At 37.9% G+C, this 71,107-nt stretch overlaps 6 protein-coding genes and 2 pseudogenes across 16 annotated transcripts in view; 6 read left to right on the top strand and 2 right to left on the bottom strand.

Moving 5' to 3' along the window:
* Positions 1-2,134, top strand: part of LOC147494899 (3'(2'),5'-bisphosphate nucleotidase 1-like) — a 5,507-nt gene extending 3,373 nt beyond the window's left edge. For 4 of the 8 annotated variants that reach the window (XR_015200284.1, XR_015200286.1, XR_015200287.1 and 1 more), the window contains exon 5: positions 1,669-2,134. Coding sequence is in view for 3 of the 8 variants with exons in the window: in XM_086569387.1 (XP_086425513.1) it covers positions 1,190-1,505 (316 nt within the window). In the remaining 5 variants the exon portion in view is untranslated. Of the gene's footprint in view, positions 1-1,189; positions 1,583-1,668 lie in introns of those variants that run through there. The other 4 variants (XR_015200285.1, XM_086569389.1, XM_086569387.1 and 1 more) reach the window with 2 other exon arrangements.
* A 3,958-nt stretch (positions 2,135-6,092) lies between these two features.
* On the top strand, positions 6,093-8,427 carry LOC147494898 (3'(2'),5'-bisphosphate nucleotidase-like). 2 transcript variants are annotated; one of them, XR_015200283.1, is made up of 4 exons: positions 6,093-6,360; positions 6,429-6,504; positions 6,630-6,844; positions 8,407-8,427. XR_015200283.1 is itself a non-coding variant. In XM_086569385.1 (3 exons), exons 1-3 carry the CDS (start codon positions 6,199-6,201, stop codon positions 6,659-6,661), a joined length of 270 nt encoding a protein of 89 aa, XP_086425511.1. In that variant the 5' UTR covers positions 6,093-6,198; the 3' UTR covers positions 6,662-7,463. The 2 variants fall into 2 exon arrangements, 1 of the variants encoding a protein (XP_086425511.1); XM_086569385.1 differs by lacking the exon at positions 8,407-8,427 and having other exon boundaries at positions 6,630-7,463.
* A 6,979-nt stretch (positions 8,428-15,406) lies between these two features.
* On the top strand, positions 15,407-22,808 carry LOC147494897 (uncharacterized). The gene is made up of 6 exons (XM_086568276.1): positions 15,407-15,433; positions 15,511-15,600; positions 21,164-21,259; positions 21,944-22,036; positions 22,132-22,275; positions 22,425-22,808. The coding sequence occupies exons 1-6, from the start codon at positions 15,407-15,409 to the stop codon at positions 22,536-22,538; spliced, it is 564 nt and encodes a 187-aa protein (XP_086424402.1). The 3' UTR covers positions 22,539-22,808.
* A 19,398-nt stretch (positions 22,809-42,206) lies between these two features.
* Positions 42,207-50,675, top strand: LOC147494896 (zinc finger CCCH domain-containing protein 48-like). Of its 2 annotated transcripts, XM_086569375.1 has the most exons (10): positions 42,207-42,352; positions 42,664-43,139; positions 43,227-43,322; positions 43,431-43,520; positions 46,402-46,503; positions 46,607-46,753; positions 47,833-47,952; positions 48,040-48,099; positions 50,037-50,134; positions 50,216-50,675. In XM_086569375.1, the coding sequence occupies exons 2-10, from the start codon at positions 42,672-42,674 to the stop codon at positions 50,349-50,351; spliced, it is 1,317 nt and encodes a 438-aa protein (XP_086425501.1). In that variant the 5' UTR covers positions 42,207-42,352; positions 42,664-42,671; the 3' UTR covers positions 50,352-50,675. The 2 variants fall into 2 exon arrangements, with proteins under 2 accessions (XP_086425501.1, XP_086425502.1); XM_086569376.1 differs by having other exon boundaries at positions 42,235-43,139.
* A 5,174-nt stretch (positions 50,676-55,849) lies between these two features.
* On the bottom strand, positions 55,850-56,269 carry LOC147494895 (uncharacterized). The gene has a single exon (XM_086568275.1). It carries the CDS (start codon positions 56,267-56,269, stop codon positions 55,850-55,852), a length of 420 nt encoding a protein of 139 aa, XP_086424401.1.
* A 3,369-nt stretch (positions 56,270-59,638) lies between these two features.
* On the top strand, positions 59,639-63,695 carry LOC147494894 (sorbitol dehydrogenase-like). The gene is made up of 6 exons (XM_086569374.1): positions 59,639-59,844; positions 59,914-59,981; positions 60,140-60,376; positions 60,962-61,252; positions 62,618-62,805; positions 63,172-63,695. Exons 1-6 carry the CDS (start codon positions 59,730-59,732, stop codon positions 63,362-63,364), a joined length of 1,092 nt encoding a protein of 363 aa, XP_086425500.1. The 5' UTR covers positions 59,639-59,729; the 3' UTR covers positions 63,365-63,695.
* A 484-nt stretch (positions 63,696-64,179) lies between these two features.
* LOC147494893 (G-type lectin S-receptor-like serine/threonine-protein kinase SD2-5) lies at positions 64,180-66,623 on the top strand (annotated as a pseudogene).
* Positions 66,624-67,927: 1,304 nt separating this feature from the next.
* Positions 67,928-70,533, bottom strand: LOC147494892 (pentatricopeptide repeat-containing protein At5g15300 pseudogene; annotated as a pseudogene). The gene is made up of 2 exons (XR_015200274.1): positions 68,432-70,533; positions 67,928-68,320 (listed from the first exon to the last, which is right to left on the bottom strand). The product of XR_015200274.1 is annotated as a pentatricopeptide repeat-containing protein At5g15300 pseudogene (transcript).
* Positions 70,534-71,107: the final 574 nt, after the last annotated feature.

Here is a 71,107-nt window from a genome sequence, read left to right as displayed (position 1 = left end):
GTTGTGTTGACCTGTGATTCTGTGCCCCAATATGGTTCTCATGTATCCAGTGTAGGTGGCTGGGATATGATATAATTTTAAACTTGGATAGAAACAAATTAAACCCTAAAACTAATTTTCTATTGGAAAAGGGAACTAATTTTCAAATTTTAGGTAATCCTAAACTATACCTAGGGGCTAGGGGTAAATAGATCCCTAGATCCTCAAGCATAAGGTGAAGGAACTTCACAAGATAGTGGAAGGGGTCAAAGAAGTGTTGTTTGATTGGGCAAGTGTGTGTTGTCCAAGCTTTAGGGGAGTGGGTTACTATGATTTTATTTGTAATTGGGACTCTCTTGTATGTTGAGGTTTGTATTGTATGAATGTATGACGTTAGGACTTAAGGAGAATGGACATTTTGGAAAGTTAGAAATAGATCTTATGAGTTTGATGGTGACATATCCTTAATTTAATAAACCTGCCAGATGAATGTTATTTGTAAGTGTTAGAAATGTTATCTATGTGAAGGTGTCCATTGTACTTGTAGGTGGCCAGATTTCCTTATTCTTGTAGGTGGTTAAGGGGAGTCCTCTGAGGTTTTCCGAGACCAGCTTTGACATACCACAGTTTCAATGAAGAAGCTAGAATTTGAACTTGATAAGTTAACCTAAAAGATATTTTGAGATAAATGACCATTGACCAATCTCTTTTCTGTACTTATTCAGACAAATCTATTGATTATTACACTTCTGCCAACACAAATTCAAGCTTCATTATAACAATGCTTGAAGGTTTGATGGCCGAAGTTGATAAAAAAAACTGGGGCTGATAGTCTTGGGAGTCCGAGATGTAGAGTTTCTGTTCCATGCTGAGGTCACGACGCTTCATTTTTCACCCCAAAAATAAGAAAGAAGAAAGAAGTGACCCTGATCTTGTGCGGTTGTGCCAATCGCTAATCCAGATTATTTCAAATTTCCACCCGAGTCTTGGACTGTTCCTTCTGTATCTGAGAATTCAGTGAATACATCAATAAACATGACACCAATATTATCTTTTATCCTGGTTTTCCCGAGAACCTTAGATGAATACTTAAATCTTTTGCTTGGAACTGAAAAGATTGATCTGAATTTATGCTGAGAGTTAATATTGAATTTCCTGATTTTATTGATTATCCCATAACTCTTCACGGATTTCTTTGCTGTGCCTCTAGATTTGGACGGATTACCCACCTTTCCTTCAGTTTTCTAAAGCTGAAAGGTCGTGCTTCGGTTGAGAAGAGCAAAGCTCTAGCCGACAAGTCTCCTGGTTCTCATCGAACTGAGAAAGGCAAGAGAAAAAGGCAGGAAATGTATATAACAGACCAACCTTTGGATAAAGGAAATGACGAGCACCCAGAAGGGGTCGAAAAAGAAGTTGATACATTCTCAGTCACTTTTGCTGATGGGAATGGTGCGCAGATTAATGCAGAGCATTCAAACTTTGAGACACAGAATCAAGGGTTAGCTCTGGAAGCTCAACCCTGGTGACAAATGATTTTATTGATTCTTTGAAAGAGAAAAGCCCTGGAGAGCGAATACTGATGCTCATAGAATTTATTGACAAGGTATCTTACGTTTTATAATCTGAGATGATGAACTTCATGTGTATATTCTTGTAGGCTAAGTCAATGTACCTTGCTCTTCATGACAGCCACTGTGCTTTGCTTGAATCCGTAGAAGAGTATAAGAAGCAAGCTGAAACAGGCCAGCGAAGGCAGAGAAAATGCTGCAGAAGGCGCCAAGAATTGGTCAATGGCTGAATTTGCAAAGATGAAGCTTGAAACTTTGAAGAAAGAGAACAAAGAATTGATGAAGAGATATGCTGAACTTCAGGCTAAGAACACGAGAGATGATAGAAGCTAGCCGGACCAGTACCTGGTGAATGACGCAAAGAACAACATAGATTGATAAATTTATCGAACTCAGATTTAGGGATGAAGGTTGTGTGGCTGCAGAAACTGAAGTTGGTGATGCCTGTTAATGACAATGACAATGACAATGAAGGCACCCATTCTCAGGAATCCAGATCACAAAATGATTTTCATTTCAACAGATTTGTAGATTTTCATGCGACCTGATTTTGTGAAGAAATATGAACATTCCCCACTTGACGTTAACATGGTTTTTTCCCCTATATACTAGTATACTGCATAGCAGTAGGGGCGTGAGCGGAGAATTAAAGTGCGTGGAGAGTGGAGAGGGAGACAAAGAGAAGAGATAAGGACAGAAACCAACCAAAAATATTTTGGCCACATACCCCGAACGTTCACTCTAAATAAAAAAAAACCGGTTAAACATTGAATAAAACTAAGAATAGGGAATTAATCTCACTTAATGCCATCGCATTTCGTGCTGTGACTAAAAAGGAAGTGACAGGTGTGATAACGCAGGGGATATCCTCAATGAGTTGAGATATGCAACTCCACTTGACTGAGCTTCTCGAACGAAGTGATCATGGAATCTGAAGTATTGTCTAATGAGATACTTGATGATCATCAGAGTGAGGAAAGTGATAAGAAGGAAACTTCCTAGCGTGCTTTTCTGTTACATTTCACAAGGGTTCATCCACATTCAAGACCTTATCCTGTTTGGTGTTGTTTGTACTCAGTGGCACTCCGCTTATCTTGAAACTCTCAGGGAGTACGACCTACCTCCCCATGCAACTTCCTTTTCTCACGCTTCCCATAAAAGATGAGCCTGATAAACGAAGTTTCTATTCTATAGTCTGTCTGAGAAGAGAGTTTACAATTTCAAGTTACAAGTTCAAATACGTCATAACAATGATTTTTGTTGGAAATAAATTATCAGTACAAAAGCAACTGTTGTGTTTTCACTACTGAACACATCCATCCATTACTCTAGATGTCTTGGAGTGATAGCTAGACTTGTCGCTGACTCGTAGCCACTTCTGAATAAGTTGAAACACTGTTTTATCACGTAACAAGGCCCGATGGCCAGCACAAACTCCTACCCTCGCTGTCGCGGGTAAGCCATCAGCCTGAATATATAAAAAACATGGATTTGAAAGAAAGCATAGATAATCTACTTTGGAAGAAACATAATTCAAACTGTAAGCTAAAATAATATCAGTTTGACACTCAAAAGTGATTTGAATGACTGAAGCTTCCTTCAGTGATAAATATATTAACTCTGTGCCCCCACAAAGGAAAGTTGCAGTTAGAAGCTTTTGTTTCTGTCAATAATATTTCAAAGCCAAATTTGTTTAATATCCCAAAACCAATTTTCGTGATTTGAAATAGATCTGTGGTAACAGCTCCCACTAACTTTACCAACTGAGCCAGTTGGCATGCGTTTTAACTCAGTGTCACTATATTTTATCTTCTCACTTTCGGATTTGCCCAATCCCGAGATTTACAATAGGCCATCCCAAACAGTTTTTTTCCCCCAACTAATAAACAGCAATGAGAAGTGAAGTGAACTTTCCTGGGTTGCGCACACAATAATGTTCATTTCGACACATCATGCAAAACTGAATAAAGTAATAAGATCTCTAAATAACAAACAACAAATCTTCACGTAAAAGAAATGAGCTTAGAAAATATACCTTAGTGATTAGGGCAGAACATTACCATCTCCATCCACATAAGTATATTCATTGGAAATACCATAAAGAGTAGAAGACCACATTAGCAAATATAAACACCGACGGGCGACACATATATCTAAGTAATCCCGGATAAACAACCAACTCGGTGATTAAACCTTTAATTACATCTCTTTTCTTTGTTTGGTTTCTTTACATGCAAAAGTCATGAAATGTGGAGAGCTAAAAAATTTCCCCTCATCAAATTTCACAATCTTCTAGTCAACAACCGGTTTATTCCAAAAGCTCTTTGGACGGACATAACCTTAAATACTTGAAGGGTTGCAGGTCTTAGGCAGGCGGGCATAAGACCAACAATACCCCCTCCAAGATTGGCACCTTCAACACGATCCAACTTCGGTGCCGTCTTTGGACCTCTCACGACCACTTTACCTCAAAAGTTAAGCATCTAGAAAGTGAGGTAACAATGTATATCAAAGGGGTAATAGGTCCAACACCTACTTGATAGGCAAACACATGCCCAACACATCCCCAACTAAGGCGATTGATGCCCGAGTCCCGATTAGTGAAGCTTCTTAATAATAATAATCCGAGAGCGAGAAATATAAGAAAAACTCACTTGTCATCATGAGCAGGGAACTCCCCATTCTTCATCATGGTAAGCAACATAGAGAGGATCGCACATCAAATCCAACATACCGCAAGGCTAAGTGCAAGAGTGTGATAACATACTCCAATATTGAATTAAAGATTACATTTGAAAGCTCTATATATTACCAATGAAGAAAAGAAACAACAAACATGTTGATTCGCACCACCGATAATTATCAAATAATCCTTACAATGAAAGACGGTCTCAAAGCGTGAACATACATGCCTTTTGGAAAAAAAAAAGACGCGTACTTAACCGAAATGATAAATGATAAATGATATATACAAGATAAGCTTTTCGTCACGAGTCAATTTGACCGACGACGATTGCCGAGAGAAGACCGAGAATTGATGGGGAATGCACTATCGATATGAGATTTTAGCTTGATACCCGAGGGTTCCCCTATTTCAAATTCGGGAAGAAAGGTCAAAACAGCTCATAGACAAAAAGTTTCGCCAAAGCCAACCCAACTACCACCCATTCGACACGGAGTCGAACATTCGGGGCAAGGCCGGTGGCACAAAGAAAGAGACAAAGCCCTCACTCGGCAGCCCTTTTCCCAAAGATAGGCGGAGGGAATGGAATCGGAGAATAGCCGAAAGTGTAATGTGGAGTGCGAAGAAGCAAGCAAGCTTCAAGGCGAGAGAGGAGCGACTTTTGATCGGACGAGGCGGGGATCTCCACGCTCCAACATCGAGGAAGTCCTACGGTAAAGTCATCAATCGCACCGACCGAGTTTCCGGACACATCGCCTTTGGAGCTCGGGTTGAGGCTGCCACTTGGCCCTAAGACGGATCAAAGAATAGTGGGGAACCTCTCGCTGATTTTTGGAATTCGACATCAGGAAGTGCACCATCGACCGACATCGACTCATCCCAATCTTTAAGGAAGAGATCAACGATCCCAAGTTATCTCATAAGAGATCTCCTTTTCCCATAAAGAGTGAGCCAGTCGATCTAACATTATTCTAGCCAGAGAAGAAAGGAGGAGTTTCTGACTTTCCAAGTGATTGGTTTTCATTGTTTTGAACTGATCGACAGAAAGCAGGAAAGTAAACTGCTTAAAAGTTTATGACATCAAACCACCAGTTTCTCTTGTTCCTAATAAGTTATCATAAACAATATATCATTTAACAGTTGAGATCTCTAATTCACACCATTACATGTTTCTGATCCACTTGCATATATCTCACAGAGGCATTACATTGTAGTGCCATTCCAAACTTCTCCGATATTTATTCGACGGACAACCCAAATAACCCAAACTCAAACCAAATACGAAATCCTTTATTTAAAGCACTAAAAATCTACAATTGCCAACCTCTTTGTTGTTATCTTTTTGATCCAATTCCATGATGAAAATACTAAAACTCTATAAGCAAGTAAAACGCTAAGATTATTTTTGTGAAACATCTCAATTCTGAGAATAAAGTTTGAGAAGCCAACGCAAGCGGATCATACGATCTGGCGAATGATGATATTTGGTTTCAAGTAGGTATATAAACATGGAAGTCAAGAATCTACTAAATTCAAATGAGAGATACATTACCTAGAACTATCTCTCTTGTCTTGAGTATGGAGAGTCGCACAAATTGAAGAAGAATCGATTGGAACAACCTTCCCCTTGAGAAACGAGGCGAGAATAGAGAGACGGTCCTTTATCACTCTTAGATTGTGAGAATAGTTTGGAGGAGCGATTGGGAGAGGTTGGAGGCGAAGATAGGGGAAAATGAGAAAAGAGGGGGGGGGGGGGTACGGTCAGATACAAAGTAAGGGTTATTTGGGGGTACGGACAGACATAGGAGAGAGTGACACGTATGAAGTGGTTTTTTGTGAGAGTTTTGAATAGCGACCTCAAGAGTTCGCTCACGCTCACGGATAACAGGCCCAATGGAGATCCATGGGCCCCCAGATTCCAAGGCCCACCAACAAACCAAGCGGTCAAATAACAGAAAAAACTGAAGTATGAAACTGGGAAATAAAATGGCATCAACTGTTTTAAGCTTTTCATGCCAATTATTTTCTTCAAAAACAAGAAAGCCTCTTTCCTTCTTCTTCCCTCGAAAAACTCTCTACATTGCTTCAATGGGTTATGAGAAAGAGCTCATTGCTGCCCGTCTTTGCCAGGTTTTGAATATTTATTAGCTCGTCTTTTTTTTTTTTAAGATGTAAATTAATATATCATTTTCCTCCAGAAGGTGCAAAAGGCACTATTGCAATCAGATGTCCAGTCCAAATCCGATAAAAGTCCTGTCACAGTGGCAGATTATGGTATGTTTTTTTTTTTTTATTATTATTATTTCTTTACTCCTATCAGACGCATGATGCAAATTTCATTGATTTTACTCCCATCTACTTATTTTTCTACGCATGAATTCATTGTGTGGACATTGCAGGCTGGGCTATTAAATCGGTGAGTACTCCCTGAGTAATCGGTGAGTACTTGCTGATTAGCTGACTCGACTAACAATTTAATCCCCGGTCACAATCGGGCTCAAAAACTCCCCGAGTACTCGGCAGATTAGGTCCGATTAGCCGAGTAATTGTGTTCACTATTTCAATGTTAAACATTGAACTCGACATTTCGCCGATTCGACCAACCCTCGATTATGTAAAGTTCTATACTTTAATCATATTTATTTTAGTTGATTGAGTGTTTTAATTGTTTATTGATTGATTGAGTTCTTAATTGGCTTCATTATGTTGGTATTTCAAAGCTAAATATATTTAATAATCCGTGAGCGTAGCGAACTCTTGAGGTCGCTTTTCGAAACCCACACAAAAAACCACTTGTGACGTGTCGCCCTCTCCTTTGTCTGTCCGTACCCCCAAAAAGCACTGTTTTTGTGTCTGACCGTACCCTTTCTTTTTTCATTTTCCCTTATCTTCGCATCCAACCTCTCCCGATCGTCTCTCTATTCTCGCTCTCGGATTTCTCCCCATAGTCAAGACAAGAGATTTCTCTTTATTACTTTGACTGTTCACCTGTCACTTTACCTGTCACTTTAAACAGCCAATTCAGGTATGAAGAATTTCTCTTTATTACTTTGACTGTTCACCTGTCACTTTACCTTTCAACATTGGAGTTTGTCACGTATATCAAACCACATAAATCTTGTAATATGCAAATGGGTCCATAGGATCCTTTGGATTGGAATCTTGTTGAATTTGTATGATATGTGGATGGCGGAAGAGCCTTTTGACAGTTTATAGTCAAGGCTTCGATTGGTTGTTCAAGCCGAAAAGCTTTATCACTACAATGAAACCGATAAGGCTTGGCGCCTCTATGATCCTAATAATGAGAGTGTGTTTAAGGCTCTCGAAACTTCAGTGTTAATTGGCGTCGCGGTCAAACTTTGACACACGACTACAACCGATCTTCACGGGATTTAAATTGTGATCATTGGCTTGATGCGGTAGCGATGTCAACCTGAAGTTGAAGCGAGAGAAACCAACTTGTGAGTTACCGTGAGTAACTCCGGTGGATGATGTGCATGTAGGGATGATTGTAGAAATCGGGTTCACTATTCCACTCCTTTTGGAAGAGTCCAAGCAACATCGGGTTCACATACTAAAGAAGAAATATTGTGCTTTCGAGTGTATTCCATAGTTGTTGGCATTATGTGTAGGTTTGTCCTTATTAGTTATATTTATGTATTGTATTCGTGGGAGTGAATCGTTTGTTTAAGAGAGAGATTTGTATTATGGGATCAAAGGAGGTGTACCATGGAGGAGGTGATGAGACCCTTCCATTCTAGGAACCTCACGCTACTTTACACGATCACATTCTCCTTGTTTGTTAAGAAAAAAGAACTAATGTTTTGTGATTGTGGTCGATGAGTGGGTAGCTCAGAGTCTCATCCTATCATATAATCATATTTGACTATGAGACTTTCCATTTTAAGATCCTCAAACTACCATGTCCATGCTATTTTCTAGGTTTGTTTAAAGGGTACTAGTGTATAAGGAAGTTTGATATCTAATGCTCATGTGCATCCCAATCCTATGCAATTTATGTGAATGTTTCCTTCGGATGACTTGGTGTTCTTGCTTCTTTTGGGGTCTGCCGGGTTATTAAATAAAAGGGATTCATAAGATTCACACTATCTTTTGATTGGTTCGAGTTTGAAAATATATCGGGTTTGAAGGCCATTACGGATTTTAGCTTGTCAGGGTACTAAATCTACAGGCTCGAAGGTGACAATGGGCTGCCGGGCTCCGTTACATGATAGTTACATGCTAACAAGCTCGAAGGTTGAAAGATTGGGATAAATTGCCGGTAAGAATCTTATTTTTAAATTGATAAGTACCGAACTTCTTGTTTAGTGATATTCATGTGTGTGAGAAATTAAAGATTTGTGAATTGCACAAGTTCTCACCGCCAAAGACTATCTCATTTTTTTGTGTTTGAATTTTTAACGTTTCCATTTCTCTAATTGCATCCGGAGAATAAACCGGTGATGATATGGGTGATCGGATGTCACGTGATAGTTCGTCCCCGATGAGGATTGATCGTGCTTGACTCGTGGCAAGCTTGGGGAATTTTGGAGGAGTATCACTATAGTATCCGCAAGATGTAATTTTGGTTGATCTATCGGTCTTCTTGACGACTCAAGAATATCGGCATAAATCGAAGAGACGAACACAAAGAAGCAAATACCTCCTTTACAAATGAAGAAACGGTTGGTTGCATTTTTGTCTCTCCCAATCTAGTCAAGATTGTGGTAATGTTGGTTTAGTTCTGGGATGAGCTCGACACAAAACTTTTCTATTTTTTTTATTGTACTTATTTTTTGTTCCTTTGGGTAACCTCTGGCAATTTGAACCTAGATCATAATGTTCAAAATTTATTTTTGGAAGAGCCTGTAGACTGACAAACAAAAGTTGTTGGTTTTTGGGACAACAAATATTTTGAGCTTTGATGGTTAATATTACATTGTTGAGAACGATAGGGCATTTTTGTCTTGTAAATGATTAGTTATTTTGAGAATCTCTAGTGTGATTGAACCCATGAGACAGGCAGAATCACACAACTCAGGCAAGGGAACAAGTCAAAATGATAAGATGCTGTGGTTTCTCAGTCTAATTATGCTGTTTTGACTCTATCATTTAGAACTGTATGCACTACCACAGTGTGCTTGCTGAACAAATCATCAATTATTGCATTATTCTCCACTTTTGCTATTTGAAATCGATACGGAGGAATTAGGCAATGAGCGCAGTCTTTTACAGTCTACAGGGACTATATTATTTTGATTTACAATTATCATGACTAAAAAAAAAAAAAAAAAAACCGGAGTAACAACAATCAACGGTGTATTGTTATCTGTCAACATAAACTTTTCGCTCTTGTATTTCAAGTGAGAAGATGTTCCAAAACAGAAACCCTTTCTGTCATTAAATTTATTTATTAGTATTAGTGGGTGTTTGGTTCTCATTTTTTCAAAAAAGTATTTTTTCTTAAAAAACACTTTTATGAAAAAGTATTTATTCTAAAAACAGTTTTTCAATAAACATGTTTGGTTGTGACTTTTCTTAAAAGCTATTTTATCAAATCAGATTTCACACTATGTTTCTCGATATATTTTGGCATATCGTGGCATAAATCACTAAAGTCTAAAACATCCGGGGAGTTCATTTGCCTTTAGCTCCAAAATTGTTTCCTTCAAAGAAAAATAGTTTTTTTGTTATGAAATCCATGGGCTTATGTGGATGCCCACCATTGATATGTGTTATCCTAATTTTGGTATTTATCCTGATAACCTTCTATCTTGATGTTTATCCTGATCATCCTCTATCTTACTGTTTATCATGTTAATCCCTTATCTTAGTAAGGAGGTTACCTAGTTGTATATAAAGGTAACCACCTCCTCCCATTTAGTTTTACCTCAAGAAATAAGAATTCTCTCTCTCTCTCTCTTTTATTGATTCAATCTACATGTTAAGTTAGTGTGGTGTTCTCTCCAAATCGGTTTAATTTCTAACACGTTATCAGCACGATAGTCTTTAGCTTTGGATTAAAGGTATGTTATTAAGAGATATTAGTGTACTGTGTATCACTGTCTCAAGTTTCATGTGTATCGGTATATGTCGGTTCCATCTATTTCATGGGGTTCAATATTGTTGGTTAATTAAATGTTTTTGCTTTACCCTAAAATTTATCGATGACTTATGGAAGGTGGAATGGGTCTTATATATGCATCTAAAAGATCCCATTGATCATTTGTAAATCTGATTAATTGTATGATTTTAGTGAATTTGTCTCATACTTTTTGGATGGTTAATGAGATCGTGAATTACTAATTAAAGTAGGTGAGTTTTTAGGAAATTCTTGTTGTTGGTGCTTTATGATTTGCTTCCTCGACATTGAGTGTTCTCGGCCTATTCTCAGTCCATGTGGTGCTTTAGTACTTTTATATCGTTGCTAATACACTATGCATGATAAAAGTTACTTGTGTTAATGTTGAAGCTATTACATCCGAAATAAATCATCTGCGGTTGAATTTATTTAGTTTTTATCATTTTAAATATGATAATCTATGTAACTGGCATCTCCATAAGTAATCCGTTTCTTCCATATTGTTATGCATGATTGCCTTATGCTCTTTGATTGCTTGCCTCCCACTTATAAGTATCCCTTGTGTTATTAAGTGAGGCCTGATAGATATTGGTTAAAATAATTGGTGGTGGAAGTGGTGTTATAGAGGCAAAACTTATATTAATGATACCAAGTTCATACATCATTATGCCCACACCTTAATATTTAAGTTTCCATCATTCCTTTAAAAGGTTATGGTCTGTTTGTACTAGTGGAGAAGATGACGACGACATCATCTCTTTTGTTAGCCGGGCCTAATAACTTTTAAAGGCCAAAGCCCAAATGTTTTATTGATTCAGGGCCTTAAGTTAATAAGACCCAGCTCATGACATTAGCTTCGAAATTCGGAATGTTGAGACACTCTCAATGAAAACGGCTATAACTTTCTGCTCAAACGTCGGATTTGCGAACCGTTTTTTGCATTAGAAAGCTGACTCGGAGATGTTTCCAACGGTATGTGTCGTGAAGCCTAATTCGTCCTGAGATAATTCAGTTTTACAGTTCTTTATGGACTAATTTCTCGTTGGATAGAGAAACGTGGTAATCCGATTTTTCAATCGGATAGGTATCGTATTCCTTACCAAATCTATGCAATTATTTGTTTTATATTGTGAGATGGATTAAAACATAGAATTACATGCTAAGATTTTTAATTTAAGGAAATTTCTTTTCTTTTCATTTTGTTTTTTTTTTTTTATGTATACTATTGAACAATGATGCATTCTAAAGTTTTACGATATATTAGGAACCCGAAGTTCCAAGATCTATTTTTTTTTAAGAACCTGAAGTTCTAAGAATTAAATTGTTAGGAACCCGAAGTTTTAAAATCTATTTTTTTTAGGAACTTGAAGTTCTAAGATCTATTATTTTTAAGAACCTGAAGTTCCAAAGATTCAATTTTTAGAAACCTGAAGTTCTAAAATCGTCTGGTTGACTATATCGACTTGGTCAGGTCCAACCCATAAGGATTGGTCCAGTTTTGGCCCATTACAGTGGTCATTTATGTAGGCCCAATTCATTTTTATAGCTATTTTGTTTTCAAGAACTTGAAGTTCTAAAATCATATATGTTAAAGGCCACAATTCTCATATTCCTACATCATCATATTCATGACGACTTAAAGAATGAGTACCTAATAGAGGAAGACCCAGCAGGTCTTTGGAAATCCCTGAAGGATAGGTATGATCACCAGAAGATGGTCATACTACCAAATGCAATGGGAAAGTTTGATGAGCAAACTTTCATCTTTGGAATGATTTATTTAGTTAATTATATTTTTATTACCAATTCATGGAACGTTTACCGTTAATATTTTGTTTTATTCATGGACAGTCTAGGCTAGGATTGTCGTTAATATTTTGAATTTCCTTATTTTGAATTTATTCTATCACAATGCACTAGTATCAATCTTTACAAATTTATTTTGCTTTATGTTGAAATGTATGGATATATAAATGGAGAAAAGTATTATGGATATATGTCTGGTCGACTATACCCATAAATGAGAAAGACATTGTGTATCATATCTAACGTTGGAAGCCAGAAGCTCACTTAGACAGTCTGTATTACATAATTGTCAATTTAATGAGATAGTATTCCCGTCGTTAGGGGGAGAAGAGCAATGGTTGCTCTAAGGAACGGCGATTTGGATGTTCTCATTAAGAGATAAGGAGAATGATACACTTGCAAGCGGTTGCAAAGAAAATGCCTAAGCATTTAATGATATGGTAAAAGTAACCATGAATGTGCCGACCATAATTGATGTTCCATTTGGATGGGGGTCCAAACATGGCTGACAAATGAATCTCATCAGACGCTAAAAGCGTGGTAGACCTATAGGATCCAAAAGAGTGCTCCTGGAGAGGAGAGGGAGGAACCATCTTGTCCAAACAATAGCGAGGGTAATGGCCGGAGCTCCATAAACAAATAATGAAAATGTGCAAATATCCAAAAACGAAATGCCTATATTTTTGAAGAGGCACGCAGTGCACGAAAATAAAGAGATCGATCTCAATATTCCATGCATGTTGTGAATTGTGGGATAGGAAAGCACTTGTCATAGATGACATATTTAGCTATGGTATAGCTATTGGAACATCAAAGGACAATGATGAAAAATAAATGAGCCCCCGTGTTTTGTCGACAAAGGAAAGATTGGCCAATCTGGAATTTGCTATTCAAGCATAATTAAACTCTTTCAATAAACGTGGTGTATTTGGACCTATAGTACAAACCCCAAAAGGTGTTAACCACATGAGGTTACAAATGGGTGTTTGTTCGAAACGAAACGAGAAAAATGAAATTTTCGATATAAGACACGTCTTGTGGCACAAGGTTTTTCTTGAGAAAACGGGATTGATTATGAAGAATCATACTCATGAATGTAGTGATTGACTACTTGTATGGGGACATAGACAAATATATTTACATGAAAATCCCCGAAGGATTTGGTTTGCTGAAAGCAAAATCAAGGAATGCGTCTATCAATTAAACTAAGACATTTATTGTATGGTTTGAAACAATCAGGAAGATTGTGGTACAATCGTCTTAGTGAATATTTGTCTAAGGAAGGGTATGCAAACAATGAAATTTGCCCATGTGTCTTCATAAAGAAATCCTTAAATGGATTTGAAATATTAGCCACTTATGTGAATGACATAAATTTGATTGGAACTCGGGAAGAGCTCGAGATAAGCGCTTTCAATACCTAAAGAAGGAATTTGAGATGAAAGACCTTGGGAAACAAGACTTTGTCTAAAACTTGCATTGAGAGAAGTTCTAGTGGTGTATTAGTCCACTAGACTAATTATCGAGAATGTTTTGAAATATTTTCATATGGACAAGGCACATCCATTAAGTACCCCAATGGTCGTCCGGTCATTGAATATGAGAAAGACCCATATTGCCCCAAAGAAGAAAATGAAGAAGTTTTGGGGTGCTTGAAGTACCATACTTGAGTGCAATTGGTGCATTAATGTATCTAGCACAATGCACTAGACCGGACATTTTTTTCTCGTATATTTGTTAGCCAGTACATTTATTTAGCCTACTAAAAGATTTGGAATGATGTCAAACACATATTGAGATATTTTTATGGAATAACCGGTATGAAACTATTTTATTCTTATGGTTCCACTAATGACTATGATCTAAAGTCTTTGGTTATCTATCGACCCTCAAAAGGGTTTGTATTTCTTAGTGGTAATGTTGTTATTTGTTGGCATTCCACTAAACAAACTTTAGTGGCAAACCACTCTGAAATTTTAGCTCTTCATGAAGCTAGTCGGTGAATGTGTATGGCTAAGGTTATTAATTGGGCATATTCGTAGTTCTTGTTAATTACCTTCTATAACAGGTGTTCCCAACATTATTTATGAGGGATAATGCGGCTTGTATAGCCCAGATTCAAGAAGGATTTATAAAAGGAAACAGGACAAAACACATTTTGCCAAAAACTTTCAAAAACAAAGGAAGAAGAAGCGAGATTAAGGTCGAAACAAATTTGTTCGGTGACAACCTTGTCGTTCTCTTCACTAAATCACTACCAAAGCATACAATTTCAAAAGCTTGTATATGGGATCGGCATCAAAGCAGAGTTCACCACCAATATAAAGACTTGTTTTATCGGGGAGTAATATAATATAGAGGGGAGCATCACGAAGAATGTGTCCCGGGACATATATGCTGTACTCTTTTTCTTTATCTAGGTTTTATCCTTTGGGTTTTCCTAGTAAAGGTTTTAACGAAGGCGAGATAAGCAATAGTAATGTTGTACTCTTTTTCCTTAGCTTTGGTTTTTTCCCTTTGGGTTTTCCTTAGCAAGGTTTTAATGAGGCAAACCTGTCATTGGATAATTATAGAGCATCGGAAGAATGCTACAAAAGATGCATCCACCATAATTTCCCAGAAAGAATGGTGGACATCCGCGGGGAGTGTTATGAAATCCATGGGCTTATGTGGATGCCCACCATTGATATGTGTTATCCTAATTTTGGTATTTATCCCGATAACCTTCTATCTTGATGTTTATCCCGATCATCCTCTATCTTCTTGTTTATCATGTTAATCCCTTTTATCTTAGTAAAGGTTACCTAGTTGTATATAAAGGTAACCACCTCCTCCCATTTAGTTTTACCTCAAGAAATAAGAATTCTCTCTCTCTCTCTCTTTTATTGATTCAATCTACATGTTAAGTTAGTGTGGTGTTCTCTCCAAATCGGTTTAATTTCTAACATTTTTAACTTAAAAAACAAGTTTTACCTAATTATCATAAAACAAGTTTTTGGGACCAAAAAGTGTTTTTTGGATGAAAAACTATATTTTTTTTAAATAGAAACCAAACACATTTATTTTTTTTAAAAATATTTTTTCACTAATAAACACTTTTTAGCAATAAATAAATAGGATCCAAACACCCCCTATCTTCTTTCATTCTAGGCATATATCCAGCCTCCATGGCTTCCATTGTAAGCATGTCCAGTTCGGCATAAATATCTAGCAAATAAGTAACCCCAAGCAGTTTTTGCTCGACGTCGTCATTCTAGTAAGAAGAAGTTGGATAACAGCCCCGAGGTAATGGAGGAAGAGAAGGATGCTTTTTATGTTTATAAGACTTTGAATGTGTTTTTTTGTCTTTCTTTTCGTGTAGGTTTGTGATCCTTCAGTGAGTGTGTATAAAGGTTATTGGGCTTAAGAATGCTAGCTATGTAATTAATGCTGCTGATGCAAAAGATGATATTTTTGGGGCACTTGTTTCTTGTCCTTTTCAGGTGAGACGGTTCTAGCCTTTTTCTTGTTTTTTATGTTTATGTCTATATAGTATATCTATGTGCTCATAGAAAGAGCCAGTCATTTGGTCAAGTAAACATTTAGTTTCTGTAAATTACCCATATATCCTCTTTATGTAAGTCAAAAATGTTCCCAGTTATAAACTGTTGTAGCACTAACTTTTACTTTGCTGGGTGATACAATATTGTGTTTTATGATGGAATACTTTGATGTACATCCTTCTTTGTTTTAAAAGTAACATTTTGTGACCTAACAGTTTAACGTAATCAATCTGGCCATTAAAAATTGAAAACAGCGTAACCTAGTGTTTGGTTGATTCATAAAGTGTTTTGTTGAATCATGAAGTTAAACCTTAAAGGCGGTAACACACATACTATGCATTTATATGCTGAAATGCATGGTCAAAGACACATAACTATCTCTGTCTCAGAGTCATCTGTTGATTTGTCTTTTCCTAAATTCTTAAACTCAAGATCCAGAATCTAGATTTTTTTTTTTTTCTCTATGGAAAACAATGCTTGATAGGACCACAGTTTGTTTTCTTTCTCTGCCTCCTCCCCCTTTTTCCTTAATTGGTCTGTCTGTGGCGTAAATTGCATTCTGATTTGATACGGTCATAGGATTTTGAGGTAATGACAGTAATCATCTGTTATTAGATGGGTTTGCTGCAACCTCATTTGACAATGTGATGCATACTGTTTTTGAGCGCATATAACTAATCCAGCACTAAATAGAATCACAGTGGTCAGATGACTTATTATATGACTTGCGTATTTAGTGGATATACTTTGAACATATATAATATAACAACACACCATGTTTTTGAAAAATTCCTTGTCGGATACACATATGTATCTACCTCAGACAGACATATTGAAGGTTATATACATCAACTTTTGGTATTCCGGTGTGGGATAACAAGATGTCAATGTAAAGGTAATCTGTTTGTCTTTCCAAAATCTTATCCGAATGGATTTTTCACTTTCAGCAACCTGATTGTTGTAAAGTTAATATTTGGCAATCCATCAAAAAGATCGCAAGAAGTATTTGGATCCGCCAGCAATTCAGTAAGTTACTTTATATTCTGTGACAATTGAATGTGTTTGCTGGAGGGGAAGGGGTCATGAAATTATGTATCTTGTAATGTTGGAGGTTTATTTTTTGTTTGTTTTACCAACGTATCAGATATGAAGGTTTTATTACTCATTTCATATTATCAACATTCTGGAGTCGATAACCATTTGTAAAACTGAAGGCCCACAGTAATAGTAGCTTACAAATACTTGAGAAGCTCTGGACTAAGATTGCACAGGCTTTTAGTGAGATGGTAGATATATTATTCTGATGTATTATAGACCTCTTTACCTTCTATGTTTGGTGCCCTCCTTGGCACTTGCTTGTGGTAGCATTAAAGCTGGCTTTAAGCTTTAATGCTTCAAAGTTTTGGTATCAGGTAATATTTAGAATACATGGACATGGACATTGCACCCTGTTCTTGTAAATTACTTGGCTCTTAATTTGTTATGGTCTTTTTAGAGTAGCTTGAAAAGCATTTCTCTTTCTTCAGTTATAGATGGCACATTTCCTTGGAGCTGCATTTTTTCTCATCTTTATATCACTGACTGATTTCTGGTGGAGTGTATATTTCGGAGGTGCTAAAGAAATGATGTTGAGAAATGGCAGATGGTGCCCATTTTCTCCGTTGAAACAATTTGGTAAAAAAGGGCAATGTGTTGGAGGGAAGTGCACTGCTATCTAAAAGAGTAGAAGTAGCTTACATATAAATTGTCCCATCATAAGAGGTCCTCAAACCCGTAGTAATTGAAGTGCACAAAATTCTATCCAATGCAGATGGTTTAATTTAGGGCATATGATGGGAGAGGAATGAAATAGTTTTAAAATAAAACTTATTTTTAGTTCTCCACTACCGTAGGCAAAGCTTACTCTGAAATCCTATCTTAAAGTTTTAACTCACATTAGTAATTCACGTAATCTCTTTCCCTGTTTAGGTTAAAATGGATGAGCATGAGCGAATTGAATTGATATCAACAGAAAATCATTTTGTTGTGAGTGATGATATTGGAAATGCTGCGGCTGGGGAGTTAACAGCCACTCCCTTGAAAAGATATGTAACATTTCTTGGCAATAGAAAGGATGGAAGTGCTAGTAAGTGGATATGTAATTTTGGGTGTAAGAAAGAGCCATATAAAGGAACATATTCTCGTATTAGAGCACACTTGATTGGATTACTTTCTGGTCAAAAAGTGCAAGGTGTAGCATTATGCTCTAAGGTGAATAAGGAAGAAAGGGAAAAGATGAAAATCGAAGAAGCTGAAGCTAAGAGAGTGTTTAGAGGTGGCAGTAGACTTCCAATTACAGTTGTTCCAACTATTTTACCATTAGGCAAATTCAATACAACCATGAAGATGGAAAATCAAAGCGTTATGTGCATAATTGAGGCAAATTCTCAAAATGGTCTTGATGTTGATGCTGTAATTGCAACTTTCTTCTATGCTAATGGAATTCCTATTAATCTGGCACAATCTCCATTTTGGTATGATAAATGAAGCACATGAAGGATACAAGCCACCTTGTGCAAAGATGATGAAAACTACTCTACTTGATGGTGAAAAAGATAAGATTGATTACCTGTGAAGGAGCAATGGCCAATATATGGAGTCTCAATCCTTTCAGTGGGTTGGAGTTACGTTAAAAATCAAACTATAATCAATGTGTTGGCAGTTTCTGGAGGTAAGACGATGTTTATTAGTAGTGTTGATTGTTTGGGAAATGAGAAGAAAGGTGAATTTATATCTGAAAATTTGTTAAAGGCTATTGAGTATGTAGGTGCATATAATGTTGTCCAAGTCTTGACTGATGATACCCCCGCTTGTAAGAGTGCCGGAGAGATCATTGAAGCAAGAAACCCTAATATATTTTGGTCTGGTTGCACGGCTCACACTTTAAGTTTATTAGTGAAAGATATTGTTCACTCGAAGAGTTCAGGCTTGGATTTTGCTAGTGATGTGTACAAACGGGAAAAAGCAATTGTTAAGTACATAAAGAATCATAGTTTGTCTTCGTACATATTTCACAAGTTTTCATCATTAGAGGTGTTTCTAGTAAAGAAAACAAAATTTGGATCTCGTTGTGTGCTGTTGGAACGAGTTGTTCGGATGAAAAATACTTTGATTAACATGGTTTTAAGTGAAGATTGGGAAAATATTAAGGAAGTGCCTTTTGAGAATGTGGAGCATGAACAGGTGAAACGTATTATTTTGGATGATGATTTTTGGTACAAAGCAAAACTTGTTTTGTCATTTATTAAACCACTTTGAGAGATGATTTGTTTCTGTGATTCGGGTAAAGCTGTGATTGGTGAAGTTTATCAAAGGATGAATGGCATGCTGACAAATATGAAGGATGCATTGGTTGATAAAATGGATACACATGATGCTATTGTAAGCCTTATTTCAGAAAGATGGGACAAGATGATACGTCCTTTTCATTGTTTGGCTTATGTTCCCCTATTACTATTCACAAACTTGGTTGAGAGGTATGACAAATGTTTACTTACTCCTTTCAAGTTTCTTATTCTTACTCTAAATGGTCAAGTTCTGAATAATAGTTAAATATGTATATGAAAAGGGGAGGAGATTAAGTTTGTGTTTTCTTGTTCAGGAGGAGAAAGTTGGAGAAAACCCCATGCTGATCCATACATTGATAGTGTTTACTTAGATGTGGTGGAAAGACCTGTAATTGATCCAATGGAACATAGTGTGGTACGTCATCAGTTAAGCGAATTTATTAGTAGCAAGGGTACATTTGCCCGTCCTCAAGCAATTGAAGATAGAGAGACAATGTCTGCTATATCTTGGTGGGATATGTATGGGGTAACAACAAATGAGCTTTACAACCTGGCTATTAAAGTATTATCCCAAAGTGTCAATACATCTGTTGCAGAACGAGAGTGGAGTACGTATTCTTACATCCATGGTGTAAAGAAGAACAAGATGAATGTTGATCGTGCTGAATCTCTGGTATATGTTCACTATAATCATCGGCTGTTATCACGATGTAAAAGCAACCATAAGGAAACATATAAGAATTGGGATGTATATGCTAATGATGATAACTTGGATATTGACATTGAAGCCATTAATGATCGAGAATGTTGCGTGCTTCTTGATTCCCTAGATCAAATTGAAGAATCATCAACATATACACAAAACAAAGGAGTCGGGCAATCTCACTTGGGAAAAGGCCACGTATGGAGTGAACGCATGCTTGTTTGTCTAAACGTTATTTGATGTATCTTGAATTTTGTGTTTCCCGCACATTTTAGACATTGTAAGAGTGCTGTATTTTAATTATAGGATTTGTATTTATCATTCTGTTTAATCTTTCCAAAACAAATTTAAATTCAGAAATGAGGCATCATCCCGTGAACTTCTAGTTTACCTATAAAGCAGCTTAGCTGCAATATTCCTTTGTGTGTAATTGGTTAGCAAACCTTTAGAGCACATTATTTGTGGACTGTTTTTGAACTGGAGGTGTTTCTTTCTCCATGAATCATGATGCATTACGTACTTATGTGCAACTTCCATTCAACAGTCGTGTGTTCGCTACTGTCGCTATAATTATCCTTTTACTGTGGTTGTATTTTATGCAAGCGTTTGATGTAATGTATTGTTCATGGAAGCCCTCAACGCTACCCTAGTGGTTGATACAATGATACACTAAGAAGGCCTTTTCAGCTAGTTTGATATTTTTAACATTGTTGTTATTGTTATTATAATTATTATTGTTACACTAATTATTGTTATTATTATCGTTATTAATCATTATATTATTCTTAATCACTAACTACTAAAAATCATCATCATCGTCATTCTTTTTGAGTAAGTTAAGCTCTAAGCCATTCTCTCGATGTTTTGAAAGGTAAAAAAACAGTAAAACCTTTAAGGAGAAGGAAATTCTGGTTAAGCTCAGCTTTCGTATTGGTCGTCTAGGGAGATATTTATAAAAATATGTTTTTGTCCTTGATGAATTTGTTACTAGTTTTTCAACTTTTTGCAAGTTTCTTTCTCTTGTTTAAAAAGTCAACCAAACACATCCTGTCGCTGGGTTTTATTTTCCTTTTCTTCTCTCTCCCCATACCACGATGACAAGATTTTTTCACTTGTGTTGAAATATTTTTTTGTTAGAGAAAGTGTGAGACAATATGGACAACAATCAGTGTGACTGTTAATTTGAAAGCAGCTATAATGTGGAGTGTGGAATATGAGTTTGTTTGAATTGTGGAGCACAAACCAGGTGCAGTGGCTGGTTGTAAGCACGATGGGTATCATACTGTTATGTAGCTTGGTCATAACACACACCTTTGATTCTGCCTGAAACAGTTTTTTAAGGACATTAACTATGGCCGTGCCGTTGCAAATGTATTTTCTATTTGGTTACGGGCTGACTTATTTAGACTTACTTGCAATATCATATAAAGAAATTGTTGTCCCCTAATCCTGTACTGTTATTATTGTTCAGCAGGAAGCATTTGGGTGGACTACTTCTGCAGATACCCTAAAAAAGCAATCAAAGCACATGAAAGTAGAGAACTCTGTCAAGCCACAAGCTTGTAAATGTGTAAGTAGATGTCTTGGTCATAGTGTATGGATTCAATATGCAGCCTCACCATCATATTTTTACTATTTGCTCTTGAAATTGGTTATTGTACAATCGTGGGTCAGTAAAGCTAAAGACATAAACTTGATCATTCTTGAAAAAATTTCTGAACTTAGTATCTTAGGGTTCCTTGAGCCATCTAGAAGCTTAACTTTCTATTCAAACAGCGCACTGCTTTGGCTGGTTTTCAGCATGAACGCCTCGCCTTGTAAGAATAAACAATTTGCAAGAAGTATATTTTCTGAGATGTAGACACATAGTATATCTAATTTGCAAAACATAGGACTTTTTTTAGTGGTCAAACTGTATGTTGACTGGTCAAAGGCACCGCTGCCCAGGCGGACTGAAATGGGTCTACCGCCCCCGCCTTTGACAGCATAGCTCAAGTGTAACTTGGAAAAATATTGGGGATACCCCCACTTTTGCAAGATCCAACGGCTACGAGATGAAGTTTTTCTTTCACGTGAAGAAGCATAACCGTTGGATCTTGAAACTGGGGGTGATGAGTACCTCTATTTTCTTAAGAATGGAGGGTTATCCCTATTTGCAACGAATAGTGGGGAGACATGAAGTCTTCCCTAACTAATCCTTTATATGCCTTTTGGTAAGGTATAATGCAACCTTAACCTGAGCGTTATGTTACAGTTTTCTTGTTCAATTGAGTTCGATGGAGCTTCAAAAGGAAATCCTGGTCTATCAGGCGCAGGAGCTGTCATACGAGCCGATGATGGAAGTTTGGTACACTCCAACACGTTTTATGCTTTTCATTTGACTATGTTAATTGTTGTTAAATGCCTTGACAAACTTTACTTTCTAATCCTTCTATTGTAAAGGTTTGTCGAGTCCGTGAAGGTGTGGGCATTGCGACCAATAATGTTGCCGAATATCGAGCTATCATTTTAGGATTGAGGCACGCGCTGAAAAAAGGGTTTACTCAAATTCGAGTGCAAGGCGACTCTAAACTTGTCTGTATGCAGGTGTGTTTTTTAGTTATAGCACTGGTCTTTGTTGTGTTAGACAACCTTAGTTGTAAGTCCGCCATATTACTTGTTGTTTTATAATGGGCTGAATGATTGTATGTTTTTTCTCTGTTTTCATTTTTAACTACGGATGAATTATGGAGCAGGTACAGGGTTTATGGAAAACCAAGAATGACAACATGGCTATCTTATGCAAGCAGGTTAAGGAGCTTGTGGATAAGTTTGTTTCTTTCCAAATCAGTCACGTTTTGAGGGTATGATATACACTGGTTTTAATTCGTGCTACACTTTGCTAAGTCACTAGTTATTGTTTAGCATGGCTTGAAACATGTCTATTCAATACTTGCAATAGTAGCCTGTGATATTATGTCTTGATTTGATAAACTGAGCTCACCATCATGTATCAATATCTGTGTAAATTGCTGAGCTTTCAGTGGCATATGGATATTATATAGTTTACACACTAGTTCTTGCTTCTAGGATTAGTAGATTCTGGATCAGATAAGAAAATAAAATTTAAACCTTTTTCATTTGAGGATCAAATTTTCAATTCTAATATGCTTTGGACATACATATCGATGGTTAATTATGAAGGAATTTGACTGGGACACAGTGGTTTTCGTCTGTTTCTCGCATTAGTTGTTTCACGAAATATTGAGGAGCAAGTGGCAGGACCTGAAGCTTGCTCTCTATACTATTTTAGAGATGCTCTAGGATGATAGGCTTGGCAGTTCTTGTGTTAGACATTGCAATTTTGGGAACTGTTGTTCCCTCTATTCCGGAAACATATATTCTCTTTCTATGTATTGATTATTCCTATTATACGTGGTGCAAGTTTTTCAGATATCCATCAACTTTGCGTACAACTCTTTAGGCCCTGAGAAAGTGGTTGGTGATTAAAGTGTGTTGGCTTCGATGGTAAACTGGTTATCCGGAAACCTAGACTTTTATACTATTGTAAATGGAGAAGACACATTAAAACGAACTTTCCCTAGAGATCAAGAGATTTCTCGAATTCTCATTATCCAGTAATAACGTTATTTTCATTTTTTGGCCTATTTGGCATAAAAAAATACATGGTGAAATCCTTATGTATCTTTTCTTGATCTCCCTTTCCTATTTTTCTCTCCCTAGTTGTTCGCCTTTTTCTGATGGATTTTCCAGAAAACCAATTGAACATGCCTTAATTGAATCCCAAAGATTGTTGTCCCATTTATGTTCTGGTAATATACTCAGGTTTTAAGGTGTGTCATTGTCAAATTTGATTAATGTGTTGTGGCCAAAATCTCAAACGTGTTGATGTGCCCTTTGTCATTTGGTGCCAATATGTCGGTCTTCTATCCTTTCTGTAAGTAACACATGCAGCACACAAACTTCGTCACTGTTTTTTGAGCTTTGTCTGCAATTTAGTAGATTATTATTTATTCTTCCCATTTATTAGACGGGGAAATTAGTGGTGGCATCAGATAACTTAGTCATGCTACTCAAAATATTTTGGTTAACGTGGAATGGATACATTGGGAATTTTCTGATTCTCTCTATTGTGCTCTGATTTGGTGTGTGTTTACAATGATCTGGGCTTCTTTCCCTGTTGAGGAAAATTTCATGTTTTTCCATAGTTAACATCCCATTCATGCACCTTTTCAAGGACTTCAACTGGAAACTGAAAATTATTGAAATTTGGAACTCGTTTTTCGGGGTAAGCATTTCTTGTGAATAGCCCAAAGGAAATGTTTGATTCCGCTTTGATGACTGGATATATCTAATGCAGACCCAACAATACAATTGCGGATTTCCACAACGAGGAGAAACAAAATGATTATTCAGGGCACATGAGCACCAAGGCCCAAAATTTCAAACACATACCGGTTAAAATTATTTCCTTTCCATTCCATTAAAAGTGGACCACCCATTTTATTTCGGTTTTTCCTTTCCACCAAGTTAAACTATTTAACAAACACACCCCAAAATTCTGGTCTATTTACAAAAATCGGGCTTATTCCCTGTAAAATTATTTCATGTTCTAAATAGTAATATCCCATTCATACCTTTTCAAGGACTTCAACTTATATCGGCGACACTAAAGCAAATTTATCGGAAAATCGGAAATTTATTTTTTGGAAAAAAGCATTTCTTGTGAATAGCCCATTTTGGTATGTTTGATTCGGAAATGATCGATATATCTGTACGGATTGAATCGAAATATCCGGCGAGGAGAAATAAATGGAGTATTCTAGGCCATGATGAGCACAACAAGAAGAGCAACATAAAACACTGTTAATTTGTTGTATAGTATATTTTTAATGTCAACTCCAATACATGGGATGTACTTTGGAAACTTCTATAATATGACGCTTGAACTATTCTAAGGCCAAGTCCAATGGTGTGGCAAAACACTAAAATTTTGCGAAAAATGTGATCCAATGGTACGTTAAAATGTTAAACCGCAAACGCTATTGATATAAATTTCTTTATGTATCTAGCCGCTTTTAGCAATATAGTATATACTCTGCACATCAGAATGAGTAGCGGCTAGAGAAAAAATTCTAAATAAATCTACCCACCTCTGTCGATAGCGGCTAGAATTTCGATTTAATTTCGAAATAATTCTACACGCCAGTCATTGTGGCGGTTAGAATTTCAATTAATATTTCCATCGCCATTTACAATAGCGGTTAGAATTGAGTTCTCTATTTTAAGTATTTTTAATAAATTAGTTTGTGCAATTACCATTCTATCTTACCTTTTATATTTTTGTTCTTTAGTTGCATTTCTATAATATTTATTATAATTTCAATTTTAAGATTAAATTTATTTTGATTTGCAACAACTTAATTAATTATTGAAATAAAACATTTATTGGAAAAAAAAAAAAAAAAACAACAACAACAACAACACAAACAACAACAACAACAACAACAAATTAAAAGGAAATACATTAAAAATGCATCAAATACACGTACGAAGCATTTAAAATACTTAATCAAATTAATCAATCGCTTTCTTCCCCGTATTCGTCAAAGTGCAAATTTCTTGAAGCAGTTCGTGCATTGCGAAGAGTTTGATCTTTCAAGATTTGTTTCTTTGTGTTTTTGTACAATTCTTTTCCTTGAGGTGTCATAGTCGATGTATTTGTGTTCATGATCTCCTTTTCCCACACCAATATCTCACGTAATTCTTTTTTTTTTTTTTTTTTTTTTTTTTTTTGCAAGTTTAACCTTTGAAGGATTAGACGCTTCACTTTCATAGAATTTTTTCCCACAGTCAGTCGTTGCCTCAATGGCTTCCATCGCCCGTTGAGATTGTCGTGTTAATTCTTTGAGAGAAGATTCGTTTTTTCGTGTCAAGTCTTTTTTTTTTGTTTTGATTTGTCTCTTCCACAATCCGGCCTTTTTGATGAACCAGGTCCTTGCATTTCATAATCAGGTGTTCTTCTATGCCATCTTGTTCATTTAATGGAGCTAGAAACCCATTGTGAAAATTAGTTTGAGAGAAACCAGGTGTAGTTGGAACTGAATGGCGCACCCATTTTTCGTAGTCTTTCAAAATAAACCACACATGATCAAATTTGAAGGGTTTATTATCTGAAGACCTAGTGACATACAACTTCCTTGCTTGCTCCATCTGTAAAAGAAAAAAAAAAAATTAGTTTGAGTTTAATAAATTATATTATAGATAAATAATTGATATATATATATATATAAAATAGCTTACGATGTCCATTTCATTAGTTCCTGATCTGTTCATATTCTCGGCTTGATTCAAACATCCACAAAATAAAGTAATTGCTTTATTTATAAGTTGCCAACGACTTGTAAGTTGTAACACTTCTCATAGTTCGTACCACTGTAAAACCCCGTATCATCCTCTGATTCTCAAACTGTTATTTAATTTTATCCCACAACATGTTGCCTGATTGATTTGTTCCAATAATTGGATCAATCGAATTATCCAACCATGCTTGGCACAATAATGTGTCTTCATCAACGCTAAATGATGCTCCCCTACTTGACATTGTTACTGAAAAGAGAGAGAGATGAAGACAATATTATTGATAATACATAAATAAAGTATTACTGATGTTTGCGGGAATGTGCATTTGAGAGAGGAAAATATAGTCTTTTTATAGGGTCATTGGGTTGATAAAATTGAATTATTGGATTTCATTTTCTTGTGGTCTGTACGCTATTGATTAGGGTCATTGGGTTGTGGCAAGATTGGAATGAATAATGTCAAACAATATTTATTGGGTTGTGGGCAAGATTGAAATGACTCATGCATATAATATATTTATTGGGGTGTGCAAGATACAGAAGAATTGGGTAAGAAATTACGCCGTATACCAAGGGCATAATCTTTTTTAAGAAGTGTAAAATTATAATACATAAAAGTCATGGATTTCAACTATCTTTATATATAACATAAACCAATTTGCTCTCTCACACAACTCAAATTCTCTGAATATTTTCAAATTTTCTTCCATAATTTATTTACTAGCTAGCAAAATGAATTTTGATAGTGATAGTGATTATGATTATGATTATGATTCCCAGAGAAGACGGCGTATTGAAAGACACTTCATGCATGAACAAGAAGTGTTGACAGCAACTACACTCGCAATTCAATTTAATCTTGTTACAGTAGCTCATATCATTGAAAACTATAATCAACCAACTCTCTATATTGGGTCTGTCCCAGGACGCGCTTATAGGAACCGTAATAGGGCAACGGGAAATGCTCTCTTAAAAGCCAATTATTTCGGTGTCAATCCCACATATGATGAAGTTTTATTTTGGAGGCACAACAGAATGAGCAGTCACCTATTCTCGAGGATTAGGAGTGGTCTTAAAGAACATAGTGATTTTTGGATAAAGAAATATGATGCAGCCAATAAACCCGGTTTGTCATCACGCGGAAAAATAATGTGTGCGTTACAAATGCTAGCAAACGAAAGCCCGATTGATTCAATGGATCAATATTTTCGTATTGCGCAGTCAACAACACTCTCTTTTGTTAAAATGTTTTGCAAACATGTGGTGGAGAGATTTGTTGCACAATATCTAAGATCTCCAAATGAAGAAGACTTTGCCAGATTGCTCCGTGTGCTAAGTTAAGAGGTTTTCTTGGCATGCTTGGCAGTCTAGACTGTATGCATTGGACGTGGCAAGCATGTCCAATGGAATGGGCAGGACAATATATTGGATGACATGGATCAGCAACTCTCGTACTCGAGGCAGTTGCTTCTTTTGACATATGGATATGGCATGCTTACGCCGGGTTTACGTGTACTAATAATGATGTTAATGTTTTGTGTATTTCTAATTTTTTCACAAACTAACATTAGGTTTGACCCCTCCAGCAAACTATTCTCTCATTGGTAAGGACTATACTGTCGGTTACTACTTGGCTGACGGTATATATCCTCAGTTGTCTACACTAGTAAAGGCGAAAATGAATCCCAAACTAATTTGATACCATAATTAAATAAATTAAATGTTGATACAAAAAATAAAATAAAATAAATTATTGAATTTACTTACTGGTGTCAAGTTGGCATCAATAGGGAGATGTGGCACCAAATCTTTGTCAATTGGTGGAACACGGAAATTAAAGATTTCACCATTACAACAAGTAATAGGGATAATCTAATTGGGTGAAGGAGTAACAACTGCCTCAACTTGTGACGGTGGGGGATATGATGAGCGATTAAGGATTGCCCCCATCGGTTGTGAGATACCTACATCATCCTTAAGATCAGATGCACCAAAAAAGTCCACATTCACACCTCTATAAGTTGGGGGTAGAAGCATCCCCACTGAGACATGAGCCCAATAGTCAGTGTATTGCTGCTCACTAACCTGTCTAATCAAAGCATCAACAGAAAAGGTCACCACTGTTGTACCATCGGAGCAATATATCAATCTGGCATCCGTTAAGACTCATAGGCGAAGGGGGATCACAAGGAACTGAAGGAACGCCAGTGACTTGGCGACGACAACGCTCTCCTAAATACCAACATTTACTAACGGTCTAAACAAGATACATCTGACTAGTCAACTCTAATGCTTTCCGAACATATGGATGGTTTATGCGTATGCATGTGGAATCTGCCCATGGCAGCCATACAATAAAACTCCGAGTACGAGACTCTACCTACTGTCGCGCTAGACTTAGATTACAATGAGCTTCATCCTCAACCTTATGACGGTAAGTTGGACCCCAATTATTTATAGTAGGAAATTGGTCGGGCTCTTCAAGTATCCAAACGTGCATGCCATTTCAAAAATAGGAATAATACCAGTACTGGACAAAAACAAATATATTAGCACATAACTAACTAATCAAGTCCATTTAAAAAATATAATTAACTTTAATTATCTCAATGACTTGCCACATCCCCACCACAGCTTTACTACCATTACCAATGCCAAAACGACATTCCAAGTCCAAAGACCTGATCAGATGCGTATATGCAGCTCCTCCCCAGTCATAACTACCGATATCATCTATCTGAGTAAGACTAGCTAGATATTATAAACGAACCTTGCTGTGGGAGTTTGCTAACAATACATTTCCAATAACATACAACATGAAAGCACGAAACCTTATTTCTCTTTCATTAACACCATCTTGCACTGCATAAGTTGTATACATCTCTAAATGACTCAGTTTGATGCTGCCGCTATAAATCTCACCCTCCGTTAAAAAAGGTAAATATTTGACAGCCTCATCAAATAACTCATATTTTGAATCAAACGTTACAATCTTTCCTTCTCCAACACACAACCCCGTAAGCATTTAGAAATCAAGTGGTGTAAAGCCTATCTCGCCACATGGAAAATGAAATGTGTGGGTAGAGTCCCACCATCTCTCTATAATTGCTTTAACTAACTGTCTATCGGACTTTTCAATGTCAATTTGAGCAAAGACGTCAAAACCAACATTCTGAAGCATCAATTGAAATTCTCCAAAGTTCACTAGGCTCAACCATTCCATAATAAGGGCCAAAGTGTAGGAACCGTTATGGTTTCATCGAATGATCAAACCGCGAAAACCCACGCGCAGTGGAATAAGGGGTGTCCATGGTTTTGGATAGAAAAGCATACCTTTAGATCGACTGTGATAACTTTGAGAATCCAAGCTCTATGAAATCAGTAACTTCTTGATCTTCTGTTATATTTTCTATCCTTAGAATGGACGTTGTGTGGGTAATGATCTATCAACCCTTTCTTTCTCTTTTTCCTTGCCTCTCTTTTTCAATCAAGTGAATAGTGAATTCGGCCAAGAGAGAAGGGTTTCTATTTATAGGCTACAACAGAGACCATGAGGAGAAATTAGGGTTGGGCCTCCTGACGGGCTTGGGCTTCCCATGTTAAGCCCGAACACACGCCCAAGTCCGGTCAATAAATGGCTTATTCCACTAAAGGTCATTGTTGCACTACCGCCCTAATCCCAAATTACGTGTTACGTTTATGGGCTCCATATTATATGCTTGTTGATCTCACCGTGTTTAAGATATCGAATGCCCGTTGATTAAGTCAGTTTATCGACAACTACATTAATTAACTTCTTATGTCCTCGAAGTAGTACCACTCAACCTCATTGTCATGTCGGATTAAATCCACTTGCAGGGTTTACATGACAATCCTTATGAGCTCCTCAAGGGGACATCATCAGCCCGACTTCCTGCGGGTCACAGATTCCTTCTATAATCAACAACACGCCTTCCATACAATGTCATTACCCAATCCATCGAGTTTGTTGATTCACAAATGAATCTCACTCATTGATAATTTAAAGCAATGTACAATACACGTAAGTGTCCGTTATTATATCCGGATTAAGAGGACAAACATCCATAATAACAGAGGTGTTTGTTATCTTATATAGTCAGTATAAAGAGAAACAACCTCACTTGGTCATGTTCAATACACACAAACTGTACTAGTGTAATCTTGTAGTCAAGATAGACTAATACCAGATTATACTACAACCGTACCAATGGTTTGTCCAAATCCATCTAGGTTGTGAACGTTTACTTATACTTTATAAGGTAATCGATGATATGATCTTACGGTGTCACCACACACCATATCATCTACAACATAAAGTATTAGACGCATGCATATAACTAATAACATATATAATATGCATAACATTTGCTCATATGATTCTCATTCAAAATATAAAGAATTAGAGTTAATACAAAAGTAACGATTTTAGTATATAACCCTATCACAAAGTCCCTTTCTTACCGACTTTTTCTTTCGTTCCACCACCTTCACGAAAAGTAAAAGATATGTGTGTACTTTCCTCTACAACAACACGGTGATAAGAACTAGGATCAAACTCATTATAAGAAGTCCCTACACGTACATCTTCTGGATTTGGGGCATTTGGTGCCCCTAACTTTTTCGACTTTGTACCCTTACCTATGAATTTGTGTAAAATGCCGGACATTGTAACTGGTGAGAAATAAATTAACACCAAAATCAAACATAACTTATAATACGAAACTAAATAAGTGGGTCTTGCATTACGACAAATAAAATTAAGTGCGAGTTAAGATATGGCATTACGACAAATAAAATTAAGTGTCGCATTAAATTACCTAGACTTTATCTTCATTTTCTTTACCTCCACTTATTACATTACTGTTTCATATCGGCTTATCCACAATGCACAACATCAACCAGTGTGTTCATGGGAACCATCACAATCTATGAGTTTTCCTTCCCAAATTTATGTTGATATACCAAATTAAGCAATCCTACATCGTGCTGTCTCATTTACACTCAAAGACTGTCACACCCCGAATTTCGACAGAATTCGGAAAAAATATTATTTGTTCCCGACTCTTCGATTTCCGAGGTGTGACGCACTCTCCACTTCCAAAAACCCATAAACAGTTTAAAATATCCGGATAATTAAAAACCAATAAAAATTTCAATTATACATAAGTCCTCTTTATTACAAAAATTCCCAATTAAGATTAGGTTACAAATCTCTTTTCAATAACTCTTTAATTAAAATATACAAATGAGAATACAAAAACATTGTCTAGACTTAAAATCTATATCACCTTAAGGGAAAACAAAATACATCCTGAAATGCAATGCTAACGCAAACCACACGCAGCAGCCAATCTTCTTCAACACTAAACCTCAGCCAAAACTTATCAACTATGTTCATTGGATGAACACAACTGATAAAGCAAACATGCAAATCGGGTCAAGATTATAAACAATCTTTGGTATGAGTAGTCCTAAAATACAACATATAATATACATATATATACAATAATCCCTACGGCAGTTAGTTCCTCCACCGAGGCCATAACTTTCAACAACTAATACAACATCCTTAAGATAATAATCTAGGTAGTTCCTCCAATCGAGGGCTTTAACTTCCCACTAACCACACAACAAACTATACGATCATAAATAAGGCATGTAGTTCCTCCATCGAGGTTTTTAGGTTTTAACTAAACAAATAACCAACTAAACATATTACCATAATTAGATTATTTCGGGCTTTCTTTGCGGTCCCTAAAATTCACGTCGATCTATGTCTTACCTAGTTTCCCCTGGCTACCACAATCGCTACCCAACTTTAACATGTACATCCACATGCCTCCCCTTACATAATGAACCACTCCGCTGCAGAACCACCTCCGGCGGGATGCCGCGACACCGTAAATCCTCACACGGAAGCAATTATGTAAGTAATGCCACTATTCTAAGATAAAATATCATGCGATCATCGCTCTATTTTGCGAACGGAATAATCAAAGCCACTATTCAAATTACGCTTAGAGGGCCATTCAACTTTTATTGAACGCCGTATGGGAAGGGGCGCCATTCCGATTAACCGGAACGCCAGGGAGGCCAATCACATGAGTTAGCATGGTAGTCGGGTTCTAGGATTTTCGTTATGTAATTTATTCGGTGTCATACATTAATGACTCATAAACATTTCTACTATATCACGCAAGGTCAATTACCTTATTGCGACTAAGCCCATAATATCTAAACATCTCAATTATATCTCATAGTCTACTTTCATTCTTTCACGTCTAATATATTATTCAGACTACACCACACCCCGCAAATATTCACCAATACTATATTAAGATCTCACATATAAAATAATGGGTGATATACATTTTCCAAGATATTGATTAATATAAATATCCCAAAGATATTATCTCATGTCCCAATGCTTCAACGTATCACATATATTTTTATTATAAGCATTATTAGGAATATAATGTCTCCTAACATCTCAATATCACACGTGTCAAAAAATACACAACATCAAAGTTTCAAATCTTTCTGGGATAATGACCACCAAATTATCAAGCTTCCACAAAGATTTTATTACTATATATTATCCATATAATATACACATAAAACGAAGACAAATAAAAATCAGCGATCCCACAATCAAAGCCCTCCAATATATATACGCTTATTTACACACTACTCACGCGTCAAATCTAAATTAGATAATGACCAACCAAGTTATATAATATCGACAATATTTTATATAATCAAATATGTGAAAAACTAGAAAAGTCAACATTCCACAGTCAAAGTCAACGGTCAAAGGTCAACGGTCAAAGTCAACAGTCAAAGGTCAATAGTCAACACATCACGGTCAAGGTCAAACTCAACATGTCGTGGTCAAAGTCAAAGTCAACATGCCATGGTCCAAGGTCAAAGTCAACCGTCAAAGTTAACGGTCGATAGTCAAAATCAAACCACAAGTTTCCGGTGTTCGACAGTCAGTAGGTCATAAGCCATGGTTAACGTAAAATTTAGGTCAAAGAAATCATAGCTCGTAGACTTTCGTAGAACGGTAATGGGTTAACCGGACCGAGTTCCCAAACCTTAACCCAAAAAGTCTAAAACCAATTTATTAATTTTACCCGACCCAATCGGGATCAATGTTAAGTCCTATGGACTGCCCCAAGCAATATTATAAATTGGCCCAAAACAGTTAAGTGATCGGGCCCAAAGGAAACTAATTAAACTGATCCAACACACAAATGGTTCGGCCCATCAATTTAACTGAACTGGTCCACAAATTTAAAACAAAACTGGGCCCAAATAGCTAATAGAATTTGGCCCATACAACTAAAACAAACCGGGCCCAAAAACTTAAACATTTCGGCCCAAGTAACAAATGAAATTAGACCGGCCCAAAAACTTAAACCGACCCAGGCCCAAGCCCAAGCCGTCAACAGTGCTTCTTCCTCACCCATTCTCTCCTCCACCACCACCAAAACCGCCGGCCACCCACTCCCATTTCAACAAGTCAGTTTTGATCCCCATAAGAAAACAAACAACATTAACAAAGACCATAACTCTAATTCATTCCATCCCGATTTCTCCTCAATCTAGATCTAAAATCCGACCTCCATTAAAGCTTGTTTTCAAGCTTCAATCGACAGCCCCACACAACCCTCAACCACCACTAACCAACCAATAACCAATTCCTCCATCTTCAATCAACAACAAAACAACAAAAACAATAAAAAATCAAATTACTGAAGGACGTCTGGGCGTGCCGCCATTGACGCACCTTCAAGCTTCGAACTCCCACTCTCCAACACCCAATCGACAGTCCACTACCACCATCATCAAACCATAATCACACAACTAACCAAAATCATACAACAGTTCAATCTACATACTGGCCGATATTGTTCTTTGGGCTTTAGCCGCCGCCAGGCCCAAACAAGGTTCGACAGTTCAAACCTCCATTAAGAGTTCAAACAACACAGGCAGTACGACTTCTTTATTTTAGTTTTGTTAACCGACATTAACGCTCTGTCGAGCTTTCGACAGTTTAAGGCTATGTTTGATAGGAGCTGTGGCAAATGCAAATTTTGTCACCATTTGCCACTGACAAATTTACTATGTGACAATTGCAAATATCTTGTGGCAAATTTAAATTGCCACTGTTTGATGATATTGTAGTAAATATCATTTGCCCTGATTTGCAACAATTTGTTGCTGTTTGATTGTCCAAATTTGCCGCGGTAAATATTTCATTTTTTCATTTTTTGTGTTTTTAAAATATTTAAGATGTGTTTGTTTACTGGCAAACCTCTAGTGAGAAAATTTGAGATTTGTCAGTGTTTTCTCACTAATTAATGTATTTTAAGGAGCTTAACAAAAGGTTTTGTTTGTTGGAATCCAGAAACAAGTGACTTCCCAAAATTGGGGCAGGGGTTCCTCCGTTGTTTCCAGAAATACATTTTACTTAAGAGCACCAGCAGTTGTAAAAAGAGTTGGTCATTTAACTAGGCACTGAAAGTATTGTCCACATTCACTAGAGAACACAAACATCCTCCTTTTTCTCGACCTCACTCAATGCTGGATTGCTTCTAAAAAAAATAAATTGTGAAGAAATTAATTTTCAAATAAGTAAGGAGATGGACTCAGACAATGCAGGTTTTCCAATTCAAATTTCAACATAATAGCCTCATCTGTACAATAACTTACGACTTCATTGTGAATAGTAGTGAACTTAAAACATTAATTAGATAAACATGATTCACATGTCAATGTCTGATACATGGCTTATTCTCCATCTTGGCACAGAACAATAAACCATCACTGGTCAAATTATTTGCCAATCTACAAGTTGGATTTTTCTTGGCTCAGGGCGATTCTTTAAATTAAGCAGGAATAGTTTCCCCTTAATTTGCATTCAAAGCCTACTCATTTCTTTGGGCTCTACAAAGTGTGACATTTCCATAAGCCAAAAGGATAGACAAAACAACCATTACGGCCAAGATTACCCTTTCAACGTAATCAAGAACCCGTGAATCCTTCATGGCATCAAGCTTGATCTTGAGGCCCGCGAACCCAAAGATATTAGAATAGGAAACAGGGAAATGAAGTAGTCAAGCAAATTAATATAAGGTTCAAAATATGACTAACGGACTAACCAACTTAAACTTCCGGGGCTATCTTGCACTTTTCGGTTTATGCCGGAGCGGAGGAAGAAGCCGATATACCCCTCCCCGGTACTTGCAAGAAACTGGATCACCAGTAGCGGCCAGCAGCCAGGCACTGAACCATCATCACCAAAGAAAGAAGCAGAAAAGAATAACAACAATCCACCGCGACTACCGGTCACACCATACACACCACCACCCATCCAACGCCTACTTACCACACCATCGCACACCACCCCACACACTAGTCATTACACCACCTGCCACCACCAAAGACGACTCACCACATTACCACCACACACACTCACACACACAACACCATAAATTTACACTCACCACACTACCACCACCCAAACACACACTCACCACACCACCAAAGACACAAATAAGATGCCTCCACACATCACCTTTTGCCTCTTTTCTTAGTGACAATGAAAAACTTACTTTACCCTCCCTAATTGTATTCTCGAGATCATACTAAACCATTGCCTAGCATTCTCTCGATATACCTTGTACTCTAAAGATCGAAGTTTTAGTGTTTGGGTCCAAAAGTTGGTCGCGGTAAAGGGACATTTGTCCTTTAATGTAAAGAACTTAAAACTTCTTAAACTAATCCTTTTTAGCGTGAAACTTCATAATTGATGATTCATTAAGCTCTAATAATGTTTTTATCAATGTTGTTGAAGATGAAATAAAGTGACAACAACCGGTCAAATCTCACATGAGTTGAAGGCCTATGGCCATTCAATGGCGAGTTGAGCACCTTATGTTTGTCAGTGATGCCAAAGTTCGAACTAGATTGGTTTCAACTTTCAAGCGAAAAGAATTCACCTTATATAGTTTTCTCATCTCTAGATTTCAAAGACATTATACAAGCATGCTGGTTGTAAAATATCTCCGGCTTTTTTCCATGTATTGAAGATTTGTAGTACAATCCACTCAATCCGGATGAATGGTCCGACATTGATTGACTAGCAACTCACAAAACATTGCATATTAATAAGGATAAGAAAACAACCACCTAGACATGAAGTATCAATCAATTGTACAATGACTAGAATCAATAAAATTATTTCTTTTATTTCTTTCTCAATTCGGAGAGTTGATGAACAAGAATAACCAATTCTTAAAACAATTTACACAATTAAGGGATTAACGATTAACAAGAGTTCTACAAACAAAACGCCTAAAACAGAGATAAAGAACCACATACTAGTAGCAATACTCCATTCACACTCACGAAGGTTGCTTGCATTTGCCAACTTCTAAGTAGCCTAGCACTCAAGAACAAAGAACTTTCGGCAACGGCTAATCCGTTTTCATTGCAATCCAAGCATCTCGCCAACTGCGCGTCTTCCTCGAGAAACACCTTTTCGACTTCCACTACAACTTCGAACATGGAACAAACCTTGCATCACCACATTTTCCACAAACAAAACCGGGCTCCGGTTTTTTTTTTTTTTTTGGGTCGGGCTCTTTTTTTTTGTGGCAAATCCACTTATTTCGTGGCAAATTTGTGTAGAATTTGTCGTGGTAAAAATTTACTCGGCCCCCAAAGTAAATTTTGCCACCAAAATCATGGCAAATGACAACTTGTGGCAAATCCAAAAAATTTGCCATAACTCAAAAACACATCAAACAAATTGGCAAACAAGTGAATAGTGCCATTTATTTGCATTTGCCATGACAAATGGGGCTATCAAACACGACCTAAGTTCAGAGTAATCACGGTTCAACAGCTTTAACAAGATATGAGTTCGGCAGGTTTAACCAAAATATAAAAAACGTAAACTCATGCACCGATATCACGAAAACTATAACTCTTGGTGAAATAGCAAAATAGCTACTCACTGTATGAGCAACTCCTATTTAATTTCTCCGAGTCCGGAAGCCGTCCGCTCCCACCCTCCGTAAATCCAAATTTTCATCTCTGGGCTTCCATTTTCATTATTTTATTTTTTCCAACCCTATTTTCTAGAAAAATGTGTTTATATACTTGGGTCCAAACCTAAAGCCCAACACCGACTTTCGGGCCCACGATCCCCTAGTCCGATCCGAATTTAATTTTGAAAATAAAATAATTTAATTAATTAATAAATAGAAAAATACGTATTTTAAAATACGGGCGTTACAAAGACAATATCAACAATCTACCCAATTCATATAGTTAAGCGATAAAAAACTACATTTCAAAACTATCAAATTTCTAGACTTACCACTTTCTAGGCTTATCAAAATCTATGATAAATCCTTAACAGCCAATTTAATCAGCCTTAATTTCATCAAAACAAACTAACAAGTCATATATATAAGCTTTTCAAACTACATTTCTAGCATAGACAATACATAGAGACGTACACACATGATTTAATGTAGATATAAACAGTAAGAAAAATGGCTGGCACATACCCAATAGAGAAGCTTCAAGAAGGTGAGTTCTCTAAAGAACATGATCCATAGGAGTAAGTGTACCAAACTTAACCCTTTCATTTCAGCTCAAAACTCACAAAAAAAAAATAGAAAATTCATCAAAATCATACCTATTTGTGGGAAGTGGCGATGAGAGATCCAAAATTCGGCACCAATTCTAGACTTCTATTTTTCTCGCGCCAAAGTGGTGTTGAAGAGTGAGAGTAATTTATTTAATTTTTTTTCGGTGTTTTTTCTCTTTGAGAGAGATCGAGGTGGGAGAAAGGGTAAAATGGGGAGATAATTATCTACACGCCTGTGTGAGTGGCGTATACAAAAACTTGTTTTTTTTTCTTGCCCGCCACTGCTGATGGCAGATAACAAAGGTCGATATTTAACGATATTACGGCAGATAACAAATAACGATATTTAACAAAGTTGATATTTTGGCTGCACGCCAGTATCACTAGCGGTTGAAAAAACAAACCATTGGGTCTTATTTTGCTATCCCACTAACGGTATACATTGTGCTGTTGTGGTTTGGCGTTTTGTTGCACCAAACCATTGGACCTAGCCTTAGTAGTGTTAATAGATATCGACCGGGTGTGTAAATAGATGTTTAGAGTTATAATTGTTATTTAATAAATAAACGGACTATAGTTTCAAAATTGGGTGCTAGTTTAGAAATGTGGTGTATCGTCAATAAAATACTAAAGCAAAATGCATGCTATGTAATTGTCACTAAGTCACTATATATATATGCACATTAAGTAGGCTCCCGATACAACTCCGAAGGCAAAACTCCGTATACAAGACAAAGACAAAGCAGAGAAGTATACATATCCATATCTTAATATCAAATTAAAGCATCCACAAATGGTATTTTTCAAGCTCTATTAAAATTCTACATCATCATCTCCTATTAAAACGGGAATTATTCATCTATTAGAAAAATAAATATAATTCTAATACTTCCAATTAAAACGGAAATCCTTCTCCTATTAAAACGAGAATTCATCTCTATTGGAAAGGAAAAATTTAACATATCTAATTAAAACGAGAATCATTCTCATATTAAAACGGGAATCAACACTTCTAAATTAAGTCAACTATTAAAACGGGATCCCTCTCCCAATTAAAAAACGGGTTTTTAATATCTTAATATTAAAACTCCTACAAAGGGTATTTTTCAAGCTCGATCTATTAAAATTCTACATCATCATGGGAATCATTCCCCTATTAGAAAAAAAAAATTATAATACTTCCAATTAAAATGGGAATCATTCTCCTATTAAAACGGGGCCTCTCAATTGGAAATGAAAAATCTAGCATATCTAATTAAAACGAGAATCATTCTCATATTAAAACGGAAATCAACACTTCTAAATTAAGTTAACTATTAAACGGGATCTCTCTCCCTCTCCTAATTAAATAACAGGTTTTTAAAACTTAATTAAAACAGTTGGTTAGAAAATTAAAACGGGTTAGCAACTAAAACGATAATCATTTCCCCCAATTAAAACAATTTATTATAATTTTTTTATATGTATAGTTATGATCATTGAGCTTACCCCTGTGACGTATTCAAATTTTCCCGTTCATCAGACTCCATATTTTTCTATATAGTAAAGATTAATTGGGAAATTGGCCAACAACTAACCCACCACATTTGAAATCTAATTAGTCAAGTATCAAAATGCTTAGGCGCGGCCTCGGCGGCCTTAGGCTGTTGATCAATTTACTGCTAATGTCGTGGCCAATAGCTAAAGCATGAAAAGCATAAAGCCTTTTTTACCATAATGCTTCTTCATCAATGTCTAGTACAACACCACAATACAACATACTGACTATATAATTAACATTAATATTTTGTAATGGTAATTGATTAACATCATTCGTAAAAATGGAAGAAAGCTAGATAGTTGAACTAATCAGGCCCTGTTTGGCAGCATGAATTGCCCAACCTGTAGAAGAAATAAGGCCCTGTATACCAAGTCCTAGTGTTTGGTCCGGTCTATTTTATGAATTGGGGTCACAACTAATGAGTAGGGTATAAACCAGGTAAATTGTGAAACCATAAAAAACGTGGATAGTGGATCTTTGGGTTTAGGTGAGATAACGTAATACACGAGAGAAATACAGGAGAGAGAAAACATCATTTTATTCATTCAAATTATACACTCACAAAATCGAGTCTTCTTCTTCACCCACTCATTTTCTTTTCTCACAAATTTCTCCCTTCACATTTCTAAATTAAAATTAGAGATAAGAATGAAACAGGAGGAGCAAACAAAAAAATAAAATAAATAACGGTCTATGGTTTATTCTTCTTCACCGTCTCCATTCCGATCGACCGACCACCACTTTGATTCTTCCATGAAATTATGTTGAATTGAAATTTGGTTTTTCTTTTTGAAGTTATTGATATGGGTTTTCTTTGGTCAATTTTTGTGTGTGTGTGTGTGTGTGTTTTTTTTTTTGGGATTTTTATTCATTGGAGAGTTGAAAAAAAAACAATAAAAAATGGCACAAGACAATCCCTCTAAAGAAAAAAGGACCAAACAATTTCTAGAGTAATTACTTTTGGAGTATCCACCACTTGTTTTCCATACCCTGAACATAATCGAATACTACCGAATTTCACATGGCCAAACAGAGCCTCAATGAAATGTAGTTTGAATGGAGTACTAGGTTTAACAAAAGAAATACTTCAACTGAAAGAAAATCATCACAGTATGCTCTACATACAAGCAAAGCCCAAACAATGGATAACACAAAAAGTAATAGATTAAGGTAGACTAGAAAAAATAAGGAATAGTTAGTTAGTCACCATTTTGAGAAAGTTATTTATGTTTATGTTTATGTTTATCCATTTGATCATGAAATTACTGACATGGTTCCAGCACTCACCTTCTCCTTCATTATCTCTCTTAAAGCTTGTTCTCAAAGAAAGAAGGAGTGTTAGAAAGAGGAAAGAAAGAGTGTGAAAGAATAAGAAGAGAGAGTGAGAGTGAGAGTGAGAGTGATAGAGTGACAGGTAGATCTAGCTAATGAAGTCGCAATACATGTTGAATATTCTGACACAGATACGTAAGATTTTATAGGCTCGTTATTGGACATGTTTTTTTTCCCTCACTAGTTGTAGTTGACCCATCGTGTAAATATCTTTTAAAAAATATATGACTCCTATGCGAAGCTTATGTGGTTCTATAAATTTACACGTACAAAGATATTGCTAATATGTACTTTTCATAAAATATAGAGATGTAAAACGAACGTAAAGAAAATAATAATAAAAAAATAATAATAAAAAAATAAATTCTAATGAGTTTGTTTTTAAAAGAATAGGATTTGCTATTCATAAAGGACTTGCGGCACAACTTGTACACTTGTCATAATTATTTGTAAAATTCGTTATTAGTATTAATAAAATTTTCACTTTTAAAAAAAATGTCATGGGGTGTAAAAGGCAGAAAAATATAGCTATTGCTTTCCTCTTTTTTTTGGTTTGCCGGAATACATGTCACGGGGTTTCTTCTCCGCAAACTTCTTATTCTTATTGATCTTTTCTTCTTCTCATATTCCTTTATTTTCCTTTTTAGCTTTCAGTTTTTCACAGATGTTTCCAATCTCAGTCAACTCATCAATGTGATCAAACTCAAAGGAACACTTGGTGCATTCAAACTTTGGGTCGTCTTTCGTATTCTCGTCACCTAACAATATAAGAAAATGAAATAAGGAAAAAATAGTTGATAATTAACTGAAATTAGATAAAGATTAAATGCTACTATTTTACCTTTTTTGGTGAAGATATAGTGATATACAGTGAAATCAAGTTAAGGAAAAATAAAAATAAAAATACTATATCTATAACTCACATAATGATAGATAACATCACATATATTATGCACTCCTTGACCTATAATATATGAGTAACAAAAATAATTATTAAAATATAATACAACAATCACTCATGATGAACACATGCATATTCTGATACATGCAACAATTTGTCCATGAATTACAGAGGTTTACAGACTTTTCGGGCAACGCATTACTAATTTATTTTACAATAGTTGTAATAAGAAAAATTATGTAAATTAGAGACTATATATCCACGGGGTGTGTAAATAGATGTTTAGAGTTATAATTGTTATTTAATAAATAAACGGATTGTAGTTTCGAAATTGGGTGCTAGTTTAGAAATGTGGTGTGTCGTCAATAAAATACTAAAGCAAAATGCATGTTTTCAATAAAATACTAAAGCAAAAGAGCAAGTTTTCAATAGAGCCAGGCCTGCATTCTAGTTTATCAATATTAAAACTAGTAACTCTTGGTTTTTCTAGTGTTTCACTTCATTTTCCATCCAATTTAAAAAGATTAAAAACACCACATTTCTTAAAATGAATTTTCAGCGGGCTTAAACCAAGTCCAACAACAAAACGCAGTATTTGCACTTTGCAGTGTTACTTTTTTTTAGATACTCCCTATTTAACACAGCAACACACTTTGCACGTGCTCTTTTTGGTTTTTCCCCAAAATAAAAACGAAAAAACAAATTAGGGTTTCAAAAAATTCTACTCGATCATCTTTCAAAATTCGAATTTATTTCTCAACCAAACACCAAATTAACAAACACCCATTTTTTCAATCAAGAAGATTAGTGCTAATTTGAAGAATAATTGTCTATTCCAGGTTTGAATTGTTACACTTACAATTTTGAATTTTTAAGGATAAGAGATTATATTGATGAAGTTGGAATCAACTTATTGTTTAATTTAGTATATTACTCAATGGTGAAGTCTAGCTTGTTGAGAAACAACAGTTTGTTTAGTTTGAATTCATTGTATATGTCAATTTAGTGTTTATTTCATCATTTCGATGGATGGGAGTTTGATGTAAGTTGAATTGGAATAAGAAAGATTAGATCTTTATATTAGAGTTTATTGGGGGAAAAAAAAATAGAAGGAGAAGTGAATTTTGTGTTTATTTTGTTTTTTTGGTAGAGAATATAATGGATGTTGATAATGGAGGAGGGAGGAGAGTTTATAATCGGTTTGGAGGATCACAGAATTCAGGACCATCGAAAATATGTCATTATTTTCAACAAGGGAGGTGTACTAGAAACCCGTGTCGGTTTCTTCATGTATTGTCAGAAGATAGCAGCAACGATGGAATCGGGTCGAAAAGGAGTAATGGATTCGCCAATGACAGGGATTACTCTGGTCCTCAGGGATTTGCACGCAGAAAATCCAACCCCAATTTTAGTTCCAACCACACTGTACCGTCAAAATGGGGCAGAGGTCACGGAGGTACAGGAGGTGGGGCTGCTGGGTATAGACCTCCTCCGAAGGTCCAGGATAAGCTTTGTCAGTTTTGGATAGATGGGAAGTGCAGTTATGGAGATAGTTGCAGATATCGGCATCAGTGGTTCAGTAGTGATAGCTTTACAATGTTGACACAACTTCCAGGCCATGAGCAGGTACTAGTTTTGGAAATTTGTTTTTATTTTTGGGTGTTGTATATAGGTGTTGAATTTTATACTAAACTGAAGGAACTTTTTGAGTAGGTCATTAATGGGATCGCTTTTCCCATGGGGTCTGATAAACTATATTCCGGGAGCAAAGATGAATCTGTGCGGGTGTGGGACTGTCAGACTGGCCAGGTTCTATGCACTTTTATTTTATATAATTTTCTTTGTGGCCCTTGTATGCGTTGGTTCCAGGTTTGCGATAATTTTTTTGACTCAGTATGTTACTCGTCTTCTTTTCAGTGTGCTGGTGTGGTTAATCTGGGTGGTGAAGTTGGCACTATGATGAGTGAAGGTCCATGGATTTTTGTTGGAATTCCCAATTTTGTCAAGGTAAGTTCAGTTATAGATTATCTCTGTTTGTTTGTTTAATACTTTAATGTTAGAATTTGTAAGTTGTCTGTGTTGAATTCCAATGGCGCGTATTTAGAGTTCCAACCACACATAAAGTGTTTGATTTGGCAAACCAACTAAGCAGGACCCGCACAAATTTTACATCTTTCAGTTTAAATAAACACTAGAGTTCAAAATATGGATATTTATGTACAGAAAGCTCGAGACAAAGATATAGTTTATTTGAGGCAGCCACACCCAAAAAACTAAAGAAAGCCAAACAATATGTACTCATCCCAAATCACACCCAAAATGTTGCAAATTTAAACGTCATTAGAGGATGTGAGGGAAACTTATTGGCTGAGGACGTAAAACTGAAAAACCTGTAAATCGGAAACTAGGTCCTTGAATTTAGTTCGAATTTTCTTTTTATTATTATTGGCATGGAAGCATTGACAAGGATGGTGGGAAAAGTTCGGTTATTAGAACTTTTTAGAGGCTTTAGGGCTTCTAACAATGGGCCCAAGGTGACAATTTTATAATTTGCAGATGAGACATAATTCTTGGTGGATGCATCTTCATCTCAGCTGCTCATGGTGAAGACCATCCCGTTTACGCTTGAAGTCAGTCTTTGTCACAAACCTAACTTAGTCAGGATATTTATAATGGCGGTAGGAGAAGTGGAGATATTAGTAGTCTTGCAGCTGTTATTGAGTGTTCCATTGGAGTGCTACCATGCAAGTATTTCGGACTGCCTATAGGTGCCAAATACAGTTGCACAGATGTCCGAGACTCCTAATTGAGCTGTTTCAAAGAAGGTTGAGTGGCTTGAAGAGTATACTTCTTACAAAAGGAGGTGGAGTGACGCACATCAAAATTGTTTTGACTAATTTACCGATTTGCTTATATGTCCCTCCTCAAAAATTCCGTGAGCATGGCTCTCCATTTGGAAAAGAAAATGAACGCTGTTTGGAAAAGATAATGAGAGACTTGTTGTGGGGACTGTGAAGGAAAACGTAAGGTTCACTTGGTGGTATGTGATAAATTTTGCTCTTCAGTAAAAAAAAGGTGGGGTGGCAATGAGCTTAATTCTTTGTGGAAAGAAGCTAATGGTGTCTGGTGTCTTAAGGAAGTGAGACACCCTCATATTTGTAGCTTATGAAAAGGAGTCTTGACAACCTTCTAGTTGTTCAAAAAAGGCATATTTTGTGAGGTCGAAATGACGAAAAGACATCATTATGGCATGATATATGGTGTGTAGGAAGTTCCCTCTATAGCTGTTTTCGATCTGTTTGTGGAGAGAAGTTGTCGTTGCTAAGTATGGTGTAGAAAATGCTGGCTGGTTTCCATGGAGAAGTGTGATGCCCTTATGGTTGTAGCTTGTGAAAAAGATTCAAGGTATAAGTTGTGAGGTCCGAAAGGGAGCAAAGAAAGCATTCTGCATGGTTTGTGGTGTTTAGGAACTCCCCCGTATAGCTGTTTCTATCTATTTACGAATGAAATGTCTGCATGTAAATAACTAAATATGTCAAAGTAGTGAAATTTTTTAATAGCACCAGCATTATGGTTGCCTGGAATCTTCACAGAAGAGTACTTAGTAACAATTGGGAGGTTGATACTGTGGTGCAGCCTCTGGAGCTCCTTCAAAACCATCAAAGAAACGATGGTGAGGACTAGTGGACTTGGTCATTGGAAAGAATTGATCTTCTTAGTTAGTTCTTTCTATCAAATGATTAGGAAGGGGTGTGATGTTACAGCTACTATACCTCCACCTAGTATACCTTTTAAGCTTGTGTGGAAAGAATTGATTCCTTCAACAGTTGGCTTCTCTTGTGGGGGTGCACTCTTATATTGAATACTTACCATTGACAAGTTGCAAGACTCCGGGATGACCATCCGAAAATATTTGTATTGTGGTAGCGAGTAGTCCATCTTGTACATGTTCTTCCAATGGAATCTGGCTACCTAGATGTGGCAAGCTCTTTCAGACGGTATAGTATCCTCCCTACTTCTACAATTTTTAAATTGTGAATAAAGGACCTCCTGTGCCTGTGTCTGAAGCCAGCCTTGTGTCATTTTTGCAATTTGGTTTAGGGAGTTGACCACGCATGCAAGTATGTGGTGCCTATGGAGACCTAGGAATGCCAGGATTTGTCGGGATGAAACAATCTCAATGGAGAAGAAGTTAATTTCTACCAAAGCTTGAATTTGGTATTGGATGTCAAATTCTACAGAAAGGAGAGGCAGGTGATTTGAGGAGCTCAATTTCTGCTGAAAGTGCACAATGTATAGCTCATCCAAGAAAAATGTGGACTTAAAAGTTGAACTAAGGGCTGATTTGTGTGGATATGATCTCCCCACCATGGAGAACATGCCCACAGGAATTCAGCTCATTCAAAGAAGTCTAACCCTGTCAAAAGGTTGTTATGAAAGTGGAAAATTTTGGACCGTTAGTTAGAATTTCAAAATTGAACAATAATTTTTAGTGGCCCTAGTCGTATCCAAATTGGACAATTTTTAGTGAGAATGATCTCCATTGTGGGCAAATCATATCCACAAAAAATCTGGCCTTAATTCATTTTTGATGTTGAAAATAAGGGCACAACGTGGGCATAATTAGTGTGGCTCTATCCTTCCCCTTCAAATTACCAATTCTTATCATAATAAATATCTTGTGGTAAGAGATTAAGAGTATTGTGATGAAGGCAAAAAACTGAAAAAGGAAATGAAGTGACAAGTTAGAGTTCGCCCATCATTTGATGGAGTTGGGTTCTGTGTTGGCTTCAAAAAATGCATGGGTCATAGGAATTTTTTGATGTTTCACAATTTATTATTATCTTACATATGATTAGTATGACTGATTAACTTGGATGATATATAGGCGTGGAATACCCAAACAAACACTGACCTCAGTCTTAGTGGGCCTGTTGGACAAGTCTATGCTTTGGCTGTAGGCAATGGGATGCTTTTTGCTGGAACACAGGTATTATATGTGATTTGCTACTTGTTTTTTGGATATTGTTACTTTAAACACTTATTAGGGTGTCTTGGCCTGTCTGATCTAACATAATTCACACGTGCTGCAGGATGGTAATATATTGGCATGGAGATTTAGTGCAACCAACAACTGCTTTGAACCAATTGCTTCTCTTAAGGGGCATACTGGTGCTGTTGTTTCGTTAATTGTTGGAGCCAATAGGCTCTATTCTGGATCCACAGACTCCACAATTAGAGTAAGTTGGTGTTTGGTGAAGGTTTCTTCCTGCTATTTTCTTTCTTGTAATTATATCCTGGTTTTTGTTGTCCTCGCCCATTACAGTTAGGGTTACTAGGTTTTATATAACTATATGTGGACTACATAGCTAGAATAGTTGGTTTATTGAGTCTCTTCCTGATTTCTAGTATCTGTTAGCTCAGTCATAGATTCTATTTATTTATTTATTTCTTTTTTGATAGAACTTGTTGTTCTTTGATTATGAACTTTAGATGACTTCGTCTTTTGGAATCTTTGCATTAAATGAATAAAGTTTATGATAAGATGAGACCAAAAATAGTGTCAACTGTATAGGAATAGAGGCCACCTTGCCTTTTAATTCCTTTTGATGTGGGCATTGGCTCTTTTATAAGATTTGTTTTTCCGATTCTGCTGGGGAAGGGAATCTGTTGTGTATATATGTGGATGCCATGGGATGAAACATTTGATTTATATATTTTCTCCCCATACTATAAAAAATTTGAGGGCTGTCTAGTTTTCAATGATGTTCCACTTCTGTGTGGTATTTGCTTAGAAAGTGAGAAATGAAGTCACTTTAGAAACTAAGACTACAGTGATTCTTTAACCAAATACAGTATGAAACGAGAGTTTAGGTGGAAAAGCCGAAAGGGTATTATTTTACAGACTAATAAAAAGAAACTAAAATGCTTGAGGTGGGTGAAAGATGGTCTCTCTTTTACTGGTGGAATCTCTCTTCTACAACTAAAGATGCTGGAAGAGATCTTAGTTCTGGGTGAAAATTATGTTAATCGCTCATCGAAGAACATTCTAGGGACGCTTGGTTGGAATGATTATTGATATCTCGATTTTGATTGTAGTGTGACTTCGGCTGTTTGTCTTTGTTGGAAGCATGTGTTCTTTTCTTTTTTCTTGTTACTTTAGATTATCTCAAAGCACTTCTTTTTCGCTTTTGATTGCAGTCTTTTCCTTTTACTGTTAGAAAAACTATTCCTATTTCCTTATGTGTATGGTGTTTAGTTTCCTTTTAATTTATTCTTCTGTTATTAATCACCTTAAACATTAAATTTTACTTCTCAGGTGTGGGACCTTGATACACTACAGTGTATTCAGACTTTGAAAGATCACACATCTGTTGTTATGTCTGTTCTCTGTTGGGAACAATTCTTATTATCGTGTTCATTGGACCAAACAATAAAGGTTTGTTTCGCTGATGGATTTATTTTCTTGTAGCTATATGTGTATGCCAGAATATTTAAGCTCATAATTCCTGTTGTGGTTCTGCAGGTTTGGGCTGCTACAGAGACTGGGAGCTTGGAAGTGACTTACACCCACAAAGAAGAGCATGTAAGCCATAATCTTTTAGCTTCTCTTTTGTTTGTGTTGTTTATTTTGATTTTGATTTTTTTTTAAAGTTTATATGGAATCTCTTGTGATGACATCTGTATCTTTTTACAATTTCTGTATTATGCCATATCTTCATGTTTGCCTGTGTATTTTGAAACTTCCCCATTTTCTTTTCTGTTTCATGATAAAGGTAACTTATTTAAAGGAGAGGCATGTGTTAATGTGGTCTTTCTTTTTTGTCCAAAATGTACCTAAGCCGCCTTCTTGTACCGCAGAAGTCAAACACCAACCATCTGGGTTTCACCGTTTCAGTGGTGGAGTAACTTGGTATAAAGTTGGTTATTGGAAGCAAAGATACCTATTGAAGGGAGGCCTAGGGTTTGTCAAAAGCTCCTGTTCTTACCCTCCTGATTAGTTATTTAGTTACTTCTCCATCTTCTTGACCTCCTTGACTTTAGTCTCTTAAACTGATAAAGAAAATATTGATTGGGAGTTTGAGATATTTTTCGGACATAAGCAATGTTTGTGAATGTCAAAAACACCTGGAGATGCATTATTTGATTTAAGTTTATTAAAAACATCCCCAAACAAAAATAATTAAATAACATTAAAAAAAAATGATTTTTATCACAATGCACAGTTTCTTTTGCTGAAGTCAGTATCCATATTGATTTTTTGAATGAAGATCTGCTTACAGCTATAGGTTAATATTTCCAGCTTCTTGCTAAGTGATTGTAGAGGAATCAGAGAATGTTTGATGACAAGTTTTCTTTCAGTGACTAAGTAATTTGTGATGTAAAAGCATATATATGGGTATGAGCCTTTCTCCTGACCTCCGTTGGGGGCTTAAGATTTGATAACATGTTTGTGTGGAAATCTAATTTTAGCCCTAGAGCAACTACTTTAATATCGTGAGTTTGTAGTTCTGTTTTTGTTGCATAAATTATTTTTGGTGCTAAGAAACTGGATATTGTTACCTAAACCGAAGAGCTCCAAATAGCATAGCTTTATGTATCTGTTATCTTTTATCTTTTATCGGTGAAATTCTCCTTGACAATTAAGACACGACGGTATGTCTGGTAGCATTGCCAGGCTCTTGCCTCCATAAGATACCCATTTTTACCTGCTATTGTATCCCCTTTCTCTCCAAAAGAACCGCTTTTCTTGGACATCTTCCTCATCATCTTTTTTCATTCCTGTTGGTCTCTAAAATTTGTGGTGTAATATTTGTAACAATCTCCAGTCTCTTTACATTCATTAAATTACGGAGTTTGTATTGGTAAATTCATGTTTATGAGTTTGGTGTTGGGCAAATTGCCAAATTCGTAGAAGTGCTAAATCTGGAGTTTGTTACTTAAAAGGCTAAAGGACAGGCCAAGTTTCTTTCCCTAGATACTACCTTTTTGAGTATAATATACTGTCCTAAGTTTATTCGTTTTAACAGCTGGAAAGGACAGGTTTCTTGGGAAACAAAAGATGACCTAGTTTTAGCCTAATAATTTGAATAACATTCGTTTAAACAACCACAATACACTTGAAAAGCAAAAAGTGGAGTTATTGAGTAGTAATGAACAAAACAACTGATAAAAAAATATTGTCAAAAACCAAAAGAGGAGGACAATCCAAGTTGGTTTGAATTCTACTCGAATTTTGTTGCTATCCTTGTTTTTTCTCCATCAACAATGTGAAAACTTGTTCTAAATCTTGTAGATTGTTTTTATTGTACAACTGTGTTTTTGAAGCCACTTTCATAAGGGTGTTTTTTTATTCTTTATTTATCATTTTTTTTGAGTTGCTTGCTACTTGTAGTAAATTTATGCACTAGGATGTAGTAAATAAATGGTGTTACTTGTAGGACAGTCTATTTTTTCTGAGTTACTTTTATACTGTAAAATTTTAATTGTTTTAAGCTCTCTGACCATCTCTGATATTTACAGGGTGTGCTCGCCCTCTGTGGGATGCATGATGCGGAAGCCAAGCCGGTATTACTATGCTCGTGTAACAACAACGTTGTACATCTTTATGACCTGCCATCGTAAGTTCACACAAGATAACTTGATTAAATTTGCTTTGATCAAGTATACGGATGAAGTAATTGTTTTCCTGTGTGCTGTAGATTTAATGAACGTGGAAAGATCTTCTCTAAAGAGGAAATCCGAGCTATTCAAATTGGTCCCGGGGGATTATTTTTCACTGGTGATGGAACTGGTGAGCTCAAAGTGTGGAAGTGGTCCGAAACAGCATCTCTGTGATGATGTATTCACTCTGTATGCATGAGGATTTAGTTAACCATCTTTGTTGCTGCACCAAATTAGTTGGGAAGGGTGGATTTCTATTTGGAATTATAGAATGTTGTCAGCTTGGCCAGAATTGGTTCTCCCAAAGGTTTGCCCTGGAGTAACTGTTTTTCGTGAAAGCACAAACAAGGAAATCAGAGGCTTTTTATGATTGATCTTATCTGCATCGAGGCTCTTTTTTTGTAAAGATAAAAGTTTTAATTATGTTTTATTTTTAGTACAAAATGTACGAGAGTGATACCGTGATATATAAATCAGAAATGGCAGTTTCTTGGTTCATTTTATTGGCTTTTACTTAACAGGTCATTCTTGTCCTTTAAGTTGTAATCTTTGTTCCTTCTCAATGGGATTCTTTGTACTTATTTTCTGTTATGATTGAAATTAAGCCCTTCAATTCCCCTTTAATCGTAGAAGGTTGGGACTTGGGAGTGTGGTGGGGGCATCCGTCTTTAGAGCATGTCAATTGCACTCTAATACATACGGGTAGGCCTAATATTTAAAAAAACTGAAAGAAAAGAAAGATACTCGCCCTGCTTCTACCTTCACCAATAACAGATTCCAAGAGATCCAGACTACGGGCAACTGATCCACATCCATTGCCCACGACTTCCAATAAAATGTCTCTTGTTAACCTCTTCCGTATTTACGTTGCATTTAGTTGGTTTGCAACAGAAAGACGGCTTTTGTAAAAGTTTATATTTAAACTGCACGGTGATGGTGTGCACAGTGCACTGCAAAGCAATAGTAGCCAGGCCACACAACATCCAATATCCATCAGAGAAGAGCGTTGGTCCTCGGATATGTACAGAATTGACTTGGGTAAATGGTATCTAAAGAAATTCCAAATGCACCTCCGACCGTAATACTAATAGCTCCTGTTGAACGGATTGTCTTTCATACAGCACATAATAAACTTTGAACAAATGTGATAAAGATAACACATTATTATTCATGCTAACAATTCTGTCTATTATTAGTTACTCAGTCTCCAAATCATATCATAAAAAGATAAATTAACAGTTATTCTTTGCATACAATTTTGCCTAATAATAGCTACGTACACACTCTTCACTTCCTATTATATATTACCATGTCGAGTTTTTCTTGTACAAATATTGCACTCGAAGAATTTATAGAGAAAAAAAAAATTGTTTTGGTTGATTATGTATAGACTGTGATCACTCTTCTAATCTTACTCGTCTCTAGTTCTTTTCTCTTTCCCCCTCTTCTTTTTCTCACTCCCTCTCTTATATATCTCCTCTCCTTCCACGTACTCGGCGGTTATCTTGCGGTTCTGGTTCCGCTCTCCCACTCTCCACGTTTCGCAGCAGTTCTAGAGCGGTTGGGATACCGCGGATCTGATCCTGTGCAACCTGTCTTCCCACGCTATACCGCATCCGGTCCCTTTGTTACCACTAACCTCCTAGGTCATGTGTACGTCCTATACAAATGCCCTCTCTCGGCCCTATTGTTGGTCCAAGGACGGGCAATGGTGCCGGTGAACTACTCTTTCTCTTTTCCGTTACACCCCTGCTGAATACTTTTGTCCGACCCTCCCATTCGTCCCTTTATCTCTTTCTCCAAAGACGTGTTCCACGTGCTTCCCCTCATCTTGCCACTGAAAATTTGGCGAATACGGCGACGCCTCAGATGTCGCTGCCCTTCAAAATTGAGATTACACGCGCGTCCCTATTCCTTTGGTTCTCATTTGGATCGGGTTACCGCTTTGTCCCCCCTCAAATCCCGCTTTTAAATCTCTCCTCTCTCACAACCCCAAAACCCTCAAACGGTAAACCCTCACCATTTTTTTTTTCAACTTCACCTTCTTCAACCTCTTCCCCTTTTCCGTCGTGCCACTTTCTTGGCAAGAACCTCCCGACGCGTTTTGGTTACGCCCTCCATTGTTTTGGCCCTGGTTTGTCTTTATTTGTGCATTCATTGTTTATTTTGTTTATTTTGGGTTCCTCATTATCTTCTTCTTTTCCTAGATTGCGATCTATCTTTTTTGAATTTCCCTCCTTACCTTTGTTTCCATTATGCCTTCATCGGAATGTGAGGTCATCTCCTCCACCCAATCCTCCGCCACCACATCGTAACTGATCCCTCTACCCCTAGATCTAGTCATCAATCCGCGGACGATCTGAATCCCCGGCTTCAAACTCTACCGATCCCAATTTGTTCCATCTCGCCGGGTAGGACACCTTCTCTCCCATCACCGCCCGGCCCTATTACCGCAGACCCAATCTAGATGCCGTTAAGGCCGCTTACGGCATTCCTGGTGACATTATTCTCGAACATGTGTCTGGTGTCACCCACTTTCCTCACTTAGTATCGCCGCGCCCTGGTTATCTAGTAGCTACTGTAGGACAGATAGCAGCCGGCTTACGTTTCCCTTTAACTCCCCTTGACGTCGAGGTCTGTAACCATTTCAACATTCCTCCGTGTCAGGGCATAGGTAACTTCTGGCGTGTTATGTATGCCGCCAACCACTACAATGAGACTCACTCCCCCAAAATACAACTCCGTGATATCCTTGCCCACTTCTATATAAAGAAAAGCACTAAACTGGGGGGTGTGGGATATCAATCCTCTCGCGACTCGCCCTCAAAAAAAAGTCTTTCCTTCTTCACATTACCACTTCTGACAAGGTGTGGCATCAGTACCCGTTGTATGTGTCCGGTAATTTTTTATCCGCGGACCTCCCTCCGGAAGTTTCTTTAAGGCATCTCCATTTCCTAACAAGTGGTAAGTAAGCCGTTAGAGTCGCGGTATTTATCTCTCTTTGTCATTAATTTGTCTTTGTTTTTGGTGATGTAGGTTGGAGACCAGATTCAGCGATCCTAAATATACAACGGTGTTTACTTAGAAATTTTCCAATCCTCCGGAATCGGGAGTTCACAAGCAGAAGTCCTTGGCATTGATCAGGAGAAAGCCACTCTCTGTTACATTTGACCTTCTCTAAAAACATTGGCAAATACCAAGGCCCCTCTATCGTCCGGCCGCCCCAAAGAAAGAAAGCCCAAATCATCCCCACCTCAAAAAAGAAAACGTTCGTCTTACAAGTCTTTCAACTATACCAAAAAAATCTCCCATTCACGAGCTGTTGCTCAACGTGCCGCTGCTACTAAAAACAAGACTACTACCACGGAAACCCTTCCCCTTCCTACTCTTGTGTGGCCGGAGTGGGAGGACGATTTCTTTGCTAATACCGCTCCCCTTCACCACCGCCATGGATGTGAACAAGTACAAGCTTTGGGACAGCGACTCTGATGGGGATGCTCCTGTTGACGTGTCAAATAAGAGCCCTCCCACCAAAAGGGCAAAAACTTCTGCCGCTGTTCCATCCCCAACTACTGGCCGCAATGAACCTCCGCGGTCCGTGATATCTTCACGCCGCCCTAGACAGGATTCTTCTTCGGCTGGTCCTTTAACCTCTGGGCCTGTCGAGGTGTGGCATCCCAAGTTCAAGGCTAGGGACCGCGATGTGACTACACGAGACTCGGCTTTGGAAAACCCAGCCGTTGCCGCCTCCTTATTTTTCAGCTCTCACCGCCTTCGGGATCAAGCTTATGGAGATCTTTGGTACCGTTGCTTCCCACAGGGCCTCCATTTACACTGGATGGGAAAAGGTATGTCTTGGGCTAGTGGGTAGTGGCTTACCAATTGTCTATGATATCTCTCCATTCTTTGTGCTACTCTTATACCCCATATGTCTCTGCAGCTGAGTCTAGACATCGGCTATGTGCTGCGTGGCCTGACCAGCACCGTGGAGAACTTGGGACGCGGCGGCGGGGAGATACACGCCCCGACAATTTGGAAAGCAAGGTACGCCAAGCTGGAGAAGGAGAGGGACGAGAACCGGATCAAGGCAGTCAAGCTTCATAAGGAGCTCCAGGTAGCTGAGGACAGACACCGCGATTACGTAGCGGGTGTCAATTCAAAAATGGACAGCCTCCGAGAGACGGAGAGGCTTGCCACTCAAGCTGCTGTGGATAAGGCTGTCCAAGAGGCCGCGGATCGATTTCGGGGGCTTGCTACGAAAAAGATCGCACGCGAACTGCAACAACAACTTGATCATCTTAGCGCTGCCGTGCGACTGCTTCCATCGCCTCGTCTTGTTGTAGGGACATCGACCCTGTAGAACCAAGTTAATGCGATCGAAGCCGTTGAGGCGCTTACCACCCGTGTAACGACTCCCATCAGTAGCGGTCCCTTCTCCAAGATAAAGGTAACGAAGATGCCAAAGATCCGGTCGGTGAAGATGAAAATACTTTCTCTGAAGAACCGACTCATCGATCCTCGGTAGTAACACATGTCGGCTTACTTTCTTTGCAGATGGCCTTGGTTTTGTAATAGTTAAACGATTATCTTTGTGTTTGTGAAAAACAATGGCTTTTGTAGCTAGTACCTTTGTGCTCCTTTTGCAATGTAATTCACTATTCATCGCGTTTAGATTACAACGTATTTTAACTTCGTTATGCATGGAGCCATTGATCAATATGTTACTTTGACTTAATCCCTTTTCATTTGCATCTCCAAACTCCGTTAGCTGGACATTAGCTATGATTGTCCCTTGTTATTTGGACGCACTGTTGGTGAAGGGCTCTCTTCCTCCTGCCTTATCTATTTGTATAGTTTTTACACAAGTTAGGGTTGCCCCCAGTTCGATTCAGACAAGGAGTCCGCGAAGGGATCTTTTCCCCCGCGCTCGCTTTGTATAGCTGTGAAGCTAGTCCGGGTTGCCCCCAGTTTGATTAGGGACTTACGGTCGCTGAAGGGCTCATCCCCCCGCCGCTTTGTACGGATGTGAAGCTAGTCGGGGTTGCCCCGGTTTTGATCGGACTTACATTCGCTGAAGGGCTCATCCCCCGCTCTTCCAACGGGCTGTGAAGCCCTTTAGGGGCAGACTCATTTTGCCCCCAGTTGGATTCGGACGTTAGTCCGCGAAGGGCTCGTCCCCCCCGCTGTCTTTGAACGGCTGTGAAGCCTGATAGGGGCAGCTCATTTTGCCCCTATTTTGATTCGGACGTATAGTCCGCTGGGAAGGGCTCCCCCCAGCGCTCGTTTTGTGCAATTTGTGAAGCTAGTCAGGGTTGCCCCCAGTTTGATTCGGACTTACAGTCCGCGAAGGGCTCGTCCCCCCCGCTCTCTTCCAATGGCTGTGAAGCCTTATAGGGGCAGCTCATTTTGCCCCCAGTTGGATTCGGACGTTAGTCCGCGAAGGGCTCGTCCCCCCCCGCTGTCTTTGAACGGCTGTGAAGCCTGATAGGGGCAACTCATTTTGCCCCCAGTTGGATTCGGACGTATAGTCCGCGAAGGGCTCATCCCCTACGCTGTCTCTGATTAATCCCTATACATGCTATTGAGCCAGGAATGCAATCTTTGTTTCATTGACTTAGAATTCTGCACATAACATATATACATTACACAAAATATGCTTGTTTCATTGAAAGCTACACACTGCTCCTCTCATGGAATTTTTTCAGCATTCTTATATTCCATTGTTTCTCCACCGTTACCCCTCCCGGGGTCTCTATTTTGTAAGTGCCCGAATTTCCCTTTGCTGTCACGACATACGGTCCTTCCCAGTTGGGTCCTAGTTTGCCGTCATTCTCCTTTTTAGTGGCCGGAGTAACCCTTCGCAGCACCAAGTCCCCAACCATGAATCCCCGCGGCTTTACTCGTTTATCATACTGTCGCTGTAACCTTCTATGATACTCCTCCAGTCGTATGCGAGCCGTATCTCTTTTTTCCTCCATTATATCCAACTCAGTGGCTAATATATTTTCATTAAGACCCATTTCCACGGCCCTGGTTCTTGTCGTTTTCTCTATCATTTCCACCGGTATGACAGCCTCTACTCCATATGCCATTGCGAATGGTGATTCATTCGTCGAAGTCCGCGGTGTAGTACGATAAGCCCATAAAATATGATTCAATTCATCAGCCCACGCTCCTTTTCGGTCTTCCAATTTTCTCTTTAAATTGTCCATGATGATTTTGTTTGATGCCTCGGCTTGGCCATTCCCCTCCGGATTATATGGCGTCGAGAACTTCTGTTTCACTTTGTAGGCTTGAAGAAATTGACGTACCTTTCCCCCAGTAAATTGTGTTCCATTATCTGCAATGATTGTATGGGGTAAACCGAATCCGCATATTATGTTCTCCCGCAGGAACTTCTTAACATTCTCTTCTTTGACTTGTCAGTAGTGCCACTCCCTCCACCCACTTGGTGAAATAATCGATGGCGGCCAACATAAATCTTCTCTTGTCACCGCCGCGTGGCAAAGGCCCCACTATATCGAGTGCCCACATGGCTTAACGGCCACGGACTAAACACATTATCGCGATTGGCTCGCTGCGGGAATGGATTAGTTGTGCAAACCTTTGGCATTTCTCACAAGTTGTTGCATACCGTCGATCCTTCGATTGAGTAATCGCTTCTGTAATTGCTACGCTTCTCCTTATCATTCGCCGGCTTTTCACCCCTATTCCACGGACCATACTTTTTACCGCCACTTGGTGTATATTCCGAGCCGCGACCGATCCCCTTTATTTCAGTACACCCCTTCGGGAAGGAAGCGGATCACGATAATAGGTCGATGGAATAGCCTTTATTTCATGAATCCATCTTCTCCCTAGAATGGCATTATCTTTTTGGGACCCCGTGATCTACCACCATAAACCGGTGAATACCGCCGTCCGGACCTGGCAGCATCGGGCAACGTTATTTCCCCCATAGGCTTTGTCATGCTTCCATTGAAGCCATACAAATTAGTCTGAGAAACCCTCAAATGATCCCTATCTATACTCATCTCTTCCATGGCCCCTATAAACAACATGTCTACTGAACTTCCGCAGTCTATTAACACTCGCTTCACTAGATAATTACCCATTGCTATGGTAATCACCAACGCATCTTCATGTGGCGAAATCACTGATTCCAAGTCTTTCGGAGTGAAAGTTATGTTCCCTTCGGCAATCGCGGTTCCTGAAACTAACCGCGTCATGCTTGTCACCTCATTAACCTGTTGTAAGCTCGCTGTCCTTCTCATCTTGTCACGGTGGGCGTTCCTCCCGAGTGTCTCTCCACTGTAAATGACATTTATTGTTCCCTAAGATCCTAGCGGGAGCCTGTCCTCTCCGCGATGACTAACCTCCGCGACATACTCTCTAACCATCCCCTTCTCAATCATTCTTTCCACCAACCACTTCAAAGCATAACATTCGTTAGTGGCGTGGTTTCTAATCGATGATAGGTACGAAAAGGTTTTCCCTCAATCTCTCGGGTGTATTCCGTGGTCCTTCATAATGCCGCAACCCTTGATAAGTGGCAAGATTTCCTCTAACGGCCTATTAAGAGGTGTTTGTTCTATCTCACGGCAGACGGCTTTCTTTCACGAATATCTCCCGTTCGATCTCCGATCCGTCGGGTCCACGTCTTTCCCCTCTGTTGGATCCCCTTCTCTCTTTCTCTCTTACCCCTATCCCTTCGCCGCCTTTATCCATCACCGTGACCGCCTTCCCCGATCTCTTTTGTTCCCTCGCATTTCTTTGCATTATATCTTCGTCATCGAATATACTTTTCTACCTTTTTGATTGCACAGGATTTCGATTTTGGACACCGATTCGTGCACCCTAGTCCCCGCTTCAAGCCGTGTTGAAATGCAATGACCGCGGTATGCTCTTCCGATTCTCCACCCTCGTGGTCTTTTCTTTGAATCGCATTTAAACTCCCTTTAACGACTCGTTGACCTCTCGTTTGATGTTAAACAATGCCGCGATATCCACTACCCTCCGCTTTCGGTGGATGAAATGGTCCACGAAGGCTCGCTCTAGTTCTTCAAACCTACCGATGCTCGCGAAGATAGGCGGTAATACCAATCCAGCCCCTTAAGGCTTGCAGGGAACATCATGCAGAGCAGTCCGTCATACTTATTTTCCTGCCACAATGGCATCTGTTGTCTAAAATGATGCAAATGATCAGCTGGGTCGCCTTTCCCATCATACCTTTCGAATCTTGGTTGACTGAATCTCTTAGGTACATCTGAATTCCAGATCGAATCCGCTAGTGGATTCTTGTTGAGGTTAGCAACCTCCTTTTGAGCAGCACTTTGGTTCATTTTTTCTACCGCACGGTTAGCTTCCCTATCTTTCTCGATCATGGCCTGTACCACTTCCAAATAAGTGATGCCCTCTACCGTATCTACTCCCCCTAGACCGATATACCTCATTCTCCCCTTCCATCTCATCGCCTGGCGATCCCCATGTTCCATGTCATCTTGTGCGGTGTCTCTTTCCTTTCTCAACTCATCGTTCTCGTTTCTTAACCTGACTATTTCTTCTTGCATAAGCCTGGTGGCGTCTGCCGCTACATCAGATATGTCTTCCTCTCTACCCACCTCTCTTTCTTCATTCACTTCTTCCTCTACTACCTCTCGAACAACTTCTTTTCTAGGTCTTCCTACTCCCTTTTTTGTTACGGTGGCCATTTTATCTCGTTATTCCCCACAGACGACGCCAAAATGTATAGACTGTGATCACTCTTCTAATCTTACTCGTCTCCAGTTCTTTTCTCTTTCCCCCTCTTCTTTTTCTCACTCCCTCTCTTATATATCTCCTCTCCTTCCACGTACCGCAGCGGTTATCTTGCGGTTCTGGTTCCGCTCTCCCACTCTCCACGTTTCGCAGCAGTTCTAGAGCGGTTGGGATACCGCGGATCTGATCCTATGCAACCTGTCTTCCCACGCTATACCGCATCCGGTCCCTTTGTTACCACTAACCTCATAGATCATGATCATATGTACGTCCTATACAGATTATGTTCTGCTTCTATCTTTACTTTGAGTTACTCTCTAGAATATGTTATTCCATCTTTTGTTGTTTTTCACCAACCTGGTTTTCCTTTGTAGGCCCAAGATATTCATATTGTCCCGCACATTCCAATATACGTTTTTCGATATATTCTCATTCCCAAAATATCCTTATTGTTTTGCAATCCAACAGGAATCCAGTACTGATTTTTCATGCATGCATCCAAAATGAAGTCATCAGTCATCACAAGTTTAATATTCTGTTAAGTTGGTGTATGGTGCAATACAGCAATCCTGTCCAGCCAAAGGATTAGATAAGTGGTTCCGGTCCCAGTCACCACTAAGCACAAGAAGTTAAAGAAACTTAAAAGATGCTTGGACAAAATGTATGGTTTATCTGTCGACAAGCCAACAAATAAATGATATATTAGTAGTCAGTACAATCAAATTTTCATATATAGTAGTAGATCATACCAGTGAGTTTCACACATCCAAAGACCACAGAGAGAGAGGTAGAGAGATGGGAAAAGGAGGTATGTCCATTGGTGGTGGAGAAGGAGAGGAGGTGAATATGGCTGCATGGCTTCTTGGTGTCGACAATCTCAAAATTCAACCATTCCAGCTTCCACCACTTGGTAAACTTTTTCTCCTTGTTATTTTATTTTGGGTGATTATTTGGATGTTTGACATAATCTTAAAATCAGGCCCTCATGATGTCAAGATCAGAATGAAAGCTGTTGGTATCTGTGGAAGTGATGTTCACTACCTCAAGGTAAAATTCTAGCTTACCCCTTTCTTGTCTTTAATCTTGCAGAGTTGCAGTTATGTTAAACTGTTAATTGTAATATAAACACATTTTGAAATTGTTAATTGTAATTGTTTTGAAGACCATATTGTCCATGATGCTATTAATAACTTGGGTTATTGCAGTACTTGAGGTGTGCTGATTATATTGTAAAAGAACCAATGGTAATTGGGCATGAGTGTGCTGGGGTCATAGAAGCAGTTGGGAGTGAAGTGAATTCTCTAATTGTTGGAGACAGAGTAGCCCTTGAACCTGGGATCGGCTGTTGGCGTTGTTTACATTGCAAGGATGGTCGCTACAATCTATGTCCTGATATGAAGTTCTTTGCTACACCTCCAGTTCATGGCTCTCTTGCTAATCAGGTTATTGACCGAAGCTCTATATGTAATTAGTTAAGTTAAATGCGTAAACAAGAACACTATAGTTTCTCTCTTTTCCATATGGTGTTCTTTCAGAGTATCCATGCTCAAACTTAGAACTAAATTATCCTTATGATAATAATTATTACAACCATACTATTGTACTACATAACCATGTTGGTGACAATTTTTCCCAGATGTTAATGTGAAGATTACAAAGCTCTATTGAGTTTGAATTGAAATGCAGTGGAACCTTCAAATTCGCCACTCTTGATGCTTATAATTGTTTGATTTCTTGTAATTTACATTTTTGGTTGCTTACCTCTTAAAACTTGAACGCTGATCTGTGGTTCTAATTTTATAAATAAGGCATAGGAGGTATTGTTTTTGGTAATAGAACTGAATGGAAGAATAGGTTATTTCAGAATCCTATGGCCTCATTGGAGCTAGATGGCATAAATCATTGACTCTTTGAGTGTGTTGACACCAAGAACACGTGCACCCACTGTTCCTTAGTCATGTTGGATGGTAATGTCTGTTTCTTAATGTTCAAATCTTATTAATGTTATTCCCTGTTCATTGTCTCAGGTTGTGCATCCTGCAGATTTGTGTTTTAAGCTGCCTGACAATGTGAGCTTAGAAGAAGGGGCAATGTGTGAGCCTCTAAGTGTTGGTATCCATGCTTGTCGTCGTGCAGATGTTAATTCCGAAACAAATGTCTTGATCATGGGAGCAGGTCCAATAGGCCTCGTAGCTATGTTGGCAGCCCGTGCTTTTGGAGCCCCCAGAATTCTAATTGTGGACATGGATTCTCATCGTTTATCTGTTGCAAAGACGCTTGGTGCAGATGAGATCATCAAAGTTTCAACAAATATACAGGTAGAGTCTGATTATTGTGTTGATTTTGAACCTATTTATCTCTTGTAGCTGTTAAGGAGCATTTCATTTAGATAGTTAGCATTGTATGTTTCCTCTGCTTCTTCAGTTCTTTTAGAGATGATTCAATATGTTCACACTGTATCTAGATATCCTAAAAAGCCCGTGGGATTATTTCTTGAATGCTATTAGTATTTCATATTTACTCTTTTGATAATCATTAGGTTTTAGATTGAAAATGGGTATAAAAGTTCAAATTTCTTGAGAAGACAAACATATTATTTACCTTTTTCTATGCTGGTCCAAACACGATGCCTGATGCCACTTTTGCTATTGTTGCGGCTATGGTGTTTTCATTAGAATTGAAGTATAAAGCTACAAAGCTTTTATTTTGTGCCTTCAATTTTATTTTAGGGTGAACTAGTGTTACCCCCACTAGATGAGCCAATTAGGATTTCCTCCCACTAGATGAGAAATTTGGGTCTCCCCCCTAAACACACGGTCAACTTGGTTTGACCGTTAACTTTCAAGTCAAACAACTGAAAATAACATAAATGTCCTCATTATTTTCAAAAAGAAAATGTTCAATTTTAATTAGGTGGGGGCATTTGTGTCATTTTCAGTTGTTTGACTTGAAAGTTAACGTTCAAACCAAGTTTACCGTGTGTTTAGGGGGGAGACCCTAATTTCCCATCTAGTGGGGGGAAAATCTAATTGGCTCATCTAGTGGGAGTAATACTAGTTAACCCTTTATTTTATATTCAAGTCGTTGAATATTAAATACATGATTTTAAAATAGCACACACAGTTGTAGGGATTCTTTTATGATACATGTATTTCTGTTAGAGTACTTGTTTTCTTGATATAAAAACTATGATGTTCATTTCATTAAAAAATAATTCGTTTTCTAGTATACGTTATTGTCTGGTTCAGTGCTTGTGTGTACCCCACAAGAAGAATTGACAGTGGAAGCAATAATGATTCAGCATTCATCACCATTAATTTCCAATGCACAGACAATCATCCATTGAAAAAAGAGATCATAGATCAATCTTTTGTGTCTCACACCATCAATTAAACAGTATAAATTCTGATTCACAACAGTGGAGAACATATATTCATTGAGACTCAGAAAGAAGAGTTCTTTGTTTAACCATCGAAGTCCTATACTTCTATTGTAAGTAGCAGAAGATCCAAGTACTCAAAATTTTGACATCAGTTTCAAGATTCAAGACACTCTTTGCTTTTATTTCGTTGATTATTTTCTACTTCAGTTTATTAGGAACTTATGGTTTATTCATTAGGAAGGTCTGGATATCGGATACTTTCATTCTGCCTTCACTTAACTCCTTTTCTGTTGTTTAATAGGATGTCGGCGATGAAGTCCTTCAAATACAAAAAGCTATGGAGGCAGGAATCGATGTGACCCTTGACTGTGTAGGCTTTAGCAAAACAATGTCCACAGCACTGGGTGCCACTAGGTCAGGCGGTAAAGTATGCCTTGTGGGCATGGGACATGGAGAGGTGGTTGCGCCACTAACTGCAGCATCTGCAAGGTATCTAATGCTGCTTTTCCATTAACAATCATTTTAATGACCAGGAATTTCTATAAATTTTGATACATGTGTATGAGATGCTTGTTCTCATTCTTGATACATTATCCTTCGTAGTTAGATAATTCTAGTGGTCTTCTCTTATCAAGGCTTGGATCTTGATTAATCACATTATTAAGTCCAAGCAAAGAATTTGTTTAAACCTCAATCTTCTCTATCATGAGGACAACTGGCACCTCTGTTGCTTCTGCGGTATTTCTTTTGTGGTAATGTGAGTTGAGAAGTGTATATTTCAGTATCTCCGGGAACTCTTGCATGACATTTTTATTTTGCTTTATATATTAATTGTTTGGGCTTTACTGCTTGCAGAGAGGTCGATATCCTTGGAATTGCTCGCTACAAGAATACTTGGCCCCTTTGCCTTGAGTTTCTGAGAACTGGAAAAATCGATGTGAAGCCTCTTATAACACACAGATTTGGGTTCTCTCAAAATGAGGTAGTGGAAGCTTTCGAAACTAGTGCTCGTGGAGGTGATGCCATAAAAGTGATGTTTAACCTATAGATGTAGCACAGTAGCTGCCAGTCTGCTGCTCAATACTGGTTTCATGTTTCTTTGTTTGGTTGGTTGGATTACCTTTATGTTTAGAACTTCGGCTACTTTCAGATTTTCCCTATTGTATGTCAATGGGGTAGACACTTCTGGTTTCATTCTGCACCTGCTTTACCTCAGTTGCACTCGTTGTGCTAAACTTGCAGGTTTGCGGATAGGGCACTCTCCCATGTCCTTTGACCGCATAATCCCGATCCCTTTGTGTAAATTTGGTCAAATTATGAGCTAGCGTACTAGTAAAGCTTTCAGTTAATATATGGAGACACCGGAGTTTGTACATTAACTTCTCTATCTCGTCTCTTTGATTGAACAGAAAACACGAATACACATGGTATGGAGTTGTGCTTTCTATTTTTCACATAAAAAGATCTCTTAGTTTTCCAGCATACGCATAGGAACACCGAACACTAGGCTTGTTCACAAATGTTATTATGAGACATAGGGAGGAGATCTCTGTACGTGCTTACTGGCTGCCTAAGTAAGATTGTCCATTGTTCATATAAGCTAATGTTGGTTTAGAATATTAATTAGAGCTTTGTTATTTTGGTTGGGAACCATTTTGTTTTGGTCCCATGGTCTTGTGATAATCTCAATATCTGAGAATTTTATGTTACTTGAACAAGTTAAAAAACTGATCTTAATAACTCAGTAATTGGACTGAACAAGAAATTTTGTCATTCGTCATTTGGACTCAATACCATGATTTGTTAGGGCTATATTCCTTCTGCATAGTTTGGAAGGCCTTATGTTGGGGTTTTCTTCAACGTCTCATTCTTCCAGTATGTTTTTTTCATATAACCAATTCTCAATATTCGGAGTACCCTATTTCTCATCTTTCATCCTCATGGACCAATAACCCCCACAAATGTCCTAGCCAGAAATTCAAAGATGGATCTATGGTGAGGTCTGTTTGTTGTAATGGAAATTGCACTTCTTTCCTTCTTTCTCATTGTATACTCAGGGAATGAAAATGTTTTCCCACACTTAGCATGGTTTTCCAATCGAAACCATCCTGTTAAAGAGAATGCAACACTTGAATTCAGTCAAGAAGGTGTTTTAATCTTGAGAGATACTGATGGTACTTTTGTTTGGTCAACAAATACTACTGGAAGATCTGTTACCGGCCTAAAGTTGACGGACATATATAGGAAACCTGGTGCTATGCGACACAGAAAACAATACCGTGTGGCAATCCTTTGATCACCCAACAAACAGTTTACTTCTTGGACAGAAGTTAGTAGTTGGGCAAAGACTCATTGCTAGCACATCCGGAGACAATTGGACTGAATATATATTCGTTTTTCGTTAGGCCTGATGGTCTCTTTGCTTTTGTTCAATCCAATCCTTCAATGTCCTACTATGAATCTTGGGTATCTGGTGACAGAAAAAGCGAAGAACCCAGCTACGTGAAATTCCAGAATGGAAGTCTCGCCTTCTATATTTTAACTGTTGAACCAGACAAGCCTATTGGGGAATTGAAATTTCCAGCAGCATCTTCCATTCAACTGATCAACTTGGATATTGATGGGCATTTGAGAGTCTACGATTGGGCAGATCTAGTGCCAGTGCTGGTGGCTGATCTGTTTTCAGATACTGTGAGTGAGTGCCACTATATCCTCTAGTATGTGGGAAATATGGGATTTGCACAAATGGGCAATGCAGCTGTCCTGGAGTAGCTGAAGATGGAATCAGCTATTTTAAGCCAATAAATGCTATGCAACCTAATCTTGGATGTTCTGAAATCACTCCATTGTTTTGTGATGATCCTCAGCATCACCGCCTCATAGGTCTCAAAGACATTTCGTACTTCCATCTTATAAATTCTGCTGCCCATACAGATGTTGGGAGCTGCAAGCAGCTTTGTTTAAAAGATTGTTCTTGCCGAGCCGCTTTCTTTCAGTATGGTGTTAATGAGTCAAATGGTTACTGTTTTCTACAATATGACATTCTTTCCTTGATTAACAACAACGATAGAAACATCATCACTTATAATTGGACTGCCTTCATCAAGGTGCAAATCATCCCCAATGTACATGAACCCGCATTGTCTGTTGTTCTTAGTGTGATAGTTATCTCATATGTTTTGTTGAGGATTAAAACTGATCCCAAGAAACATGAAAACTTATCTAGATCTATTACCGGGAACACCAGCTAGATTTTCTTACAGAGAATTAAAAGTTGCCACAGCAAACTTCTGCACAAAACTTGGAGAGGGAGGATTTGGGTCTGTTTATGAGGGAGCCTTGATCAATGGCACCAGAGTTGCGGTGAAGCGCTTGGACAGACTAGGCCACATGAAAAGGTCGGTTTTAGCAGAAGTCGAGACGATAGGTAACATTAACCATGTCAACTTGGTTAGACTCATAGGATTTTGTGCTGATAAATCGCATAGATTTTTGGTTTACGAGTACATGTGCAATGGGTCGCTTGATAAATGGATTTTTCGCAAAAATGATGCGACTCTTGATTGGAGAACGAGAAAGAAAATTATTAATGGTGTAGCCAGGGGACTGAGTTATCTCCATGAAGCCTGCAGACAGAAAATACTTCACTTAGATATTAAACCACAAAATATACTTCTGGACAACACGTTTAGTGCTAAAGTTTGTGATTTTGGTTTGTCTAAATTACTAGATAGGGATCAAAGCAAAGTTATGACGGCAATGAGAGGAACTCCTGGGTATTTGGCGCCAGTGGTTGAGTTCAGTGATCACTGATAAAGTCGATGTCTATAGCTTTGGAATTGTGGTGATTGAAATTTTGTGTGGGCGAAAAAAATTGGATTTCACTCACGGTGAGGAAGGTAGGCACTTACTTAGTTTACTGGAAAAGAACTCGGATAATCATTTTTACGATATAATAGACAAGCATTGTGAGGATATGCGATTACATAGGGAAGAAGTAATTGAAATGATGAAGCTGGCTTTATGGTGTGTACGGAGTGATTTTTCTAAAAGGCCTTCCATGTTAGATGTTTTGAAGGTTTTAGATGGCTCAATGGAGATCGAGCCTAACCTAAACTTCAACCTGTCTACAACCTTACCACCTTCAGCGATAGTGACTCTCACTAATGCAGGGTCAGTTCTTTCATCTCCATTGTTACCATCAATTTTATCAGGTCCTAGAATCCTAGATGAAGTGATAATTAGGAGAAATTCTTCTGGATATGTTTGCTAAAATTTATATATATGGAGACATGGAGTAAAAAGATCGGCCGGTGTTTGAAGATATAGCAGCAACCTTTGTAGCTGTCTAAGGACTGTTTCTTGAGTGGCAAGTTATTGTCTTAATATAGTTCCTCCATTATGTGTACATTCAACTTTTATTTGTATTCAATAATTGTTTAGAACTTTAGAAGTTATATTGTCTGTTCGTGTGTGGGTGTTTCTATGGGATATGGCGTGTGCATGCATGGTAAAATTAAATGTTGTGTATGGCATCGATCAGTCAATGAAATGCGGTATGAGAGCAAAAGTTTTTGCTTGGAAGGAGTTCTACCTAAGTTGTTGCATCGGATAGATGTAGGTGGATACATTGATGGTGGTGAAGTATGAACCTTACAGTCCGGTAAGGTAACTTTACTTTTGGGTACCCCAACACCCAAGATCTTACAAATATACACAGGGAACGAAGTTGAGCATTTCATTGGACCTAAACCTTCATCTTCATTTCCAGCATCCTTTGGTTGCATGGTGGAGGTGGCAGGTTGTAAACAATGTTCGAATATTGTTTTAGCCCTTATTTTAAGGAAATTGATTCTTAAAACTTGCCACAACTCCAAATCAGCAATGTCAGCTTGAAAAAAATGTTATGTCTGGCAACAGCACATTGAGATAACTATCTACATTTTGCTCGATCATTTCAACCTCCTTTACTAGGTTTTCCTTTCTCAGCAACTAATCAATTTTGTTTTCACAGTTAATGCCAATTAATATTTTTGTTCAACTCGATTAAGTCTGATTCTCATTGCCCTCCACCATTATTGTTAATGTAACGATATTGTACATAGATCTAATAAGGGATGAACTTAGAACTTTAAAACAAGGAAGAATTTAGAGGAGTGTCATACTGTCATATGCTTTGAGAAGAGAGGTATATATAGACATATAGTTTAGTCAAAAGTCAAAACATGTATGGATGGAGTTATGGACGCCCCTTGTTTATACCTAAAGTAGGTAGAACAATAGTTGTGAATAAAATATATTGTTTTGAGAATAAGTAGACTATGTTAATACAATTGATTTGTTTTTTTGGTAAAGATAATTCCGAATTAATCACATAAACACTGATTGATTGAGCAAAAAAGTTAATGAGTACTTCGATGAGAGATTGTGTAGCGTCACGCCATACCAACAGTCGATATTGTCAAAAGGCACCTACACAACTAAGTGGTATCGAAATCAATTCAAACCTGAATTTGATCCTCTTAACAACAATACCACCTTCCACGATAGTAGCTCGCTATGGATTAGTTGCTTCAAGTCCATTATTGCCAGCAAAGCTTTCAAAAGAAAATTCCAAGATATGAACCGTCCTCAATTTTCTTATCAAAATTTACGGCCACCTTTTAGGAGTATTCCAAAACGAAAGCTTTGTACATGATATTGTTGGTATATATGTAGCGCTGTCCGCGATATGGATGATATTCTGGGAACAGAGAATTCCCCAATGGCGAGCGCTTTAAGTCTAGGATAACGTGAATTCCACTAAGCAGCAACTTGATGACTCTGAGCATTGCTCTGGACCTGGTCGTCACAAATGCTGTTCTCTTTTATATATCTTGCAGTGGAAGAATATCCAAACTCGTTCAGAAGTATTAAGCAAATATTTTCTGGTGCATAGAAGTTTGGAGAAGTTGCATCACTATTTGATTTTTTGGGGTTGAGAATCAGTGATAGTGACGGTATCCTGCAAAGTGAATATTTGTGGAAGTCAGTATTTCAACACTATCAGACACCTTCCCATTCTTTTTCTAATAGCAGGAAAGTTACAAAAGATGGGATGCTCAAAGTAGACTACCTGTTCATTCCTCCCTGTGGTCATAAGTAAGAAAATAGAATTGGGGCCGCATAATTGAAATACAGAGTTCTTTAGGAAGAAAAGTGAATTTTAAAGACCAGCCGACTCTGCTTCTCTTTTGCTGAAATATGATCATAATTTCTTCAGTTTGCATTTCAATGTCAGCTAGTGAATACAAAATATAGTTGTACTTTTCCCACAATATCCATTCATCTATAATTAAGCAAGTGAGCTTGTGGCCAGTGTTCCATTCCCTCCAACATGGTGCTTCAAAAGTCTCGGCTCCATACTAATCCATACAGTCTGCACCTTAATTTCCTTCTCAAAAGTGCAGAGCAAGAAGAATCTGGTTGAGTGTTGTGATCATGTTTCATGAATTAACTATACTACTCCCTGGACTTTTCACAACCCTTTTCTTCTTCAACAAGTTCCTGATCATGCCTACATCATCCCATCTATTTGCAGCTGCAAACATATTACATAATAACATGTACCTCCCACTATGTTGTGGCTCCAACTCAATGAGTTGCTTCCCTAGTTCTTCACCAATCTCAGTATCTCCATGTATTCTACATGCACCAACAAGGGCACCCCATAAACCAGGATGAGGTTCAACTGGCATTCCCCCACAAAGTCCAAAGCCTCCTTAATGAATCCAGCCCTACCAAGTAAATCAACCATGCAACCATAGTGTTCTAACTGGGGATGAATCTGATACACCCGAGTCATGATATTGAAACTCTGTCGACCTTCATGAACAAAGCCCGAATGACTACACCCGCTTAACACACCAATGAAAGTTATGCTGTTCGGAGGAGGTCCCATCTCCTGCATTCGCCAAAACAGTGATAGTGCTTGCATTCCACATCCATTCAAGAACAAACCAGTGATCATCAAGTTCCATGTCATGACATTCTTGACCAGCATCCTTTTGAAGACACCATAAGCTTTTTCAACATTTCCACACTTACCATACATATCCAAAAGAGCTGTTCCTAAGGTTACATTAACCTCAAACATATGTTCTTCTATATAACTATGCAGCCATTCTCCTTGCTCCAACGCCCTTAGTTGAGAGCAAGCCGATACTGCACTAACCAATGCAGCCTCATTTGGCACAATCCCAATCCTAATCATCTCTCCAATAAGACCCAATGCTTCTTCACACATACCACATTGCGAGTAGCCCGAAACCATTACACTCCACGACGCATCATTTTTCTCGGGCATTTCATCAAACAATACCCTCGCTTCCACAAATTGACCACTACACGCATACCCAGCAACCATAGCATTCCAAGAAACCGTATTCCTACAAGGCATATCATCAAAAAACATCCTAGCCATATCTACATTACCCGAGTTTGAATACCCCGTAACCAAACTAGTCCATGAAACAACATCAACTACACTAAAACACTCTTCAAACAATCTCCTCGCGTAATCCAATTCCCCACAATTAGCATACATACTAATCAAATTATTCACTACAAACACATCTAAACAAAACCCAAATTTCAAAACATGACAATGAACTTGTTGCCCAAGTAACAATACATTACACAAAGAACATGATCTAATTAAAAAAGGGTACGTAAACCTATCAGGCAAAACACCATTTCTAAGCATTTGAACATAAAGCATAAATGAATCAATGGGTTGTTCACTTAAAGAACAACCTCTAAACATAGTATTATACATTGTGAGATTTGGATACATAATATTTTTAAATAAAGTTTTGGCATAAGTAAGATCACCATGTTTCGAAATTGCTGAAAAAGCTAAAAGTCTAGTTGTAAGGAAGAAAAAGAGGTTTGGTGTTAAGTTGGATTTGATAATGTGGGCATGGAACTGTTTGAGTTCAGACATGTTTGTGAATGCAGTTAGTGCTTGCGGGATTGTTGAGTTTTGAAGTTGGCCTAGTTTTCTTGTTAAACAAGTAGACGCCATTTGTTTGATTTTTAAATCTCAAAGGTATTTATACTACGTTGTGGAGATAATGCCGATGTGCGAAATATCAAGACCAAACTCAATTTTCATGTACACAGTTAACACAGCTGCTAAAACCCTTATGTCAATAGCTTCTACTTCAACAAGCACCAGTGGTGATGCTATGAAATGGAAATTCAGTGATCCATTTAAGCTATATGTTCATGTTAATGACATGGGTCACTGTGTCGACCCTCATAAATAAATAGTCCACAATGCCATTACCTGATCCTCCTATTTTATGGTCTCGTTGGATCGATTGTAACACACGCCTTTATGGACCAGCTGGGCATGTTCTCGGGACATGACACTCGGACTGGACCCCTTCATATCTGCAGGCTTAGCCCAGTGGTAGTCGAGTCGTAAGTATCGTCAATAGAAGAACAAAGCGTCTCTATGGACCAGCTGGAATGTTCGATCTTTGGGCATGGCACCCGGACTGGACCCTTCATATCTATATGCTTAGCCTGGGTTCGTAGCTAGGGCACATAAGGGCACATATCTATATGTTCTTCATTGGTGAACCACCACTAGGAAGTGAGGTATATGAGGTGAACCTCTAACATAAGGGCGTGCCCTTAGGGTACAAAGGCTTTTGTGTTAGGAGGGAGGACTCACCCAAAGCCACACACGCGTGCGCCCGCCCGCCCCGCACCGAACCGAGACGAGTCGCGTCGCGTCGTGTCG

Source organism: Coptis chinensis, chromosome 6, assembly GCF_015680905.1.
Source record: "Coptis chinensis isolate HL-2020 chromosome 6, ASM1568090v1, whole genome shotgun sequence".
NCBI classification, from domain to species: Eukaryota; Viridiplantae; Streptophyta; class Magnoliopsida; order Ranunculales; family Ranunculaceae; genus Coptis; species Coptis chinensis.
The sequence above is the reverse complement of the archived record's forward strand: the minus strand, read 5'-3'. Positions and strand labels throughout refer to the sequence as shown.

Bases quoted from the DNA above. Each gene is read 5' to 3' on its own strand.
- LOC147494898 (XM_086569385.1), top strand. From the start codon at position 6,199: ATGAAACTGGGAAATAAAATGGCATCAACTGTTTTAAGCTTTTCATGC. The intron at 6,361-6,428 runs GTTTTGAATATT...ATTTTCCTCCAG, and splicing joins TTGCTGCCCGTCTTTGCCAG to AAGGTGCAAAAGGCACTATT. The intron at 6,505-6,629 runs GTATGTTTTTTT...TGGACATTGCAG, and splicing joins TGTCACAGTGGCAGATTATG to GCTGGGCTATTAAATCGGTG.
- LOC147494896 (XM_086569375.1), top strand. From the start codon at position 42,672: ATGGATGTTGATAATGGAGGAGGGAGGAGAGTTTATAATCGGTTTGGA. The intron at 43,140-43,226 runs GTACTAGTTTTG...CTTTTTGAGTAG, and splicing joins AACTTCCAGGCCATGAGCAG to GTCATTAATGGGATCGCTTT. The intron at 48,100-50,036 runs GTAAGCCATAAT...TGATATTTACAG, and splicing joins ACACCCACAAAGAAGAGCAT to GGTGTGCTCGCCCTCTGTGG.
- LOC147494894 (XM_086569374.1), top strand. From the start codon at position 59,730: ATGGGAAAAGGAGGTATGTCCATTGGTGGTGGAGAAGGAGAGGAGGTG. The intron at 59,982-60,139 runs GTAAAATTCTAG...GGGTTATTGCAG, and splicing joins GTGATGTTCACTACCTCAAG to TACTTGAGGTGTGCTGATTA. The intron at 62,806-63,171 runs GTATCTAATGCT...TACTGCTTGCAG, and splicing joins CTAACTGCAGCATCTGCAAG to AGAGGTCGATATCCTTGGAA.
- LOC147494895 (XM_086568275.1), bottom strand. From the start codon at position 56,269: ATGGCATATGGAGTAGAGGCTGTCATACCGGTGGAAATGATAGAGAAA.
- LOC147494897 (XM_086568276.1), top strand. From the start codon at position 15,407: ATGGAGGAAGAGAAGGATGCTTTTTAT. The intron at 15,601-21,163 runs GTGAGACGGTTC...ATTGTTCAGCAG, and splicing joins TTGTTTCTTGTCCTTTTCAG to GAAGCATTTGGGTGGACTAC. The intron at 22,037-22,131 runs GTACACTCCAAC...TCTATTGTAAAG, and splicing joins GAGCCGATGATGGAAGTTTG to GTTTGTCGAGTCCGTGAAGG.